Source organism: Homarus americanus, unplaced genomic scaffold (genome assembly GCF_018991925.1).
Source record: "Homarus americanus isolate GMGI-L3 unplaced genomic scaffold, GMGI_Hamer_2.0 scaffold40442, whole genome shotgun sequence".
In the NCBI taxonomy this organism is placed as follows: Eukaryota; Metazoa; Arthropoda; class Malacostraca; order Decapoda; family Nephropidae; genus Homarus; species Homarus americanus.
In genome coordinates this window covers 251-72,339 of record NW_024736512.1, presented here as the reverse complement: position 1 = coordinate 72,339, position 72,089 = coordinate 251, and the positions used below count along the sequence as shown (strand labels likewise).

Here is a 72,089-nt window from a genome sequence, read left to right as displayed (position 1 = left end):
GGGGCCATGTAACCAGTGGGGTTCCCCAGGGGTCAGTACTAGGTCCACTCTTGTTCATAATCTACATAAACCATCTAGATACTGGGATCAGCAGTGACATAAGCAAGTTTGCGGATGACACCAAAATAGGGCGGCAAATTAATTCAGGGCAGGATGCAAATGCATTACAGGAGGATCTAAATAAACTGCAGGGGTGGTCTGAAAAATGGCAAATGAAATTCAACACCAGCAAGTGCAGCGTACTTAATATTGGAAGAACAAATACTTATAATGTATACAGCCTTAATAATATCAACCTAGGGAAGTCGACTTGTGAAAGAGACTAGGGGTACTTGTAAGCCCGGACCTACGGCCTAGAAAACAGGGCGTAATGTTCGAAATAAGGCAAACAGAGTATTGGGTTTTATATCTAGAAGTGTAAGTAACAAGAGTGCAGAGGTCTTATTGCAACTATATCTTGCGCTAGTCAGGCCGCACCTCGATTATGCGGTTCAGTTCTTGTGCCCCTATTATAGAATGGATATAAATTCACTAGAGTCGGTGCAGCGAAGAATGACAAAAATGATTCCGGGACTTAGAAACCTTCCATATCAGGATAGGTTAAAGAAACTTAAATTGCCTTCCCTAGAAATACGAAGTGCGGGGAGATATGATAGACGTATTTAAGTGGGTGAAAGGAATCAATAAAGGGGATATAGATAAAGTTCTTATAATATCCGAGCAGGATAGGACTCGGAGCAACGGATTCAAGTTGGATAAGTTTCGTTTTAGGAGGGAGATAGGAAGAAACTGGTTCACAAATAGGGTGGTGGACGAGTGGAATAAGCTTAGCAACTTTGTAGTAAGTGCGGGAACTCTGGAAAGTTTCAAAAGGAGGGTAGATAGATTCATGGATGATAGAGAGTGGTAGTAACTCTTGACAGGAGCCGCCATGTATAGGCCAACCGGCCTATTGCAGACTCCTTATTTTCTTATGTTATGTTCTTATTAAACATGAGGTCAGGTCATAATCATGATATCCACTAATCCTCACACCAACACCAACACACACGTAGAGGAGCTTAAGAGAAAGGGCGACGTGACTAGACAAGTTAAGTCACGTCAAAAATATGGGACCCACTAAATATCTATCCTACATCTAGCTCCAAGGTTTTCAAAGCATTGGGCCACTGACCAATAAATTTATGTACCATATTATCAGTTTTGTACTGACCATCACTAAGGTGTATGGAATTTAATTCCGTAATTAAACCAGCTTCAGTCTTTCTGTGACACATGATGATTTAAGAACATAAGAACATAAGAATGGAGGACACTGCAGCGGGCCTATTGGCCCATACTGGGCAGTCCCGTTTACACCCAACCCCTATTGCTCATATAAGCATCCAACCTATGTTTGAAGCTATTCAGCGTATTCGAGTTAATGATGTTATTTGGTAACTTGTTCCATTCATCCACTACTCTGTTTCTAAACCAGTGTTTACCTATTTCGCGCCAAAATCTAAATTTGTCTAATTTAAAACCATTGTTACGAGTTCGCTCCTGGTTGGATAGTTTGAGTTCCTTTGTAATGTCCCCTTTGTTTAGCCCTGACTTCCATTTATACACCTTTATCAGGTCGCCCCTTGCTCTACGTCTCTCGAGGGAGTGCAAATTAAGATTCTTTGACCTGTCTCTATACTCAAGGTTCCTAATGCCCGGGATTAGTCTTGTCATTCTCATCTGAATTCTTTCCAAGGATTCTATATCCATTCTGTAATACGGTGACCAGAACTGAACTGCGTAATCCAGGTGTGGTCTCACAAGAGCAAGATACAGTTTTAGGATGACCTCGCTAGTCTTGTAACTAACACTCCTTTGTATGAACCCAAGTACTTTATTAGCCTTGTTACGAGCGAAAACACATTGTTTACTTGGCTTAATGTTCCTACTTATCATTACTCCTAAATCTCTCTCGCAGTCGGATTTCTCTATGGCATCGTTTTCATCTGGTATCTGGTTTCCCTGTTTACATCTCCTATACTGAGTATTTGTACACTTCGAAACTTTTTTTCCCCAATCAATGGGATGATTATTATTCCTAACATGAGCGAACAGTGCATTGTTTTCTGATTCTGTTCTGATATTGTACTTATGCTGTTTGATTCTGAGTTGCAATGCTTTCCCAGTCTGTCCTACATAATTTCCATTACATTTGCTCCATGGAATACAATAAACACTTCCATTTACATTCAAAGTTGGGCTATTCTTGATTAATATATTGGTAATGGTTGAGTCATACTTAAAAACAACATTAATATTTAATAATTTAAGGGACCGAACTAACGGGACAAATTCATTGCGATAAGGCAGAGCCAAAATATTCTTAAGTGTAGGGATTTGCCTGGCTTGAGTAGAATGAAAGGAGGCAAACACGAGGAAAGAACATAACTCCCTAACAGCCTCGATCTTACCAGAGTCTGTCTCGATTCCCTTCTGTGACACTAGATATCCAAGATAGGCAACTTTCCTCTGAAATAGATTGCATTTGGGTGGTATCAGTTTCAAGTTATGTCTCTTTAGCCTCGAGAGCACCAGTTCCAGCCTTTCTATGTGCTAATCAAGTTTCTTTGAGAATATCACGAGGTCATCCAGGTACACTAACAGGGTTGAAAATATCTTACTGCCAAAGATGCTCTCCACGACTCGTTGAAATGTTCAGGGAGCATTACATAATCCCATCGGTATGCGTTTATACTCAAACAGCACTAATGGTGTACAGAAAGCAGTCTTTTGGATGTCCCTGTCATCCATCTCTATCTGATAATATCCTGAGGCTAGATCGAATGTTGAAAACCACTTTGCTCCTGCCAATACATCAAGGGACTCATCAATCCTTGGGAGTGGAAAGGCATCCTTATGCGTGGCTTTGTTCAGTTTCCTAAAGTCGACACACAAACGCAGTGACATATCTCATTTCTTCACCAGAACAATCGGGGCTGCGTATGAACTAGTGCTTTTCTACATGCCCCCTTGCTCCAACAGCTAGTTCATATGGTCCCTAACCATTTGGATTTGAGTGGGAGAAACCCGTCTAAAGGGCTGCCTAATGCGAGTTTCATCTACGAGAGGGATGGTATGCTTGATTATTCCAGTGCATCCTAATTTTCCCTTGCTGTCCAAAAAACATCGCGGTACTTCCGCAACACACTCCAAAATCTCTCTTGTGTGCTACTGGGTATTTATTCTAGGTCAATCTTTAGTCCTATTTTTTTTTACGGGGATTAGTCCACAAAAGCACAGGTCAATGACCCACATCAGGGCCTAAGGGGCGAAAATATAATAATAATAATAATAAAAATAATAACAATCATAATAATAATAATAATAATAATAATAATAATAATAATAATAATAACAATAATAATAATAATAACAATAATAATAATAATAATAATAATAATAATAATAATAATAATAATAATAATAATAATAATAATAATAATAATAATAATAATAATAATAATAATAATAATAATAATAAAGAACCATAAAGAAATACAAAATGAAAAAAATCTAAAGTGAGAAACAATACTGTATATGTATGTTGTGTTGTTAATATTAAGAGAAACAATTGAGACCCTGCAATTGTGTAAATGAGGCAGAAAGTCAGATCTGCAACCTGGGACTTGGTCCAAATTTTTGTGGTGCCATATGGCAGCAGGGTCTACCATTAGACAATACATTATGCTTCCAATATCTTCCCAGGTGGTAGTACCTCCCTGTTTGGTAGCTGCCTAATACCTACTACCTATTTGCCTTAGATCTTTTGACATCTGCCCATCAGCTGGGCATTCTGTCCCCTATTCAATGCTATTTGAGCTCACATCCGCTGTTTCTTGTTAAGGATACAGATCGGCCCCACGAGCCACTCCAACATGCAAGCTTCGCTTTAGCCACGTGCAGGAATTACCCACATTGGCCACAATGGCAACCCCCTTACCGTACCTAATGGTAGTGTATGAAGGGAGAAGAAGGAGGTTGTGAGAGCAGCCATCCTTTCCCAGCCTGCATTGGTTCAATCAATACCTTAAGTTTGGGATATCTCCATAAACTTCGGATGTAAATACTGACTGCCTGACGACAGTCAGGCAGTAAGGCAAAGTCCATTTGGTCTTTCTGCTGCCATCGGTGGATGCTCTCAATCTCTTGGAAACACTTACATAGAAGAAGCTGTCTCCCTTTATAATTTTAAGTTAACATATTTGGGGCCAAGAACCTTCACTAGAACCTCTCGACATTGGCTAAGTACATTCATCCCAATCAACCCTGGGGCCTTACTAGTAGAGCTTTGCTCTCCTTTCCTCACTAGAACCCCAACCTGTTCTCTTTTATGTCCAAAAATCTCAACATCCACCAACATGTAGCCCAGGTTTGGTATTGATCCACCATTAGCTGCTTTCAACACAGGAACCTCTGGGGAATGTAATCCAATTTCCCTAGATTCAAAATCTCTACGAAAAACTGTCTCTGAGACAAAAGACACATTACTACCAGAATCCAGAATAAATGTAACCAAGACTCCCCCTATCCTAACTGTGTGACCAGGCCACTTGTTCTACACCTACTGGTGTGCTTCCTGCAGCAGGGGTTGGCCATTTCCCTCCTCTCCAGAAATTTCTTACACTCTTGTGGTCTTTACTCCACTTCTTGACTGCTGAGGGGCCTGTATTAGCTCCATAGTTCTTATATAAATGTCAGGGCAGTACATTGTGTTTATATAATCATGTATTGGTCTCGAACCCTGGACCTAATGCATAGGACCAGGGAACGTTACCGACCATACCACAAGAGCACTAAAAGCAGTTTTAGACTATGTGATAATTCACACAAAGCCTGTTCATCGAGCTGATGGTGCCGTGATCCTTTCATTGGGAACTGCCCGTGCTGCTTATGTGGATGTTAGTAGCATTTTACCAAATCCAGCTGGTATGAAACACGAGGTACCATGTATACTTCATTTTTAGTCCATATAACACACGGACTTTGAACATATAATCAACGACCTCACATAGTCTAGAACTGATTTAGTGCTCTTGTGGTATGGTCGGTAACGTTCCCTGGTCCCATGCATTAGGTCGAGGGTTCGAGGCCTGGCTGGTGAGGTCGTTGATTATATGTTCAAAGTCCGTGTGTTATATGGACGTGACTACTCAGGTCAGGTCAAAAATAAGCGACCCACTAAATAACTATCCTTCGTCAAGATCCAAGGTTTTCAAAGCATTTTTAACCTTGGGCCACTGACATATAAATTTATGCAACATATTATCAGTTTTGAACTGACCATCACTAAGGTTTATTGATGTTAATTCCTTAATCAAACTAGCTTCAACCAGAAGTATTTCTGTGAAACTTAACCTTCTCTGCTAAGGGAAGTGTCTTAGTGCACTTATAGGAGAACACTTAAGTGAGGTGTTCACTGGGTAACAAGTGATATGAGTCTCCTCACACTGACCCAAGGAGAGAGAGCCAAGCAGGCCTCGGGAAGGAAACGCGTCAGATATCTTGTTGCTGATATGAGCTGACCTCAGCCTGCCCTCGCTCGCTTCCAGGAGGAACTGCAACCTCAGCAATGCATAACAGATGAGGCACAGTTGAATAACTTGTTGATTAATTTGGTATTATACATTTGGGTTAATATTTATATTATACAAATAGTGCTGTTGCACCGCTCGGCTTCCTCCAACCGAGACCTCACGGTTTAAAACCTAAGTGTACCTAACCTTGTTACAAAAAGGTGTGCTTTAGCTAAACTTTTTCGTCGTGCATATGCTTTTGCAATTCCTTCCGAAAAGTCTTCTTAGAAATTATTGAGTACCTAGAAGAAATCTTCCTGTAACAAATTATCATAACAATCAAGGAACTGATAAATATGATGGTAGGTATAATAAGACCAGGTACGATTATACCGGAAGATAAATATAAAGGAAGAGAATCCTGTAAGTCATGAAACTGTGTCTCATTAATATAAGATAGGAGGTTAAGCTTATCAGAAACAATATGAAGATTACTGAAACTTATACTTACGGGAAATAGTATGGGAATCAGCTCAGAAGTAATATTTGTGACAAAGGTTGTAATTGCATTACTACTAATTTCACAATACAGTTGCTATATATGATGTAAATTGTCTATGGAGGAAGATCTGGCTAAAACCAATATTTACCATCACTTTTTTGAAATTTTAATTATGTAAACAACGTAATTTCAAAATTTCAATATTTTGCAACCTTTTGCTGAGTGAAATTTTGTGCATTAAAATTTATGAAAATCTAACGATACAGCTGCATTGGTGCATTACAATTAAATAATGAACATTCTTTTTCATTCTTTAACAACACTAACTAACAATATTTTTTTCTTTTCTTTGAATTCTAATTCATTTAACAAGTTGATAATATTTGCGATGGCTCATAGGACAATTAAAAAAAATCAACATCTCAGTCACTATCTTGGGTCTGGGAAGAAGACCTCCTGAAGTCAGGTTGCCTACATTGAGATGCTTTGCTGAGATACGGTGTTTTAATCAGGCCGTCAATGAACCAAGAACTTACAAACAGTGATATATCTCTTTTGGTACACTCTGGCCAATTTGGAATCAGCCTCTAGTCAAAACAAGTCAGAAGAAGATTAGTGAGGAGACTGCTGGCGGTTAGGAAAAAACCCAAAGATATCTCTCTTGGGAGGCTTTGCAGTTAAGGACAGCTTGTAAACAACGGACCGGTTATTTTGTTGTAATTGCCTGTTGTGTTCTATAGGTTTTTGGATAATCGTGACTAAATCAAAACATCTCCTGTGTTTGCAAGCGTGAACTGAAAGTTCCTGATCGAACTGTCATTTGTCCCAGCACAGAAGAGACTGGCAGTATGGGGGCTCATGAAAGTTTCTAGTCAAGATATTCAGGTCCAGAGACAGGAGGCTGCCACAGAAAGGCAGAAAGGAAGGTTGTAGGAAAAAGGCAGAAGGCAGGGTGAGGTGGGCCGATGATTGGAGTCAAGCTGATTCAGAAGTTTAATAACTTCTATGGCTGATCCGGTGGCAGCCAGGAGAATGTGTGCTTCCCTGAAAAAATAATAGTCCGACAACTTCAGGCATAAGATTTAAATAGGAAAATGTCGAGCGCAAACTCAAACAACATACCAGTCATCAGGAATAACCGGCTGCCTGGATTGACAGTGGTTTAGATAACCTGATGGTGTGCACTGGTGATGAATCTGTAAAACTCGCGGAAAACTTATCCAAATAAACCTGTAGAAAGAGTTTGATAAGGATGAAAAATAGGATCAATTGTTTGTTCTTTGATGGGAAAAGGATATTTACTAAAGTCTTCTACATGAAAGAGTTGGAATTCTGTTGGAACATTTCCCCATACTTAGTGAAAGGAAAAGACACGCTCTGCCGGTAGACAGAAGAAGATGACGTCGAAATAATTGAGATAGTGTGAATAACTGACTGTAGAACTGGCTGAAGAGAACCTTGTCGACCAAACTGCAAAGGCCATTGGAGGATAACTTCTAACACGAACTGGCGAGAGTCCATACGAGTGGATAAACGGAAGATTGGGAGAAATGGTTGTTTGTGACCTCCTGTGAGATTGCCTCCAGACGCTCCTGATCCAGGGAGCTGGATGGCAAGACTCTTTCAACAACAGATGGTCTGGTCATCTTGTGAATGCTGGACTCTTACTGGTTGGCTCGTCGAGCTTTGAAAAAAAAATCACAGTTGGCCCTCCACTCGTTGAGCTTGCATACTGTCGTGATACAGAGTACTGACTATGGATTTACACATAGTTGCAATTGCCATCAAAACTGGGGTCTATGCCTGATAGACTTGTACTAGATAGATCAGTCTCACACTCTAGGTATCCCCAACGGCTCTCTGATTTCACCACCCAGAGAGTTTAGGTCGCTCTATAAACTGAGAACCAACTACAGCCACCAGACTTATTGTCCCAATTCATCGTAGTGTCTACTTGCCGTGTGAATTCCAACACAAGTCAGAAATCATCGTTCTCAAAAGGTCAGGCTGTTCTCTTCAGCAAACTCCTGAAAGTCCCAACCGGAAAAGGTTGTTCGAATTGTGCGACGAACTGTGAAGATCTTCTGGTATGCTCTATCCAGGCCGTTCTGCAGGTGTTGTCTACAATAAGATAAAGGAAGGAAGAAATTAGCAGTCAAAATCTTGGATAACAGAACTTTGGGGATGGGCAAATCTGAGGTCAGTGAATATCACTGATCTGGATAACATCCAGCTGGCGTGAAACCCCACTGCCTCCTAATATTTCAGTCACTGACTTTCCTGCTGGACAACCATGCATATTCCTGCTGGCCTGCTTTTTAAATGTGCAACTAAAATGTGATATTCCTTACAATCATTAACCGCATACAGAAGGAAGGAAGAAGGCTACATCAGGCTCGGTGTCAGCAAAATTACATTGAGAACAAAGAAACAAAGCAGAAAAAGACATGTTCTTCCTTTTGATCGTGATGATAAAAATAGGTTTTTTAGCTATTTGACGTTTTGTTTTTCTAAAGAATATTAAATTTAATAAATGTGAGATCATTTCATTTCACTATCGTTTCATACTTCAATAGTTAAACCTGATACATTACTTTACTTTAATAGCTTATTTAATGAGTGTTGGTAAGGGTGGGAATACTGATTTTCATAATTAAATTAAATTCCTGTAGCTAAACTTAAAATCTGTGAATGTCACATGATTTTGCACATAGAACTACATCATTAATACCTGCAGGCTGAAGTTTGCTAAACTAAAAAATTCTCCTCCTTATTTTCTATTGGAGTATAAGTGTTTCTCTCATGGACAGTTATAAACTCTCAGTTATAGAACTGGCAAAAATCTGTACATACTTACTTGCCTAATGGCAAAACCAGCATCTCCAGTATCACCCTATTATTGAGACAATGTGGAGCCTTCCGGAAAGGAGGCATCCATGGTCTAAAGGAAAACGTTTCTGCTGAAACATACCATAACATATATATACCATATATATATATATATATATATATATATATAGACACGTTAAACTTACCCTGTGCTCAAAAAGATTGTTTGCAGAGATAAAGACGCCCGGTGTTTGTAACTGGGACATGTATTTTCCATTTAGTGTATAATGCTTAGCCTTTCAGGGGTAGGCAGTGAAGCAGTGTTGTACTGTTCATCGCTACAACTTAAAAAACCTCATTTAAGTAGTATCCTGAGCCATGGGTTAGTTGGGCAAATAGATGCTCATCTCTCCCTCCTGAAGAAGGCAGGACTACCACCACAGAGTCCTCCACCGCCACTCCGTCACCCAGCATGAGGCCGTGGTCGACTTACGAAGACTAAGCGTGTTAACCTGGACATTGACCATTATTGGAAATATCGTGTGGATGCCTGGTTGCTGACAAGGCTAATCCCAAATAAGCCTATCAAAACTACTACAGTAAATAATTTAATTAATTCGCTTGGGGTTCTCTTGCGACACCCGTCTTCTGCGACCGTGATGACACAGAGACTAAAGTGTGTTAACCTAGGTTGTTATCACATGGAAATATCACGATAACAGAAACCTGGTTTGCGACATGGCAATCCCGGGCTGGTCTTGCACCTAATGGTTAATTCTGAGTCACGCTTACCGGTTCTACTTGCCGGGGACAACCGTCCTGATGACTGTCAGTGACGAGACTATGTGGCAGCAGAATTTCCTTTTTTGTTTAATTGCCGTGGGAAGAAGTTCTTGTGATGAAGCCTGGTTGCAACAAAAGCAATCCAGGCTGGCGATGATGTATCACTTGAAGAATTAAAGGCAAAGTTAAGTCACACCCATAGTGAGAGTAACCATATTTACTAGTTGAAAATTCTGTTTTAGAAGAATTAATTTTATTACAGCGGCTGAACGTGCATAAATCATATGTCATGCAAATTGTAAATCTGTTGTATGGGCTTGGCAAATAAATGTAGATGCAGTGTCTGCCGTATCTGTGATCCTATCTTATTATACTAAAGAGTAATGACTGATTAGTTATGACTGCCAAATACAACCAATGGCAGATGGATGTTGAAAATTAAATAGATATCATTAAATCTCATTTATCAGAGTATAAATCATGGAATGTCGAGCTAATTGCAGATGAACTACCATGATGCACCCATAAATCACTCCATAACAATCGTCGGGGTGAAGGTATCGGACTCTACTGATGAAATAAGAAAATACTGACATATTATTATCTTTATATAATATAAAATCCTCCCTTGTTAAAAATTGTGTGATTTTGCTTGTGTGTGTGTCATGAGAATGCCAGCTTCTTTTGGATCTATGTAGTGATGATGAGATGGTGTTATATGTGTGTGGTGGATGGTGTATATGTGGTTTGTTTAAAGGCCGCTGCTGTGTACCGTTGTGGTGGCAGACTGCCATAGATTGCCAGACTGTGTTGGGAAAGAAGAAGTTTTTGGGGACTGAACCGTGAAAGACAATGGGAGCCTCCCAGAGGTGGCGTCCTGGGTGCCTAACGGATGCAGAGCCACCCAGGAGGCTTGATTCTTCCTGTCTATATATATATATATATATACTCTCCCAGATGAGCATGAAACCGTTTCCTAGGAGAATCCTGGTATGTGGTACATTAATTCTGGCGCACTGCGACAGACACTGGTTTTGTGCGTTCATGGATTTACATATTCCGTCTGCAGCAGAATTAACGTGCACACATAGGCTGGGCATATGTGTAAATGTATTCATGACGACTTACACCGTGATCATACCCTAAGATCAACCACTTCTAACAAAGAGTAGTCTTCATCTATTAGAAAAAAAACGGTCGGTACATCCAGAGTAAACAGTGTGTCATCAAAGTATAATGGGAAAGGTTCTACATGCCATGCATTAATTTGCTTTGCACTAGCATAGTTACATGGATGAGGAAAGCATAGTGTTTGAGAGTTGACTCTAACAGAAGGATATACATCTTCGTCTGCAAAAATTGGAGTTAACAGATAATTCGTCTTGGCTATTTGTAAGGCTTCAAGAAGAATTTTCACATACACATGCTGTGCATCCACTCGTCCTAACCCTGCATCAACCATACTTGCAATTAGTTCGTTTTTGTTAATTGATATAGCTTGAGTTGAAGTTTTTGCAAAATGCTTGGCAAAATAAATTATTATTCCAGTGTAGGCACTGAATTCATGAAATTATAAAATTTTAAATTAATGATTAGACTCAGAAATATTTTCGTGTTTAAATCATTGTAGAAATGATAGGAACATTATTACATAAGTTTTGCAGAACGTAGTTTTAAAAAATAATCATCAGATACACTGGGTGTATTTCACGTGTTTCCTGTTTGAACAGTTGTGTATGGGACATCGGTGTCTGGGATATCATTATCATTCCTGGGGAATTAATCTGAATGGACCTTTTTAAGTCTGTCTGCATGAACAACGTCTGAAGTTTGTGAGCTTGGCTTCAAAATTATTAATTTGTTGCACGCTTCTTTAGCAATAATGCGGAATGGTTCCTCAAACTTGGGTGGAAGCTTGGACTTTCGTTCAGGTTCTCGCGCCTATTTCTAGCATGAGAGGCTTAGCTTGTTTATGCTGCTTGTATATCATTTCAGCGCGTGACGCTGCTGAATGTTTACGTACTTGGCCATGAATATCCGTGAATATGTTGATTTGCCATTATAGACTGGGCATGGCTTGTCTGTAAGTACGTCATATGGTAGAGGTTTGTCTATGCCATAAACAATATATTAAGGTGATTTGCCTGTAGAGGTGTTGATCGACCCATTAATAGATGCGGCGACTTGCGGTAACCAATCTTCCCATGCATAGTGCATTTGAGAAGCTATTGGACGAAGAATCTCTAGGATTTTGCGATTGGTTCTTTCAACAAGGCCATTAGCCTGTGGATGATAGGCTGCGATAAAACTTTGTTGGGTGTCGTATTGTTGACACATTTGCGCTACAAGTTGGTTCTTGAACTCTAATACTTTGTTGGAGAGAAGAATCTTGGGCGTAGTAAAAGGACATATAGGGTGAGTAACTAAAGCATAAGCCACAGATTCGGCTGTTTTATCCTTCAGTGGGACTAAAATTACAAATCTAGAACAATGATCCACATACACTAGGACGTACGAGGATCCTTGATGACTCCTCGGAAGTTGTAACAAGTCGATCGCGACTGTGTCAAACGGACGTTCTGGTGTAGGATATTGTAGAATTGGAGCCGATGCCCTTGTAGTACCCTTATGTTGAGCACATGACAAACACTTAGCAATATGCAATTCTATGTCTTTCTTCATAGTATTCCAAAAATACTTCTTTCTGACCTCCGCCAGACATTTGTCACGTTCGGGGTGACCTGCTTGGGGAGCATTGTGATACAACATTAGTATCGTTTGACGAAGTGTATCAGGTACGACACCTTGTGTAACAATACCCTCAGTTGTCTGCTTGGAGCGAAGGAGTATGTCTCGTTGTAGTTCAAATTGATTGAACGGAAGAAGTAACTTTGGAAGATTAGCCTCCTCCCCCGACTCTAGAGCGAAAATGACAGTAGACCACAATGGATCGAGTCGTTGTTCATCCCTTACTTGCGAGTGGGAGAACTACGATAGAGGCATCACTGGTGCTATGTTTCTGGACAAAGCGTCTGCGACCACATTCGCTCGTCCCGGTAAATAATTGAACTCGGGTTCAAACTCTTGAAAGGTTAGATACCAGCGTGCTAGTCTACCTGGAAGAGTTTTGCCATGAAACAGCTCTGTCACTGCCACGTGATCTGTATAGACGCTTATTTTATAACCAAAAATTATGTCTTTAAACTTCTTCAGTGCCCAAACAAAACCAAACGTTTCTAGATGCGTTACTGAATGACGTGTTTCGGCATCATTAAGTTTACGACTTGCAAAAGCAATCACTCTATATTTTCCTCGTGCGTCCAGCTGCACAAGTACAGCGCCGATTCCCTGTATTGAGGCGTCGGTACACAAAGTAAATTCTTGAGAGTAGTCAGGAAATGCTAAAACTGGGGCATTGGTAAGTGCTGTCTTCAATGCCATAACACTATCTTCTTGCTCAGCATTCCATACAAAAGTTGCATCCTTCATATGTAGCTTAGTCAAGGGTGAAGCTAATGTCGCATAACCTTTAATAAAAGAACGATAATATTCAGATAAACCAAGAAAACTACGTACTTTATCAACATTTGTAGGAACTGCGAACTGGGCAACAGCCTTAACTTTGTCATCAACTGTATGAATGCCGTCACCGTCACCTACATGACCAAGGAATTGGATTCTGGATTTTAATAATTCACATTTAGAAAGTTTGACTTTGAGTCCTGCAGTAGAAAATTTTTGGAAAACTTCACGGAGTTTAGCAAAATGCGCATCTACATCCTTACTGACTACGATGAGATCATCTAAGTAGGCACATACTGTGGTCCCTGTCAACCCTACAAACAAGGTGTTGATCATCCTTTGAAAAGTCAGTGGGCATTTCTGAGACCGAAAGGCATTCTCAGAAATTCAAAATGGCCCAAAGGAGTACTAAAAGCAGTAATCTCTCGAGATTTTTCATCCAGAGGTATTTGCCAATAATAGCTAGGCAAATCATGGTTGCTAAATACAGCATTATCCTTGGCTAAGGATTGTAAAATATCACTCAAAACAGGCATTAGATACCTATCTGGGATAGTATTTTCATTAACGCGCCTCAAATCAATTACTGGGAGCGAACCTCCATCTTTCTTAGGGGCTAAAAATAGTGGATTATTGAAAGGGGATTTTGAATGTGTGATAACCTTTTGATCCAATATATCCTCAACCATATCCTGGACTACAGCGCACTGGCTATGAGGTAGTCGGTAAGCTGGTATGTAAATTGGATTTGTGCCCTGTTTTACGGATATATGATGTGAGGTTAAATTTGTGTGACCAAGCTGTTCCCCTGGTAAAACTACAATGTTTCGGTAGTCGGCAAGCAACTCTAGGAGCCTAGTCTTGCCTGGAGGATGATCAATCACCTTAACATGTGGTGTTATTTAATCTATCCTCTCCTGTCTGTTTTTTTTAATTGAAGGTGAAACACTACCAATTGGGAATTGCATAGGCTGTTGGGTAACATGTTTATGATAAACTAGAAAATCACACAAATAACATCTTCTCTCAGTATTAGTAACGCGCCTGTTCTGTTGAGAACTAGAACGTCTGTTAAACCACCAGGACAAATCGTCATTGTTCAGATTCATATTTAAATAAGACAGACTATCCGTCTGAATTAATGCTCTGGTGATTTCCTCCTCATTCTGAAAAATGGAGACTACCGATTTAAAACTGCCGTGATCGTCCAACTGTTGCTGCTATAATCACGACCAAATCTTGAACTCTTTGACCATAATCTCACTCAGCAGGCAGTTGGACCAACTTTGTTCCTTCATGGCTGGGCTGCTTGGTACAGACGTACACTTAGCACTGAGATACCATTAACAGTATTGTGCAACATCCCTATCAAATTAGTTTAAGTTTGGAGAGGCCTGTAAGCATCGGCTAGTAGAACAGTCTTTGGTACAATCTGCAGAAAAAAGGATATACTACGTCTAAAACACAACAGGCAGGTAATGTTTGCCTTCCTGTTATGTTCAGCTGGCATAACTCTAAGAGATCGGTGTCAATGGAGATCTGGATCAAATTCTCGGTGAGGAATCCATTATGGCACTCTTGTTGGATACAAAAGAAAGTACATTTTGCAACTTTTGCTTAATACAATATCTAATGCTAACTTGACTGGCTGACTTCCTCGCTTCCAGGTGTCGCGCTTCCTTTAGTAGTGGTCTGTGGCGCTAATATCAGTCTGGAACTGTTAGACTTCGACTTCTTGAAAACGACGGACAAGCTTCCCGTGGTGGGAATACACATAGAATTGCGCCATCCTATTTAGCATCGATTGGACTGCTGAACAATCCTCCACTAATGCGTAATTGGGAGAATCTGTAATTATAAACCTACACATCAGCTGTCTGCAGGTCCTGAAGCATACCTGGTTTGAGCAAACTGTTTACATAAGTCTTGGAAGTGGACCCCTGGTCTGTGATGGTTAACAAACTTAGCACCACTTCGTTGGAGTTAAGTGGCTAAAATCAACAGTTGACCATTGCCTGCGCAATGTGCATACTAAATATTTAGCTAGCATTTGTTGAGTTGCCGAACTCGTTTGCTGAATCGACGCTGCGGGTGTTTCTGTCTTGCTGCGGAGTACGTGATGATTTAATAGCTGTAATCTTGACAAATCCAATGTATCACATCGGGCTTATAATCATGTCTTTAAGATATATGTCAGGTCACGGATTTTTAGATAGAAACCAAAGGCTCGTGGCTGTGCGCAAAACTGTCTGGTATATTATTGTGCTCGTCCACCCCGGGTAGACCACCACAATTGGATTTAAGATATCTTGACAGACCTCGCCAACCCAAAGAAGAAACACTTCTCATCGTGTGCATGTCGTCCATGCTGGGTGATCCTTTACACAAACATCAGTTCGGTGACCCTGCTGTGGCAATTCAAATGGTCAATTAAAGTCTCCTAAGCTTTACGCATAAGTGGGATGTATGTGCTCGCCTCAAATGTTTGCCTGCACTGCAGTCCCTTCTTTGATGTGATGTGTACAAATGGCTTTGCATTAATCGTCACCTGTTATTTGAATGTTTCAATACATCTCCATGATCTTAAAAATATTGGCTGCACGATAATATCCCGCCGTAAACTCTTCACAGATGCGTCACTGCAGGTAATACTTGGAACAATGTTGGTTTGGTTAGATGACGATGTGGAGAAAATGTAATATGATTTGATGGTTAGACAACTTCGATCTAACTGAAAGATGTATGAATCTTTAAGAGAAAGGAAAAGTAATCTATTTATAACAGAGATTCTGTAGACTGAAAGGTATCCTGCAATGGTGTGCTGTACGTATTACTGACATGCGGTTCCCGACATAAAGCGTCATGCAATTGATCATAAGCGTTCACATTACTCTCAACAGAAATGTCTCGCAAATAAACTTGCGTTTTCTTGTGAATCCTATTAATTCTATGTGTCAAGTATTGACACTAGTACCCATTGGCCTGTTACAGAAGTGTCAGACTTGGGTGAGTCGTCAAATTATCTGAAACGTTGTCATAAATCTCCTTCAAATCGGTAATATCTGAACTCTCAAATTAAAAAATCTACATCAGTGTTAAATAAGACGCTGAAAAAATCAGTCTACACAAAACCTTGCCTATTGTTTTGCAATATGGCGAAAATTGTCACATGATAATTGGCCAAAAAAGATATTAATATATATTACTAACGTTCGAAAACTTCGTATATATATATATATATATATATATATATATATATATATATATATATATATATATATATATATATATATATATATATATATATATATAGGAAAAAAAAACTTTCTGTAGTTCTCTTCCCAGAGGTGAGTACACAGACTAAGGAAAATACATAACAAGGCAAATATATATACAGTAGAGCAGTGGTTCTTGTATTTTACTACCACGCCCCCTCTAGAATTGGTCCTTCCCTCCACGCCCCCATATCTATGAATAAAAATTCCCCCTCTGATTTTAAAAAATGAAAATATTGTGTTTTTAGTCTTTTATTGAGCTAGGAAGGTGGTGAGATATGTTTTGCTTCCTTAACTACTAGATCTTGAATACTGTGATTGAATACCAGGAGTGCTGTGTAATAAAATCCCTTTTCAACATTCAGCCTGTTTCTTGTGCTTGGTCTTGAGCAGCAACGGCTTCGGTAACTTTCTGCAAAGATACGTAGATCTGAACAAGTTAAATCCGAAAGAGCCTGAAGTGTGAGATCGGAGATGTAAACAGAGTACTTGACTAGAACGTCTCAAGACTGATTCTTAGAGAGTCTGCCTTAGCTGTGGAGTTGAACTTCACGCTCCAGAAACTCCTCTTGCACTTCGTCCCGGAAACATCGCTACTACTGCATTGAAATGGGTTTCTGATGAATTTCAGGCTTCACGCTTCTCATCTAACTTCGGTATCTGATGAATTCTGTTTCAAGTCAGTTAGATGATGATTGTTTATTTGCTCGAAATCAAAATTTACCGTGAATAGGCAGAATCTGAGTTATAAAACCATTTTGTATTCCTGCTTTCAATTCGACACTTCCAGAAGGTCGAATTTATTATCGAAATTCAGATGATTGTAAGTGATTGCTGTGATGATGTTGATGTTTTCCTTAATAGTTTTAGGTTGAAACATTCAACGCTTCGAAAGATGTCCCACCAGGTAAGCTAGAGATAGCTTCGAAGATGTCCACCAGGTAAGCTAGAGATAGCTGAAAGCCTTCTGCTTCGAATCAAGAAATATTGCTACTTTTCCTCGTAGTTCATAAAGCCGTCCGCATGTTCTTGATAGCCATCGATGTTCGTGTGAAAAGCAAGGTTTCATGTTCAGATTCCATATCCTTACACGGCAGTTTGAAGAGACGACTGTTTAAGGCTCCATCCAGCTTTGATAAAGTTGAGTACCTTGATAGCCATGTTCAGGACATCCCTCATTTCAGCAGGTAAAGTTCTGGATACTAAGGATTCACGATGAAGTATGCAGTGTGTACCTAAAACAGACGGATTTTTTCTTTCACCATTGTAATGAATCCAGACTGCAGACCAAGCATGGCTGGAGCTCCATCAGTGCACACCCCGACCAGCGAGTCCCACGAAAGTTGGTTTTCTTGAAAGAAGTTTGATACATCATGAAAATAGCTGCTGCTGTTTTACAACTTTCCATGGGGTGACAGAACAGCATTTCTCTTTTACACTGTTGCCTGACACTAAACGAGCATACATCAGTAGCTGAGAACACTGAGCGATGTCAGTCGTTTCGTCACACTGGATGGCAAAAACAGGAGAATTTTTACTTGATCGAGAATTTGATCTTTGATGTCTTGGAGGCAATTCATCGATCCTTCCTTGACTGTATCGTTTGATAGTGAAATGGAAAGCTTGTTTGCACTATCTTTCAGAACGAGTTCTGCTGCACTGAGTATGCTTGGTCTTAGAGAAACTTTCCGATGTTATGGCTCTTCTTGCTTTTTGCAATCAACATGGCGATCTCATAGAAGCCTCAACAACCTGAAGTTTGTTGCCGAAATGCCCCACTGCCGTCCAACTTAACTTGCTTTAAGGAGTGTCTTTTGTTTCAAGGAATGCCTTGGACTTGTCAGCTAGAGCAGGATGTGTTGTCCTCAAGTGGCATTCCAAGCGTGAGGGCCGCATTTCATCATTGCTCAGAGTCTTGTAACATATCACACACTGGGGGACCTCTGTGTCACCTTTGGAGACACGAATCCAAATCGAATATATTCGTCAAGATACTTCCGCTTCTTTGCACTCATTGCGAATTATTTGATGTGCAGTGGACAACACAAATCTGTGAACAAAACATAAGGCAGGTGTAAGGTAAGATAAACATCACCACGTGCTCAATGAACACCACAACATCATGATAATCACAACCACATGATCAATAACAAACATCAATGATCGTAAAGTTCGTAAACACTACAAGTGACTACAACATCATGATAATCACAACCACATGATCAATAACAAACATCAATGATCACAACATGATCATAAGCACCACTACATGATCATAAACTCCACCACATAATTATTAAGTAAATATTAACAAACACCACAACATTATAGTAAACACATCATGATCATAAACACATGATTATTAAGAAACAAATCAATATCATCATAAATACAACTTTACCATAACCACCTGTCACCACCACATGATTTTAAGCACCACCAACTTCTGATAAAATACAAACGGAATTCAAAACTCGCGAATAACCAACAGAGCAACACATGCGTGTTCACAATTCACCAATAAACTTATGGCTGCTTACTATTTTTAGGTAAATATAACACTGGGATAAAACATACCTCAACAGCCTTAACTGAATAAATGTGAGAGAAGAGGAATTATTGCCACGGACGTGTGCAGAAGACTGGGAGAGAACGGGGCTCACCGGTCACCAACGAGCAGTATGCAGGTCCAGGACGAGTTAACCCCCCCCCCCCCCTTGGGTTTCGAGGGATAGGGAGGGGGGTCAATAAGTACAGAAAATGGTAAGCCCTAAGTCAAAAAAGTAGCCAATAGAAAACTAAAGTTATAAGGCGATACTTTTGCATTTTTTCATAAGCATCTCATGTACTGCGCACATCATTGTCATTCCTAAAAACCCCATTCAATTCATATTACACTATATGACATTCAACTCCACCGCGCTTATAGAACCTCAGAAAACGGGAAACATTGATAAAGGATAACTCACCTACTCAATGTTACTAGACCATGTGTTGTATTGTACCCAGGTACAGTTATATCATATTAATTGTATGTGTTCATAGCATTAAGGAGAACTCAGGGTGTCCATAAGATGAATGTTAAAGTCCAGTTGAGCCGGACTAGTGTACTGTAGGACTAAGTGTGGATCAGGGTTTGAAGGTCATACTATTTACGTCTGTGAACGTGTAGCGAACATAACTTCCACAAATATCATATGAAAATACATGAGAACAATGATCTGGAAAAGGGATAAATGTATCAGAACTATGTGAGGTGTTGGAAGTGACCCAGAAACTATACTGGAAAGGAAATATCGTGTATGCGTCGGTATTAACTTAATACACCTCGTAGCCTCACGTGACATATACCTACAACATGTACAGTGATCAGAGAATCTTATGTCTGTGTTCAAATAGTGCAATGTGTGAGAGGAGGATCCCTCATTACAGTTTTAAGTGAAGTTGATACACCCCCGCCATGAACCTTCAGCCTTTGTTTCAAGGCGCGTCATGTACCCGCTTCGGGTGTGCTCGTTGATATTATAACCCAGTGAATTTACCCACGAAACTAGCAAACCAAGACCTTACCTTAGAGGGTAATTTAGGATTAAAATATGTGTTTATAAGGCACGAGTTACAATATACCGAAAAGTGTTCAGGTGAGAACCGTAAGAAATAAAAGTAAAAATTAAAGATTGAAAACTGTAGGCCTACTCGGTGAGGAGCGGCGGGGCACTGCCCTCAGTATCCTCCGTTCTACCATCGCCTCAGGTCAGTGTCCTATCGGGCTATATCCCGCCCTATTATTAAGGCTTATATAGAAGTTATTACAGTTTAAAGCTTTGCCTGATATATAAGTGTAATAGTAATGTGTTAGGGGCTGTGATAACCGCCCGTCAGGCATTATTTCTCAGTACCCTCCATTCTACCGTCGCCTCAGGTTCCATGCCGTCGGAGTGCCTTGCTGGGCGGCGGCCATTATCCCTGAGCGTCCCAACAGGTGGTGACTACTCCCAGCTATGCCAATCCACTGTGAACCTGTGGATTTCCAGCACACCACTCCAAATGATTAGTAACAAATAAGGAGACCGTGAGAATCTCCGCGGTCGTCACTTGGAGCGACTTATAATACCAGGCGTAGAAATAGTACTGGTATGTCTCTGGGTGAAGCCCTCGACTTTACCCACCGAGGGCGGTGTGCGAACGAGGTGCCTGTTGTGTATATCTAAAAGTTACAAGGAGTCCCATACCTGCAGGGGTAGAGTGTAACATGTGTGCTACTATGCTACTATGTATGATAACCGACGGTGCTATATTCCATACAGGTGGAGCAGTCTGATGTGTTAAGGGGTAGTGTAAGAAGGAATGACCGAGGTAAGGCTGGTCACAGATTGTTATGCAATAAGTAGGTGGATGACACGCCATTAATGTAAGACGTCTGGTGCCCATCTGGGTAACCAACATTTTCGTTGTTCTTCTGAGGAAGACCCATTCATGTGTATGTTTTTTACCAGTATGCTTTATAAGGAATAAATTAATTAAGACATGTTATGGTTTCACCCTTCTTTCCCCTTATCGATCTGGTCAATGAAAAACCTAACCCAATGCCTAGTCCACTCTGCACGCTACCTAACGAGCTACATGCTGTCTAGAGGGGGTCTGGTGGCAGCGACCCTTAGAAATTAAGATTAGAGTTAAGTATTTACCCTTAGTATTAATGACCCCAGAATCTGGCAGTATATTAGGTTGTCTATTTGCTTATTAACATCGTTACTAGTCACTACTATCTCGCTTAATTTGTTTTCTTCACTATCTCTGAATAGAGTCGGTGCCTCGGGTATCATGTTTAAATTTTCAGTGGTGAAAACTGCTGGAAAAATATTTATTCAAATTATTGCCCATTTCTCCGTCGTTATCAGTGAGCTCGCCGGAGTCTGACCGTATTGGTCCAATCTTTTCTCGTGTTTTAGTTTGATACATTTGGTAGAATCCTTTGGGGTTTGTCTTTGCCTCCCTTGCTATCCTTACCTCATTATTACTCCTGGCTTTCCTTATCTCGGTTTTAACCATACTTGCCAATATCTTATAATAATCGTGGAGGTAAATTTTGCCACGCTTTATCCTTTTAGCTATAGCCTTCCTTTGGCCAATGATGTTCTTTAAATAATTATCTATCCATTTAGGGTCATTGTTGTCTGATCTGAGTTTTTTGTATGGTATGTTCTGCCTTTGTGCATTAAGTAACTCATTATTTAAATTGTCATGGAACTCGGCAATCTCAGATCTCGTTATCAGGTCACAGTCATCTGTCAGGTTCACGGCCAAGCGTGACACCCCTTCTCTCAGCTGCCTCTTTAAACTGTCAAAGTTTGCCCTTCTGAAATCTGGTACTTCAGTGGAATTTTCCTTACGTCTGCCCTGAAAATCTAACGGGAATCTAATTTCTTTGTGATCGCTGTTTGCAAGTTCGTTCCCTACCTTGACATGACTAATGAGGTTTTCTCTGTTCGACAGAACTAAATCGAGTATATTATTACCCCGGGTGGATTCGGTTATATGTTGACTTAGGAAACAGTCCTGGATCGTCTCGAGAAAATCCTCTGATTCTGAGTTACCCGTAAGGTCAGTCCAATCTATTTGGCCAAGGTTAAAATCGCCTACTATACAGACTTTGTTGTGTATGGAAGCCCTGCGCATTTCGTCCCAGATAAGTCTCTCGTTAACTCTATCAAGATTAGGAGGTCTATATATTACTCCTGTGATTAATTTTTCCCGACCGTCGATTAATTCTATCCAAATTGTTTCTGTATTCTGCTCAGTTTTTATTTCCTTATTTATTTCGCACGTCAGATTATCCCTGACATAGGTGGCGACTCCGCCTCCTTTCCTGGACGACCTATCGGTATGGAACAATTTGTAATCCGCAATTTGGTATTCGACAGGTAACTCATGTGAGTCTAGGTTGATCCATGTTTCAGTGAATGCTATTATATCGATTTTTTCGGTACATACCAAGGCCCTAATATCATTCATTTTGTTTCTCATACTTCTACTGTTCGCGTAGTAGACATTTAAGTTAGTCGTGTTCTGAGTCCTCCCTTTACCGCATTTAGGTTTAAACTCCCTGTCTAATTTAGTTTTGTCATCATTCCTAACACTATTTCCCTGTAATCTTTCACTTTGTTTACCCACTCCCACTGCAGTCTCCTCCACCCCCGTGCCCATATGTTCCCCTCGCAGTTTAAAAGACTTCGATATCTTTTGAACTGCCCCCTCTAGAGACCCAGCCAGGGTTGCCACCCCATCCCTAGACAGGTGCACCCCATCCCTAGCATAAAGGTCCCTTCTGCCGTATAAGTTGTCCCAGTTATCAATGAATGGGACTGATATTGACTTGCAATATCCGTCAAGACGGCCGTTGACAGCAACTGTCCTTGACAACCATTCATTGCTAACTCTCCTTCTAGGCAGGACACCACATATGATAGGGATCCCTCCCTTAGTCCTAATATGATCTATAGCTGTCTTGAACTTATCAAGAAGCTCCTCACTCCTACACCGGCCTCCTGCACTGAGGCAGATAATGGGTTTGTTCCCATTACCAGACAAGATATTGTCCATCCTGTCAACTATATCCCCCACCCCAGCCCCTGGCAAACACACCCTCATCCTATTTTTATTTTTACCACAAAAGGCTCTGTCCAAGTACCTTACCTGTGAGTCACCAACAATTAAAGTTTTTATACCTTCCTTGTCAGTCCTGTCCCTGACTGTACTAACGTCCAATTCGTCTATCAAGGGACTGAGCGAGTTGGTACACTTAGCTGTTGTTGTCGTTGTTGTCGTATCCTTGGTGTGTTTCTTCACCACCAGTTTGGTCGTCCCTCTCCTCACAACCTTCCATTCCCCAGAGTTATCGTCATTCACCGGCTTTCCTTGTCTCGTTTCTTCCTCATCCTTGCTATCTCTTCCTTTAATTTCAAGTTTTCTTCCTCTAATTTCAGGTTTTTTCCTTGGTACTCTCTAACTCGGCCCACAGAAGGGCGTAACCCCGTTCACCAGTAGCACTAGCCATATCTGATAATTATCCCCGGGAGCACCAATGCGACGCCCTCAGTCAGTCACTCACACCAAGTAATATCGAACGGACGTTGATTCACGTTTATATACATAAACACCGTCCCTTTCTCATCACACTCATAAATAGTGGAACTTACGGTTGATCTACACTCAGGAATTATATACATAATACTTTTTTAATACAATAAGAAACTTCAATTGGCTTTCGTTACTAGAAGCCTAATATATATTATATGTGTACCGACCTGGTTAACTGGGAATTAACCAGCGGAACAGCTCCAAGTAAGGACACTCGACTGAGTAGTGCCCCTTGAGATGCTTATACACCTCAATTAGGTCACCCCTTGCCCATCTGTAGTATAAGCTAGGCAAGTTCAGGTGCTCCAATCTCTCAGGGTAGTTGAGGTGCCGCAGTGCAGGCACCAGTCTGGTTGCCCTCCTTTCGACATTTTCAACCAACTGACAGTCCCTAGCATATCTCGGGGACCAGACGGGGTGACAGTACTCCAGATGGGGAAGCGCTTTATATCTGAACGATCTTCTTATAGGACCTAATAATTTATTTGCCTGATTTACCTTCTTCTCGCAATGGCCCGAGAACTTCAGTTCATTGTCAACGTACACACCTAGGTCCTTTTCACATTCCGCCTCATATAATGCAGTCTCCTCGTCCCGTTGGGACATATAATATGCCTCCTTACTGTTGGTACGTCCCAGGTACAGCCTCTTACACTTCGTGAATTGAATCTTAGCCGCCATTTCTTCTACCATTCTTGTAGCTCGCATAGGTCCTTCTGCAGCTCTCCACAGTCTGCTTGGTTCTTAATTTCCCGAAATAACATGGCGTCATCAATTCAATTCAATTTCAATTGTTTATTCCTTGATAGAGGAAGCGGGATCCTAGTGCTGTCACTAGGTACCCCTGTACAATGACACCAGAAGCATCTGGCAAGTGTGACAAGTATATACATTAAAATATTATCAAGGGGCTTACTAAAACCTAAGGAAGGATATTCCTTTAACACATAATCAATGTTATTTACAAAATATCTGGCCAGTATGGGGAGGATCATCGTGTCTCCGTCAGGGGGTCGTGGAGTGGTGGTCCAGCAGGCGTCACGGAAGCGTTGTGTGTGGGGACATCTTAGGAGGTAGTGGATAAGGGTGCGGCTGTCGGGTCTTCTGCATAACGCACAAGAGAGTTGCTCAGGGGATGCGGGGATACCAATCTCCCAAGCAAAGTCACACCCAATGATGATACGGGCAACAATCACGTCCCCCTTCCGCGACCCTTTCCTGTAGACGTACGAGAGGTCAGGAAGTTTACGGAGGACATCGTACCAGGTGGGCAGGGAGTCCAGGGGGATGGCTGCTTCCCGAGCTTCTCTCTGTTTGCGACGAATTTGGGTCCTAAGCTGTAAAAGTGTTCGAGGAACAACGTAGTCAGGTGTGGCCTTGTTGCAGCCAGTCTTGGCAAGGCCATCTGCTGCCTCATTCCCCAAGATACCGACATGACTGGGTATCCATATGAATGTTACAGGACGGCCTGCATCCTGAAGTGTGGATGTTAACCCTCGTATTCGGAGGATGAGGTCCTTATTTTCCCCTGATCCAAATGCGGTCCCGTCGAGAGCAGACCTGGAATCGCAGCAGACAAGCAAGGGGCAGAAACCATCTGCTTCTTCCTCAGCGAGAAGGGCAGCAAGGAGGGCTATTAGTTCAGCCTGAGTGGAGGATGCCCCGTCAGAATGGCGTCATCCGCAAACCTTTGTATGGAGGAGTGTACAACGTCAGGCATGTCATTTATGAAACAAACAAACAATAGCGGGCTAAATACACTGCCCTGTGGTACCCCGCTTGTTACGGCTAAAAAACAAAAAGAAGATAAATAAAAAATGGTGAATTAATCTCGCTCTAGTATGTAATGTAAGGCTGTCCTAACTCCTGAGCCTACACTGTACTCTCCAGGGTCGACATCTACCCCTACATACATCATCCTAGATTTAGCACTTCACAAGTTATGCTCAGGTCAAGATATTCATCCTTTGGAGTGTAAAGTATCCCTTAGCCTTAGCTATATTATTCTGGCTAATACCAGACGAGTTTATTGAGCTACTAAAGGGTTAAAGAGCAATATATTCAATGCCATCACATCTGAAACTACACCTAAAATAACAGATGCTATTTGTATTTATATTTTGTGGAGACAGTTATTTGTATAGCGGTAGCTATTTCACGGGATTATAAAACATATGTACTCTGGTACATATTGAACATAGGTAGAAATGTCACATCAGAAGTCCGCCTCCTGAAAAGGAAAACATTAGCCTTTAAAATATGTGTTAGGTTAGCACCCTGGTGTGGAACGTGTGTTGATAATGTAACTGTTGTGTTTGACTGTTGTGAATGACTGTTGTGTTTGACTGTTGTGTATGACTGTTGTGAATGACTGTTGTGTTTGACTGTTGTATGGAGTGAATGAGAGAGTTATGAGAGGCGGTACTGGAGCACAACCGACCTGGTAGCGTAAACAACCCCAGCAGCTGTTGAGACGTGACCACAGTGATATTGATTCATCTTATTTTACCTTTTTTCATTATAATAATGGGGAATGCCGATACTAAACTACATTTTAGGAAAGCCGTTGTTCAGCTGACGACCAAGACACAGGTGAGAGGAAGGCCACTGACCGTCACTGGCTGGCCACTGTCTGTCACTAACCTTCACCGTCTGTCACTGTCCCTTAATTGTCCGGCCACTGTCTTATTACTCTTCACGGTCCAGCCATTGTCTGTCACTTATATTCACTATCTGGCCATTGTGTCACTAACTTTCACTCCGTCACTGTCACATCACTGTCTGATCACTGTCACTAACTTTCACTCCGTCACTGTCCCATCACTGTCCCATCACTGTCATTAACCTTCACTCTCCGTCACTGTCCCATCACTGTCTGGTCACTGTCATTAACCTTCACTCTCCGTCACTGTCCCATCACTGTCTGGTCACTGTCATAAACCTTCACTCTCCGTCACTGTCCCATCACTGTCTGTCACCTGACCTTCATTGTCCGGCCACTGTTTGTCACTAACCTTCACTGTCTGGCTACTGTCTGTCACTAACCTTCACTATCTGGCCATTTTGTGTCACTAACCTTCACTGTCTGGCTACTGTCTGTCACTACACTTCACTGTCTGTCACTACACCTCACTGTCTGGCCACTGTCTGTCACTACACTACACTTGAGGAAGCTTCCCTGTGGCCGAGGTGTGGCGTGACAGGCAAATAGTCACACTGGAACCTGATAACCCACGCTGGCCATTTAAACTGTGGCCGGAAGAGGCGTACAACACCCACCACACACTGCAACTGAAGATATCTATTTCAAATACTTATGCATACACAGCTCTATCATGTGACAAGATTTACTCCAGGGAACTAAAACCTGTGAAAGTTATGCAATATTTTGATACTTTATATTAGAAGTAACTCCAAAACTCTTATTTCTTTATGTTTTATCGTCCTTTATATAAATTAATACAGACGTCCTTGTATGTACACCGGGGATCATACTTTCACTCCCTCCCAAACTGAAGCCGTACAATATTGACCCCAAATGAGATGAGCGACACACCCACGCCAAACAACACTCAGGGTGAGCATAATTAGTTAGGAGACTTATTCCCGTGACTCCGGGCCATATTCTCGGTCGTTACACCGCCAGATCAATCGGGAACAGCGTCGGCCGAGGTCGTTCGGAGACTCCACTATCTCGGTGGATCGGTTTTCCTCTCCGGATCGTTGGAACATTTCATCCGGGAGGGGGCACGCACCCTATGGCAATCCCAATGAATATATAACCCATTTTCACCCTCTAAGTACTGTATACATGTTGATCTTTGTGAAACATCAACAGTCTCCTGTCTCTTACATTGTCATTTACATCTGGTATTGTGCTGTCCCTACTTTTGTCTGTGGAGCCTCGACCAAAGAACCTCTCCCTTTCCTCAGAGGCAGAACACAGGTGTCCTCCCACTCCAGTGTCTCTGTTAGATACCTTTAATGCCACGTAAAGCAGATACTGCGGCTGTTTGGATGACGTCTTACCTTATGGCAAAAATCAGATTAGCCGACTCGGACGACGTATAATTGTGTCTCGTTTTCAGCCCATTGATGCATCGGACGAGTCGTTCTGGGAACAGTTCTGGAGTGAGCTGGTAACGAGCGTACAAGATGTGTTTGCCCTCATACCTGCCGCTGAGATTCGTTCCCTCAGAGAAGAGGCGCCGTCCAACCTTGCAACACTCTGCTACAAAGCTGTTGAGAAGCTGGTGCGGGCGGCAGACACAGGATGCTCTACACAACAGGAGCAGCAAATTGGTTAGTGTTATGTTATGTTCTCTGCTGTACACCATTACATCATCACATTAGTTAGTGCAGTACAACGTGCCATTATATGTACAGTACCGTATTTTATGCCATATAAGATGCACCGCCATTTCAGCGGGGAATATTTAGGAAAAAACTTTTGTGTGTATTTTCCTCCTGTGGCCATAGTTTTCTTGAAATAATATATACAGTACCAAAAAATGTGAGGAATAAATAATACCAATAAATATTTAAAAAAATACTGTACAGCTGAGATCCTCCCTCCTCCTAACACACGAAGAAAGTTTATTACTTTTAAGTTTTGACCTTATCATAATTATTCATATTATTTCTTTTGTTCCTTCTCTATGTAAGACTGAGTGTTCATGTAACATAGTAAAAGAATAATAATTATATGTATCCACCCAAAATCACCAGTTGAAAAATAATTATAACATAGCTCACAGCTTGGCCAGGGGGTGTGGCTATAGTGATGAGTCTTGTGTTATTATCACAAGACTACAGCTCCTCCCCGACTTACGACGGGGTTAGGGACCCAAATCCGGGTCGTAAGTCGAAATGGTCGTAAGTCGAAAATGCTTAATAATACATAGAAAATCTAAATTGGGTGTCTCTTTTTCTTCTCAGCACCACAAAACTCTCACTTTTAAGCTTGCCAGCCATTTTAAAGTGAATTACAAACGAAAATTTTGTCTGTGTACTGAAGTTGGGACTCGAAAATACATAATTTGACAAAATTTTGGTACGACTGAGGCAGGTCGTAGGTCCGGGTGGTCGTAAGTCGAGTAGGTCGTAAGTCGGGGAGGAGCTGCATTATAAAATACTGTACTGAAAAATAAGTTAAATAAAAGAAGTCAGGAATATTATCACAGCTGTAAAGTAACTCCCTACATGATAAGTCAGAAGGCTGAAGCAAACTGTCAACTCTCTCTACAGTATTTCAAAAAAGTATAGTACAGTATCTGGAAGGATGAGTCCGACGACTTCCAAAGTGTTACCCGCAACTCGTCATGTCCCGGGAGGGTTGGTTACGTGTGGCTCTGTGGCATACTGATCCTACTACATTTGGTAACTAAACATCATATTATTTGTGCTGAAATAAATACACTTTGCATTACTTGTGTTAAATTATATACCAAAGTAAATACATGTCCCATTATCTATCAGCTGTGGTCTCATAATATTTCACACTGATACTTTTGTGAGATATACTGTACCTCCTTTCCCAACACTCATAAACCACACCACCTACCTTGCTTATGGTATTTAACACCTGTGCTACTTCAAAAAACATTTGTATACAATCTAAATGAAAATTAATGCCACTAAAACCATTGAAGAAAAGCCAAATGAAAGTTTTTAACACAGCCACCATTTGTATAGACACTCCTTTCTTGACCATATCAATGCAGACCAGCGGAGACGCTACCTCTGCTGACTCTCTAGCAACATCCCCCCCCCCCCTCACAGTTCCGAAATGGTTATTGCTTAGCTACCTCTTAAGAGTTGGGTGTCTGCCGTACGGACGTTAATCATCTCGGGTTATCATCATCAGTACAGTAGTTATAAATTGAGCTTTTATATTTACAATAATTATTTTTTTAATTAAAGGTAATAATAATAATAATAATAATGTGTTTAAGTCAGCAATAATATTTTTTAAATTAGGGAGTTGGGTTAGGTAGAATTTAGCCTACAGGAGACAGCCTTTGGGAGACCTCAACTTCACATATAGGACACAGGCTGATGTTTTAGCAATTTAAAAAAAAAGTACGTATTATATATGTCATAAAATACGGTACAATACTTATATACGTACGATAAGCTTCATGTTATAATTTTTTTTTATTCTTGCTATAATATAGGACAATAATACTGTATGTATGAGTCTGAGATAACCTTTTATGCCTGAGCTGTGAACTAGATGGCTGGAGACCTGACATCAGTGGTGTGGACCAGTCTCGGTCTAGCACCTGCACAGCATTGCTCTTGTTCCCCGGGAAGAGAGGAAACAAAGGTTATCCCTCCAGAGGTCGGACAAACAGGTCACATCGTGTGGTCAACCTTGATAACTTTCTGCCATTATTTACTCAGGGAATAATAATGGGTTATCTTTTGCCCACAGAGTTATTAATGGGTTATCTTTTGCCCACAGAATTAATAATGGGTTATCTTGTACCCACAGAGTTATTAATGGGTTATCTTTTGCCCACAGAATTAATAATGGGTTATCTTGTACCCACAGAGTTATTAATGGGTTATCTTTTGCCCACAGAATTAATAATGGGTTATCTTTTGCCCACAGAATTAATAATGGGTTATCTTGTGCCCACAGATTTAATAATGGGTTATCTTGTGCCCACAGAATTAATAATGGGTTATCTTGTGCCCACAGAATTAATAATGGGTTATCTTGTGCCCACAGACTTAATAATGGGTTATCTTGTGCCCACAGACTTAATAATGGGTTATCTTGTGCCCACAGTACTGAACTGCATAAGAATACTAATGCGAGTGATACCGTACATCTTCGAGGACCCAGACTGGAGGGGATTCTTCTGGTCCAGTTTACCGGCCGGGGGAGAGGAGGAAGGTTCAGGAGAGTCTGTACCACTAGCACACAGCCTCATACATGCATTGTGTGTAAGTTGTGGCTTCTATATGTTGAGTGAGGACCTTGATGATGAGGGAGAGAGAGTCGGTCGGCTTGTGGTCACTAAGATGTTACATACATACATACATACATACATACATACATACATGCACATACATACATACATACATATATATATATACAGTCAACCCTCACTTTACGCGGTTAATTCAACCCACGGCGGCCCGCGTAAAGTGAGAAACGCGTAAAGTGAACAACATGACATATGGGATTAATTGAAATAGAGACCGGGCCGACCCCCAAACTCCACTTTTTGACGACACACAATTATGTTGTAGTAAAAATATTATCTTAACTTTATGATGGTATGTACACACAATTAATATAGAAGAGGTTAGGTTAGGAAAATAAAGGTTAAGTTAGGAAAAATAAAGGTTGGGGTTAACACTTACATTAGTAGAAGAGATGGGTCGGCGTACAGGAATGGAGGCTGGTTCCGAGGCAGAGGGCAGGCTACTGGCCCTCAGGTGAGTCACCATCACTGTCATCCACACTTGTCAGGGCCTCCCTGACAAATCCCTCAAAGTCATCATCACTGTCTCTGCCTCTGTCACTATCACTGGCTTGGGCTGGCTGTGGTGGGTTGCGGGTGAAGAACTCTGTTATGCTTTGCTGACGGCTGGTGTTTATGTTGTCGTGATAAACCTTGATGTAGGGCTCCATAGTCTGCAACAGCTGGGTAGTGAAGATTTCATACCTGTTTGCGTCAGGGTCGTCGGAAAGGAGGAGCTTGACTTTCTCGATACACTCGATGGCACCCCTAACATTACTATGGGATAAGCGGTGTTCTTCTTGGGATGACGCACCACCTGCCTCTTCACTGACGTCATCATCATCTACCATCTCGTCGGTAGTCACATCAGGATCCCTTATCACCTCCAGGATGTCGTCGTTGGTGGTCTCGGAGAAGCCTGCAGCTGTAACACTCTGCGCAGCTTCTCTGGCAAGGTCCACTGCTACTGCAACAGTCTGAACCTCACCAGTCACAGATTGACTCTGCCTAACGCCCGGAATGCCTTGCAACACATGTCTCCATGCGTGACGAACAGTTGCTACAGACAGCTGATCCCATGCCTCCACCAAAAGTCCACAGCTTTCTTGATGTTGAATATTCTCCAGAATTGTTTTAAAAGTACTTGTTGCTCTGCCAACTGTTGATTCTCGTCGTCTTCGCTCTTGCTATCGGTGGTGGTGTCACTCAGGTTACGCAACTCTTCCCTGGTGTTGGTGTAGTCGTTCAGGAGCTTGAATTTTTTAGTAGAGAATGCAGCTTTTACATTACAGATTAACTCTTGGTCCATGGGCTGTAATATAGACGTAGTGTTGGGAGGAAGGAAGACCACTTTTACGTTGGGGTGACGATCTAACAGTAGGGGCGAGTGTCCTGGTGCGTTGTCCAGCAGCAACAAAATCTTGAATGGCACATTCTGTTGCTCACAGAATTTCTTCACATCGGGAACGAAACAGTCATCAAACCAGGAGAGGGACAGTGTAGAGAACATCCACGCCTTACGTGCGGTCAGCCAGTGGACATTTAGCTTGGTCATGTCCATGCTCTTGTAGGCGTGCGGCTTGCGTGCTGTGTGGATCACCGATAACTTGAGCTTACAGGTACCGGAGGCATTGGTGGTAAACAGGACGGTGATGCGTTCCTTCTGCAACTTCCGGCCCCGAATCTTGCTGGCATTCTTCACAACGAAGGTCTTGGAAGGTAGCTTTTTCCAAAAAAGACCAGATTCGTCCATGTTAAACACCTGGTCATCGGTGTACTGTCCTTCCTCCATAATCTCACGTAAAAACGGAGGAAATTCCCTAGCCGCAACACGGTCAGCACTAGCTTCTTCACCACCAATGTTGATATTGGTGATCTTGTTCCTCTTCTTAAACCTCTGTAACCACCCAGAGGAAGCATTAAAGGGTTTGGGTTTCTGCGGCCCTTTATCTTCGTGACACTGCAGGTTGCCAGTTCACGGCGGTACTTTGCGGTAACAGAAGAGCCGCTGCGGTCCACCGCCATAACCACACGCGCCTACGACCAAGTAGCTCCATGCTAATTTTTCCGCCTTTTGAGAAGCACCTGGTTGTGGCAATATTTCTGATGATAGAAGCGCCTGTAGACTTTGTGGAGTTCATGCCTTTATCTTGGCTGCATCCTTCTTAATTGTCCTGATCAGAGATCATAACACTCATTGTAGGATCAACCTGTCTTGTGCCTTTTCTCCAACTCTTGTATGATCTTATACTTAATTTCAGCTTACGAACGTCAGGTCTTCTTTTGGCTTCCAGGGCTGCTGTCCAGGTATGGTGCTGCTTCTGGGGCGAGTCCGCGAAGCCATTTTACAGAACAATGGATGCACGTATTACACGGTGTGCTCTGGGGATGAAACTGTCATGCTAGGTCAAGCTGCTTTTCTCCTCCCTTCCCTCCCTCTCCCCGGTGGACACGTGCCATACATTAAAACCAATTACAGCTTAGCAGCGCGGAGGGAGGTAGGGATGCATAACACAATCACAGTCCGAACGTCAAGGCGACACGATAATGCAACAGAGACATGCGCTCAGAATCTTCATGCTGCTTTGCCCAGGCGGAGGCGGAGCAAGCGGGAGGCGAATCTAAAAAATAGCGTGAGCCAGACACTCTCCACAGAAGGGTACACGCATTCACGAATGTGAGCATTCGCCGGCAGGGCACCACAGAACGTGAAACGCGGAATGTGACCGCGAAAGTAGGCTTGATTGTATATATATATATATATATATATATATATATATATATATATATATATATATATATATATATATATATATATATATATATATATATATATATATATATATATATATATATATATATATATAAATCACAAGAAAAAAACACGTTCGTAATTCATTGGGTAGTACAAGTAGACTTACCATTCTTTTCCTGTTATCAGCATATACATAGTTCTGCCATAACGATAATTGTGTTCTGTAAAATATCGTTATAGAAAATCCAAGATAATAACAGGCTTATGGAGAAAATAGTTATGCAGATTACTCAAATCGAAAAATTAGATTTAGCACACGGATAGCACAGTTAATAATGTTAATTCATATCAACAATGAAATCACAGAAATTTAACACTTTACCTTGAAAAATAATAACAAGATATTTGAGGTTGATAACATGAGCTTCTTCAAGTGTTATATCCTCTTTTACGATAATCACCGAATTCTATCATCAAGCTTTTGAATATTCCTTACCATATTCAATTAAACAAAATTGAGAAATATAAAAATCGCTATAGCAAAAAAGCGCTATACAAATATTGTCAATTCATAAATCGAAGAGCAAATTGTATCAAACACGCTACAAACCCCGTACTAGATGCACCTACAGTGATTTACTTAATATATATATATATATATATATATATATATATATATATATATATATATATATATATATATATATATATATATATATATATATATATATATATATATATATATATATATATATATATATATATATTCAACACTATCATATTAGTTCACAATTTGATCAGCATGTTTATAGACAATATAGGAAGACAGTAAACCATTTCAGTGTACTGTACCTAGACCGAGCTCTGTGATAACTCCCGTACATGTAAGAAATGTTTGTTCCCTTTATGTGTTTGACCTTATAATAATGATTTATTTATTTTACTTTTGCACATTCTGTATAAAAGAGTTGTGTGTGCCTGTAACATAGTAAAAAAAATGAAGAGAATTACATCTGTCTACCTAGAAATTATGAGTTGAAAAATAACCAGTGTGAGTGGTGGCTCTGGCGTCAGTGAACACCTGCCAGACATTAGCAGTGAGCCTCCCAGCACCTGACACCTACCACATGGCACCACCACCAGCTCACATTCTCCCCATCCTTCTCCTGCAGTGATGATAAATGTTAATTTTTGTGCAAGTTTTCTGATTATGGTCCAGTAAGTTATTTTGGCCAAAAACTTGGGTCCTGTATTGGGCTGGGACGAAAAACTGGGAGGAATGTACCTTACTAAGAATGGTTAGGGCCCCATATATATATCTGAAGTTCTAAGGGTTTACTTATACAGTATATATTATATATTGCATTTACTGTATATAAACAAAAAATCTATAAGATATGGACCGTCAAATGGGGGTGTTTTGTGGAGCACAGGAGTTGAATAGAGGTGAGTGTGACAGCTGAGACAACACACACAGCTGCCAGGAAGACTGAACTTTCCCCCACAGTGTTAAGACCATAAATGGCTAAAAAAAAAAAATGTTCATATGGAGTATAAAAACCCTGAGGCTGTTAAGTCTAGGTTAAAAATTACAGCAGGTTCAGTGTTCTTAGGCAGCTTGAGTCAGAAATCCACCCCCCCCTCCCCCCCCTTTGGTCCCACCCTGTAATATAGGTAATACACACCCCAGCCAAACTTGTCAGGCCTCCCCCCTCGCATCCCATTAGTCTGGAGTAGAGGAAGTTTATTACACTAAAAATTGATGACTTGATGACCTGGTGGCACTGTGGTGACCTGTGTTGTGCTGTTTACCAGGTCACTAATATTCTCTCACTTAATATTCCTGTTTCTTTTAATGGTCCCTCCATTAACGAGCGGTTCAATCTACGAGATTTGGGTTAACGAATTAGCTCCCATAAGGATTTTCAGTTCTCTTAACGAATACAACTTCTATTAACGACAGCCTTGCGACAAACACGCCTTGGTGTGTGCATCAGCAGGTCGGCCAGTCCGCCAATACAGTAATTGGTTCTATGTTTACATTTGTTTCCAGTGGAGTAAATATCAAGAAAGTTTGTCTCTTGAATATTTTTGCATTTTATTTATTAAAATTATTGGTCATTCTGAAATTTAGTTCGCATATTGATAATATACAGTGCGGAAATTATTAAGAAATAAGAAGGCATTATAACCAATGCACTCTGTAAGGAATATGGCATGTCATCATCGACTGCCTCTACAATCAGCTGTTTGATATGTAAACAAAGCTGCCTGGAATACGACATACACACCTCAAAGCAAGTTAAAATACAGTATTCTATTGTTTTTTTATATATTATTATACAGTATACTGTACAGTACAGTACTGTATTTAGTTTATATTTAATGTTTTGTTAATTCTATTACCGGTATACAGTACTTTGTATGTACCTTTTCTGTGAGTTGGAACCAATTACCCAATATCCAATTGAAATAATAGATTCAGTTAACAAAATTTTCAGTTAACGACCGACTCTGTGGAACCAATTGTGTTCATTAATGGAGGGACCACTGTACAGTAGTGAGGGACCACTTTGAAGACCTGCAGTAGTGAGAACCACTAACCCACACTAATGAGACACTGTATACTAAGTAAAAGACCACTGTACACTAAATGAGGACCACTGTACACACACTAGTGAGACCACATACACTAGTGAGGACCACTGTACACTAGTGAGGATCACTAACCACTAGTGAGGGACCACTAGCCTAGTGAGGGACCACTGTACAGTAGTGAGGACCACTGTACACTAGTGAGGACCACACCAGCCTTACAGTAGTGAGGGACCACTGTACATAGTGAGGACCACTGTACACTAGTGAGGACCACTGACACACTAGTGAGGACCACCAACACACTAGTGAGATCCACTAGCCACATAGTGAGACCACCTGTACAGTAGTGAGGACCACTGTACAGTAGTGAGGACCACTGTACGCAGTGAGCCACTGTGCAGTAGTGAGAACCACTGGCAGTAGTGAGGACCACTGGCCACATAGTGAGACCACTGGCCTGGTGAGACCACTGTACATAGTGAGGACCACCTGTGCCACAGTAGTGAGGACCACTGTGCACTAGTGAGACCACACAGCACACTAGTGAGGACCACTGTACAGTGAGGACCACTGGCAGTGAGGGACCACTGTACAGTAGTGAGGGACCACTGTACAGTAGTGAGGGACCACTGTACAGTAGTGAGGGACCACTGTACAGTAGTGAGGGACCACTGACACTAGTGAGGGACCACTGTACACTAGTGAGGGACCACTGTACAGTAGTGAGGGACCACTGTACAGTAGTGAGGGACCACTGTACAGTAGTGAGGGACCACTGTACAGTAGTGAGAGTTGGTAGTTCTTCACTATATTGCCCGGTCACCGTCACCACTAATGAATATCTTTGGTTAATTGTTCTTCTTTTCACTCTTATTGGCGGCCTAAGACAACTGTGACTTAACCATTAGCCATCTCTCTCAAACTAATAAGGTTGATATTTTCCCTCAATATCCACTGTAATGCAGCACTGATAAGAAGAGCCTCTTCAAGGTAACTTTGGTGATACAGTAGAACGTCCATTTAAAGCGAACCAAGTTATAATTATTGATTTATAGCGACACCCACAATTAAGGACTATGTATTAATTTAAAGCGAATCTTTTCTATTTTACGCGAGTCAATCTGGCGCATCATATGGAAATACGCACTATTTTAAGTTTTGCGCCTAATGTTTACTGCCAGACGCATCTCTGGGCAGGCTACACGGCTGCCCCCCACCCTCCCACATCCTCAGTTCTCACACTGACGCTCTAGTGAACGAACACATTGTGTGACACTATCTCCTTCTACCACGTGTATCAACCATCATGTCCAAGAGGCCAGCTACTACATCATTAACTACCCCAAAGGCCAATAAATCAAGGCAAACAATTACACTGGAGCAGAAAATCAAGGTGCTGGAAGCACTGCAGCAAGGAAATGATGCTTCAAGTGTTGGGCGCCAGTTTGGACAGTGATGTGGATAATGAACTGGTCGAGTTGGGCTCTACATCTTCAGGGTATGAATTGCCTGACTAAAGTTGAGTGAAAATCTATTGATAGCATAAAGTAATTAAAAAATAAGTTGAGAGGAAAGTGAGTGCTGGGTGAGTCAGTGGCACCAGTGTGACCAGCCTCTCACATCAGCTGATCGCTGGTAAACACAATATTGCATCCCGTAATTTTAGCTGTTGTTTTATGAGTGTTTGATTAACATAATACTACAAAAAACAATGTTTTGTTTATTCTAGGAGATGGGCTGAGGTGCATCTGGGTAGACTCTCAGTCTTTTTAGTATTTTGTGTTTCTCTCAAGTACCAGACTAAATTATTCCATATAAACCACACTTAGATTTAGTGCGAATTCTGTTTAAAGCGGCGACCTCTCCTGGAACCTGTCTCGCGTTGTATGGACGTTCTACTGTATGAGTCCACAGCCTGAGTCTTAAAGTTCATCATGTAAAATGTTTCAAATGGTGAGTTTTATTGTAGAGTCTTGTCACGGCACGTCTATATGCTTCATGCTCCATAACATGGCACGTCTATAGCTCCATGCTCCGTAACATGGCACGTCTATATGCTCTGTAACATGGCAAGTCTACACGCTCCATAACATGGCATGTCTACACGCTCCATAACATGGCACGTCTACACGCTCCATAACATGGCACTTCTATATGCTCCGTAACATGGCAAGTCTACACGCTCCATAACATGGCACGTCTATATGCTCCATAACATGGCACGTCTATATGCTCCATAACATGGCATGTCTATATGCTCCGTAACATGGTATGTCTATATGCTCCATGCTCCATAACATGGCACATCTATATACTCCATGCTCCATAACATGGCACATCTATATGCTCCATACTTCATAACATGGCACATCTACACGCTTCATAACATGGCACTTCTATATGCTCCATAACATGGCACATCTACTGCAGCTTCATAACATGGCACTTCTATATGCCCATAACATGGCACATCTACCTTATAACATGGCACTAATGTCCAAACATGGCCGCGTCTACGCCAACATGGCACTTCTATGCCCGTGGCATGGCAGGTCTCCGCTCCATAACATGGCACATCTATATATCCATAACATGCACGTCTATATGCTCCATAACATGGCATGTCTATAATCCGTAACATGGTATGTCTATATATCCATAGCATGTCTATATGCCCAGCTCCATAACATAGCACATCTATACTCCATGCTCCATAACATGGCATCTATATCTCCCATAACCCAATCTACGCTTCATAACATGGCTCTATATGTCCATAACATGGCATGTCTACCGTCTATGCTCCATAACATATGCGTCCCACGCCCATAACATGGCGTCTATATGCTCCATAACATGCATGCGTCTACACGTCTATATGTATAACATGGCACGTCTACACCGCCATAACATGGCACGTCTATATACGTCACATCTACACACACACCCATAACGCACATCTACACACTCCATAACGCGCGTCTACATCATAACATGGCACGTCTATATGTCCATAACATGGCACATCTACACACTCCATAACATGGCACATCTACACACTCCATAACATGGCACGTCTACACGCTCCATAACATACGCGTCTACGCTCCATAACGCACTACCGCTCCCAACATGCACTATATGCTCCCATGGCACGTCTCATCCATAACATGGCATCACACTCCATAACATGGCACATCCACACTCCATAACATGGCACATCTACACTCCATAACATGGCACATCTACGGCTCATAACATGGCACATCTACACACTCCATAACATGGCACATCACACACCCATAACATGGCACATCTCACACTCCCATAACATGGCACGTCTACACCTCCATAACGCCCGCGCGTCTACACGCTCCATCGCCGGCACGTCTCACCGCTCATAACATGGCACGTCTATATGCTCCATAACATGGCCGCGTCTATATGCTCCCGCACATGGCACATCTACACACTCCCCAACATGGCACATCTACACTCCGCCATGGCACATCTACACTCCATAACATGGCACATCTACAGCTCCATAACATGGCACATCTGCAACTCCAACATACATCTCGCCCATAACATGGCACGTCTCGCCACGCATAACGCTCTTCACGCGCCCATAACATGCGCGTCTACAACCATAACGCAGCGTCTACACACTCCATAACGCGCGTCTACACGCCCATAACATGGCACATCTACACACTCCATAACGCACATCACACTCCATAACATGGCATATCTACACACTCCATAACATGGCACATCTACACCTCCATAACATGGCACATCTCACACCCATAACATGGCACATCTACACACTCCATAACATGGCACATCTACACACCCATAACATGGCACATCTACACACTCCATAACATGGCACATCCTCCCATAACATGGCACATCTACACTCCATAACATGGCACATCTACACACTCCATAACATGGCACATCTACACACTCATAACATGGCACATCTACACACTCCATAACATGGCACATCTCACACACTCCATAACATGGCACATCTACACACTCCATAACATGGCATCACTCATAACAGCATCTACACACTCCATAACATGGCACATCTACCTCCATAACATGGCACATCTACACACTCCATAACATGGCACATCTACACCTCCATAACATGGCACATCTACACACTCCATAACATGGCACATCTACACTCCATAACATGGCACATCTACACACTCCATAACATGGCACATCTACACACTCCATAACATGGCACATCTACACACTCCATAACATAGCACATCTACACTCCATAACATGGCACATCTACACATATAACATGGCACATCTACACACTCATAACATGGCACATCCTACACTCCCATAACATGGCACATCTACACACTCCATAACATGGCACATCTACACACCCATAACATGGCACATCTACACACCCATAACATGGCACACTCCACACATGCACATCACTCCATAACATGGCACATCTACACATAACATGGCACATCTACCAGCCCATAACATGGCACATCTACCGCCCATAACATGGCACATCTCGCTCCACAACATGGCACATCTACAGCTCCATAACATGGCACATCTACCGCCCATAACATGGCACATCTGCGCTCCATAACATGGCACATCTACGCCCATAACATGGCACATCGCTCCATAACGCACATCTCACGCTCCATAACATGGCACATCTACCGCCCATAACATGGCACATCTACGCTCATAACATGGCACATCTACACGCTCATAACATGGCACATCTACGGCTCCATAACATGGCACATCTACACGCTCCATAACATGCATCCTACACGCTCCATAACATGGCACATCTACACGCTCCATAACATGGCATCTACGGCTCATAACATGGCACATCACCGCTCCATAACATGGCACATCTACACGCTCCATAACATGGCACATCTACACACTCCATAACATGGCATCTACACCTCCATAACATGGCACATCTACGCCTCCATAACATGGCACATCTACCTCATAACGCACTCTACCCCTCCATAACATGGCATACCGCCATACTGCCGCTACCGCTCCATAACATACGCGTCTACCGCTCCATAACATGGCGCGTCTCACCTCCATAACATGGCACATCACCTCCATAACATGCGTCTACACTCCATAACATGGCACATCTACACGCTCCATAACATAGCATCTACACACTCACCATAACATGCGTCTACCACTCCATAACATGGCACGTCATGCTCCATAACATGGCACGTCTATAGCTCCATGCTCCGTAACATGGCACGTCTATATGCTCTGTAACATGGCAAGTCTACACGCTCCATAACATGGCATGTCTACACGCTCCATAACATGGCACGTCTACACGCTCCATAACATGGCACTTCTATATGCTCCGTAACATGGCAAGTCTACACGCTCCATAACATGGCACGTCTATATGCTCCATAACATGGCACGTCTATATGCTCCATAACATGGCATGTCTATACACTCCGTAACATGGGTCCACACGCTCCATAACATGGCACGTCTATATGCTCCATAACATGGCACGTCTATATGCTCCATAACTTGGCACGTCTGCATGCTCCATGCTCCTTAACATGCACTAATAACAATGACTCACAAGATTGTAAGGTATTTTATATAAAAAATTTAATACTGTTTTTTTTTTTCTCCAAGATTCGTGTCATTACTCAGGCTGTTCAGCACTTGGGGCGTTTACTGAAAAATGAAAGTTGTACATAATTGACAATCGCCATAAAATAGTGGAAAATGAGTTAAACAAATGATGAGTGGAGCTATTTACAGTACACCAGGGATTGTTGGACAGTAAGTCCTCACTTAACGTCGGGTTACGGTCCTGAAAACACGACGTTATACTAAACAACGTTACGTAGATCAATTTTTCCCATAAGAAATAAAATATGGGAGTTACGTTCCTGAGCCTCCGTTTGACCCATAAAGTACATTGTATATACAGAAAATCATTGCCATTTCTATAGAAAATATACAACTACAGTGGTCCCTCGGTTCACGAATACAATTCGTTCCACAGAGTCATTCGTTAACCGAAAATTTTGTTAACCGAATCCATTATTTCAGTGCGATATTGGGTAATTGGTTCCAGCTCACAGTAAAGTACATACAAAGTATAAACAAAATGCAGTATAGTACAGTTACTTTGAGGTGTGTATGTAGAAGGTTCCTGGTTGATGTTGATGATGGGAATTAGAAGTGGGGGTGGAGGAGAAGGGAGAAGAGAAGGAAGTGGGGATGGAGGAGAAATCACCTTTCAGGGGACCCATGCTTTATGCAGTAATTTCACCAATAAAATTTTAAGTTCACTAGGTGTAATTACAAATTATTTTATTTAAATCAACACTGCACTATATATTATCAATAGTTAACTAAATTTCCGAATGACCAATAATTTGAATGTAAAAACGTAAAAATACTTTGTATTCAAGAGAGCGACATACATGGCGGGTGAGTCAAGCGGCTGATGGGCGCACAAAAAACTAGTTCCCTGTACTGCATATATTATCAATATATTAACTAAATTTTAAATTAATAATAATTTTAATATAAAAAATGCAAAAATATTAAAGAGCACAACCTTCTTGATATTTATTCCACTGGAAACGAATGTAAACATAGAACCGATTACTGTATTGGCGGACTGGTTGATCAGCTGATGCTCACAACAAAACGTGTTTGTCGTAAGGATTTCGTTAATCAAAGTTTTGTTCGTTAACCGAATTGAAGATCCTTATGGGAGCTAATTCGTTAACCAAAATTTCGTTAATCGAACCGTTCATTAACCGAGGGACCACTGCACTAAGTTTGTATTGGTACTCACTGATGGACGGAGGTGATAGAGCGAGTGTGTGGTGGATAGTGAAGTGGAGGAGGCAGATGGCGGGAGGGGAGGAGTATGGTGGGAGGGGAGGAGGGTGGGGAGTCACTGAGACTGCCGAGCCGAGAGAAGGTGATACGCATTAAAAAGTTGTCCGTGACGACTCAAAGCGATGTTGTACCGACATTATACTTATTGGGAAGTTTGCTTCTTATTTATAATTAACTCTCCTGTCTTCCAGTTAACTATTATAATTAACTCTCCTATCTTCCAATTTTAGGATCTGCTCTTCTGTCCGGACTTCACAGTGACGACCAATAAGAAATCAGGACCGGTACGTGACTTCAACGCGATGTATTGTAGGCATAATATAGTAGTATACAGTCAGGCATCCTTGTGTACCTGACTAGTTTATATAGATGTACAGTATATGATAGTACTGTACTCATACTGTCCCAGGGGGGTGAAGGATGTATCACTGCAGTCGTCGTTGTTTATCTACTAAATAATACTGTGATTTGTTTCTGTACTGCGACAACAGGACAAGCACGAGGACCTGCAGAGTATCGACAGTTGTGAATTCATCTGGGAGGCGGGAGTAGGGTTTGCTCACTCCCCACCTCACGTGCCAGCGCAGGATATAAACCATACAGAGATCCTCAAACTTATCCTTACCTGCTTCAGCCAGAGTATATACCAAGCTTCCTCGGGTAGGTTGCCTTCATAAGTCTTTGCTTCCATGTTGTTTCCAAGTCTGTGTATGGAAGGGGGTGGAAGTTGGTGTGGAAGGGGAGATGGAACTGTGGGTGGAAGGGGAGATGTAAGAGGAGGTGAAAGAGAGATGGAAGGGGGTGGAAGTTGGGGTGGTAGGAGAGTAAAAGTATTTCTTATGTGATGTCAGCATTGTACAGTATAGCTCACACAGACCACAGTATCAGGGCTTTAAATCAATTTATTGATGTTCTGTAATGAAGGTAGAAGCAGCCAGTCCATGTTGTGTATGTGGGAGCTTGTGTGGCAGTACTGTGCTGTAGTGGTGTTGGTGAACAAAGTGTACACAGTGTATCTTCATGGCTTCACCTTCTTAAATCTAGTCACTCACAAAACTATCTCTACTGAGGAGGGGGGGGGGGTGAAGTTGAGAATGAACACCTTAACTCCTGTTCTCTCGGTTGGGTTGCCAAAATTCTTCGTCTGTTGTGTCATATTTTTTCAACACAATTTTGTATAGATAGAGTTTTGAGTGGCTGTACAGTGTATGGCAGAGGTATAAATGCTTTACTTCATACTGCACTAAACAAGATGTGGTCTCCAGCAGATGCAACAGACGCTCCAAATCGGTGGATAACGGTGTTCACCTCGGCCGACAACCGTCACGCTCTGCCACTGTTCACCTCGCTGCTCAACGTCGTGTGTGGTTATAACCCGGTCGGGTTCGGCGTGCCGTACAACCATCTTCTCTTCTCGGACTCCAGAGAGCCTCTGGTGGAAGTGGCTCTTCAGATATTAATAACAACATTAGATCACGACATCACGGCCGCACTGTCAGAACTTGAAGAGGTTGGTGTTTGTTCTGTGGGTCAGATACTTACTACAGTTTTAGACGAAAATGTGTTGTGTTATGTTTGTATGGAAGATGTTGAGGAATGTTAGTAGTCTTGAAGAATGATGTGTGTGTTGTCATGTTACTGCTTGGAGAGGACTGTACTTGTCCCCCTTATGTATAGTATAGCAGTAACTGTCACATCAGTTATTGCTGTTACACATATTGAACACTTGTGTAATTGTGTAATATTGTATAATTATCATAAATTAATGTTTAGCTCTTGTCCTTACACTTGACTTCAGTCTGCAGTGCCTGACAACCTCTTCATCAACTACCTGAGTCGCATTCATCGCGAGGAAGATTTTTCTTTTGTGCTTCGAGGGTTTACCAGGCTGTTGAATAACCCTCTCCAGCAGACTTACCTTCCTCACTCCGCCAAGAAAGTGAATTTCCATCAAGAACTGATGGTCTTCTTCTGGAAGTTTTGTGACTATAATAAGGTCAGTTTATTGGTGGTGTAGTGAGAGGTAGATGGTGTGTCTTGTTAACTGTGTAGAGAACCATAGGGGTGTTAACACTGTCGTCAGTAAGTGGTGATAGTTGTACCCTTAAGTTTGTTCAGTCTACACAGGTGCATCAGCTTTATGAGTGTCATTACCTGTCATGTTATTTGGATGGTAACACAGCCCCTTTAGGTAATGGTTTCATGCTCATAATTACAGCTCCTCCCTGACTTATGACGGGGTTAGGGACCCAAATCCAGGTCGTAAGTCGAAAATGCTTAAATAATACATAGAAAAATCTAAAATGGGTGTCTCTTTTTCTTCTCAGCACCACAAAACTCTCCCTTTTAATCTTGCCAGCCATTTTAAAGTGAATTACAAACGAAAATTTTGTCTGTGTACTGAAGTTGGGACTCGAAAATACGTAATTTGAAAAAATTTTGGTACGAATGATGCAGGTCGTAAGTGCGGGTGGTCGTAAGTCGAGTAGGCCGTAAGTCGGGGAGGAGCTGTATTTCCAGTGAGTTTTATGGACTTTGGCCAATAGTTGTGTTAGGGTAGGGAGACTTAAACCTTCACATATTGTCTGAGTGTTAGTCACCTCAGGACAACAGGGTCATAGGGAGGAGCTTAAGGTATGCTCTTACATGTCTTACTCTACAACATAATAGACATTGGTATGATAAGATTGTTTCCACGGGGTGTAAGGCTGGCCATTGTAACATACTGTAGGAATACAGTGGTCCCTCGGTTAACGAACACAATTCGTTCCAGAAGGTTGTTCGTTAACCAAAAATTTCGTTAACCGAAACCATTGTTTCAATGGGATTTTGGGTAATTGGTTCCAGCTCACCGAAAATTACATAAAGTAAAAAAAAATGCAAGTACACTTACTTTGAGGTGTGTATGTAGAAGGCTCCTGGATGATAATGCTGATGTGAATTTGAAGTGGGGGGTGGAGGAGAGGGGAGAAGAGAAGGAAGTGGAGGTGTAGGAGAAGCATTTTACTGCTTTTTGGAAGGTGAGTCACCTTCCATGAAAATGTCAGGAACCTCTGGACTGACAGATTCTCCACCATGAACATCCTCTCTCCTTCTTGAAGTGGAAGGCTGAGGGGTAGCATCTTTTTCCCGCTGCCTTTTAGTGAAGAAACTGTCAATTTTTGTTTGTGGGGCATTTCTCCTCCTCATCATTAACTGATTTTTGAAGAAGGAGACCACTCTGTCCTCAGCATTACACAAAATAGGTTCTGTTGTTTCCACATCAGGATGCCTTGAAGCCAGTTTCCTGAACTTCTCCCAGTGGTGAACAACATCTTTCAAATCTGAAGTAGACATATGGTCATCACTTTCCCTTTCCTCCTCACCACTGTCAGCCTCTTACATCTCATCCAGTTGCTGCAAGTCATCAGGAGTAAGTTCCTGCTCATGAGACATCACAAGCTCTTCCACATCAACCTCCTCCACTTCGAGGCCCAATGACTGACCAATGGACACAATCTCCTTGTCCAACTCTGCTTCTTCTGCAAATCCCTCAAAATCATGAACTGCTGATGGTCACAGTGCTTTCCATGCAGAATTGAGGGATCTAATGGAGACTTCTTGCCATGATGACGCAATCAATTTTGTATCTTCCAGAACTGTGCCAGTGTTAGTTCAGGATCAGTGGAAGTTGCCTGATAACACCTCCTGAACATTTTCTTCATGTACAGCTTCTTGAAGTTGCTGATCACATTCTGGTCCATTGGCTGCATGATTGATGTAGTGTTGGGAGGCAAAAACATCACTTTGACAAAGTCAAATTGAGCCTCCAAAGTGCTGGCAAGTTCAGGGTCATGACCAGGGGCATTATCCATGAGGAGAAGAGCCTTTAAAGGGAGTTTATTGGTGGTTAGGCACCTCTTGACAGAAGGGCAAAACACCTCAACAACCCATTCATTAAAGAGCTGTCTTGTCACCCATGCCTTACGGTTGGACTTCCAATAAACTCCAAGCTTTCCTCTTACCACTTTTTGTTGTTTGAACACCCTGGGGTTCTCAGAGTGGTAGACAAGCATAGGCTTCAGTCGGAAACCCCCTGAAACATTGGCACCAAGCAATAGAGTGAGACAGTCCTTCATGGGTTTATGCCCAGGTAAAGAAGCTTCATCTCTGGTGATGAATGTTCTTTTGGGCATTTTCTTCCAAAAACAGCCCAGTTTCGTCCACATTGAACACTTGTTGTGGAAGATAATTTTCTTCATCCACCAGTTTGTTAAAGTCCACTACAAACTTTGCTGCTCCTTCTTTATCTGCACTTGCAGCCTCACCATGCCTAATAACACTGAAAATGTCACTTCTTTTCTTAAATTTTTCAAACCAGCCCTTGCTGGCCCGAAAATCTTTGAACTCTGTGCCAGAAGAACCAGGGTGACCTTCCTTTAAATGTTCGTAAATCTCCCTGGCTCTTTCACAAATAAATTCTGTGGAAACTGAATCACCTTTCATTTGCTTTTCCCTGATCCAAATGAGAAGTAACCTCTCTGTTTCTGCTATTAGGGATCTACCTTTAACCAGCCTGGTAGATTTGTCTCTCACTTTCACTTCCTTGAACTTGTCTTTCTGTGCAAGAATTGTCGACACGGTTGATGCCAACATCCCATAGTCTTTACTAAGCACATTTGTTCTAATGCCTTGTTCATGTTTCTTTATAATTTCCTGCTTTACCTGGAGTGAAATAACTTTTCTCGATTTCTTGAGAGCCATGCTGGATTCAATTTCAACACTGAAATTTTAAATTTTATTGCTGTAAATAAAGAAAATTTTCTTTAAATAAACACTGCACTGCGCTATATATTATCAATATGTAAAATATATTTCAAAATCACCAATAATTTGACTGGAAACACAGAAAAAAAGCGTTTATGTTGAAGAGTCTCAAACAAGATGTTACCTCCACTGAACCGATAAACAAACTGACGCCAAGCTTGGTGTGTTGAGTGGCTGTTTGGCGCGCAAAAAACTAGTTTCCTGTACTGTACTTCAATTATGTTCAATAATTGTTAAAATGACTAAAAAATTTAATATAAAACTTTTAAAATTATTGAATAGTACAACCTTCTTGATATTTACTAAAATGGTAAGGAATTTAAGCCTTAGAACCGATTAATGCATTGGCAGACTAATACTACAGCTGGTGAACAGCCAAATGCAAGCGAAAACGTTGGGAAAAATTCGTAAGGAATTCGTTAACCGAAATTTTTTCGCTAACCGAAGTGAAGAATCTTATGGAAGGTAATTCGTTAACCGAAATTTTGTTAATCGAGGGATCACCGTATATTGGTTCCTCTCACAGTACCTCCCTTTCTAGCTGGCTTTCGTACTGTATGCAGACTTGAATAATAATAATAATAATAATAATAATAATAATTAACGTTTTATTGAAAGAGCTTGGCAGCCAGAAGGCTGAAAATATACAGTTACATATTTGGGGAATGGGTTTCGAATTACAAATAATATACAAGTAACATAAGTGATACAAATAAGATATATAATAACTAGATGGGGAAAAGCTCAAAGGGCATTTCAACATAGTGACAGTGCAAGAATTAGTATTTACTGGGAGTGAATACACTGGTTTATTACGAGTTATTGATAATTTTTACAATGGTTGGGACTGGGCTGTTCTTATAGCGATCAGTTCGTGCACGTATGGGCTGGATGCGGTTGTGGTGTCAAACAGCAATTCTCGGGCTAGGGATCTCAGGTGGTAGTAGGAGCCGGTGTCGAGGATAGTGTAGAAGCTTCTTACCAAATTTGCAGATGAGGTCGTGGTGATGGTCAGTGAGAGTCGAAAGGGTCAGTGTGTTTAGCGCTTCTTGATATGTGGAGTAGGAAGGGGAGAGAATAATCTTGCATGCCCTCTTTTGCACTTTTTCTAGGTGTTTACGTTGTGTGGCATTTAGGGAAGAAGACCAGGTAGGGGAGGCATAGGTGAGCTTGGGAAGTTTGAATGTTGTGTAAACACTGAGGAGCTCGGGTGCAGGAACTCCGAGGGACTTGAGTCGGCGGAGGAGGTGGAGACGGAAACTGGAGGATTTGACAACTTCCCTGACGTGTGGTTTCCAATTTAGTTTGTTGTTATCTATATGTGAAGGCACAAATTGAGCATTAGTCCTGAAATCCCATCTTATAATCACATCTGGGTCAAACAACTCAGATTTCTTTCCTCTTCTGTTTGAGCTTGTGAGGTGAGCTGGACCTGAGATGTCAACAAACTAGTGAATGGATCTGAGTATGTCGTGTACCCTCTCAACTCTTCCCCCTTTACTAGGTACAGAAAGCTGCCTTGCCTGGTGACCACTGTAATTGAGGCATTAGGTAAAAACTAACCCAGGAACTGTGTTATGGAGAAGGGATCTAGATTTACTGTACTTTAACCTATACTAAATTCCAGCAGCAGTACTTCCTTGGCTGTGTGACTACTGTACTGTACTGTATATCCTTTTGTTTACTATGTACAGTTACCCACAGAAGTCCTGTCTCCTCTTGAACCATGAACCCTGAAATTCAGACTCGTGAACCAGAAGCAGTAGACACTGATGCATTATTTTGTCCACAAATACTTTGGGTTCAGCCAACTGTACTGTACATGATTACATATAAACTGACAAGACTTCACACCCAGATGAGATCTTCTCTCCCTGCCTCTCCCCTTTTCTTTAAAAGGTTCTCCACTGTCCAAATTCCTGGGGAAAAAATTATGGGATTTTGAACCACAAATTTTGTAGACATTTTCTTGTTTGTTTCTTTGGGAGAGAAACTTACACAATGTTTTCCTTTCCAGAAATTCTTGTTCTATGTTCTGAAGAGCAGTGACGTGCTGGACATACTTGTTCCCATATTGTATCATCTCAACGATGCTCGAGCAGACCAGTGTGAGTCTCCTATTATTACTCTCCAGTTTTAGGTGAATTATTTAGGCCCACAGGAAAGGAACCTCTCAGTCCTAATACTACTTGGGACTTGGGATTTTAAGTGTCTTGAGTCTGACTTAACCCAACAGGAATAAAAGTTAACAGAGATAGACTTAGGGCTGACTTGTGCACCAGAAGCAGTCACCATTAAGCCTGAAAGAGACATTACTATACAGTCCAGTAATTATTTCTTCATCTCTTGCCCTACAGCAAGAGTTGGCTTGATGCACATCGGGGTGTTCATCCTCCTGCTGTTGAGTGGGGAGCGCAACTTTGGGGTCCGTCTCAACAAACCGTACACTGCCTCTGTGCCCATGGACATTCCAGTGTTTACAGGTGTGTGGTGGGTGTGTTTTATGAGAGCTACAGTGTTTACAGGTGTGTGTTATGAGAGCTACAGTGTTTACAGGTGTGTGTTATGAGAGCTAAAGTGCTTACAGGTGTGTTTTATGAGAGCTACAGTGTTTACAGGTGTGTGTTATGAGAGCTAAAGTGCTTACAGGTGTGTTTTATGAGAGCTACAGTGCTTACAGGTGTGTTTTATGAGAGCTACAGTGCTTACAGGTGTGTGTTATGAGGGCTACAGTGCTTACAGGTGTGTTTTATGAGAGCTACAGTGCTTACAGGTGTGTGTTATGAGGGCTACAGTGCTTACAGGTGTGTTTTATGAGAGCTACAGTGCTTACAGGTGTGTGTTATGAGGGCTACAATGCTTACAGGTGTGTTTTATGAGAGCTACAGTGCTTACAGGTGTGTGTTATGAGGGCTACAGTGCTTACAGGTGTGTGTTATGAGGGCTACAATGCTTACAGGTGTGTTTTATGAGAGCTACAGTGCTTGCAGATGTGTTATGACAGCTACAGTGTTTACAGGTGTGTGTTATGAGGCTACAGTGCTTACAGGTGTGTGCTACAGTGCTTACAGGTGTGTTTTTATGAGAGCTACAGTGCTTACAGGTGTGTGTTATAGAGATACAGTGCTTACAGGTGTGTGTTATGACAGCTACAGTGCTTACAGGGTGTGTTATGAGAGCTACAGTGCTTACTTAGCTACAGGTGTGTGTGTTATGAGAGCTACAGTGCTTACAGGTGTGTTATGAGAGCTACAGTGTTTACAGGTGTGTTTATAGAGAGCTACAGTCTTACATGTGTTATGAGCTACAGTGCTTACAGGTGTGTTTTATGAGAGCTACAGTGCTTACAGGTGTGTTTTTTGAGAGCTACAGTGCTTACAGATGTGTTATGAGAGCTACAGTGCTTACAGGTGTGTGTTATGAGAGCTGCAGCTGCAGTGCTTACAGTGTGTAGAGAGCTACAGTAGGTGTGTGTTATAGAGCTACAGTGCTTACAGGTGTGTGTTATGAGAGCTACAGTGCTTACAGTGTGTTATCACAGCTACAGTGCTTACATGTGTGTTATTACAGTGTTTACAGGTGTGTGTTATGAGAGCTACAGTGCTTACAGGTGTGTTTTAGGAGCTACAGTGTTTACAGGTGTGTGTGAGAGCTACAGTGCTTACAGGTGTGTTATACAGTGCTTACAGGTGTGTGTTATGAGAGCTACAGTGCAGTGTGTGTTATCACAGCTACAGTGTTTACAGGTGTGTGTTATGAGAGCTACAGTGCTTACAGGTGTGTTTTAGAGCTACAGTGTTTACAGGTGTGTGTTATAGAGAGCTACAGTGCTTACAGGTGTGTTATGAGAGCTACAGTGCTTACAGGTGTGTTATGAGAGCTACAGTGTTTACAGGTGTGTGTTATGAGAGCTATAGTGCTTACAGGTGTGTTATAGAGCTACAGTGCTTACAGGTGTGTGTTATGACAGCTACAGTGCTTACAGGTGTGTGTGGAGCTACAGTGTTTACAGGTGTGTGACAGGTGTGTTTTATTACAGTGTTAGGTGTGAGACTACAGTGTTTACAGGTGTGTGGCAGGTGTGTTTTATGAGCTACAGTGTTTACAGGTGTGAGACTACAGTGTTTACAGGTGTGTGGCAGTGTGTTTTATATAGTGTTTACAGGTGTGACTACACAGGTGTGTACAGTGTTTACAAGTTTACTTGTGGTTCATGATAAAAGATTAGTTAAAGGAGTAGTTTACACTAGTTACTAGGTGAAGTACACCACTAGTTACTGGGTGAAGTACACCACTAGTTACATACACCACTAGTGAAGTACAGGTGTACACCACTAGTTACTACAGTACACCACTAGTTACTTTTTACTTACACCACTAGTTACTAGGTGAGCTAGTTACTAGGTGAGTTTACACCACTAGTTACTTGAAGTAGGTGAGTACACCACAACAGTACACCACTAGTTACTACACCACTACACAGGTTTAATTGATTACTAGTTACTGAGTGAAGTACACCACTAGTTACTAGGTGTACACCACTAGTTACTACACCACTAGTTACTAGGTGCACTAGTTACTAGTATACACCACTAGTTACTAGGTGAAGTACACCACTAGTTACTGTGGCTGTGTTACTAGGTTACACCACTAGTTACTAGGTGAAGTACACCACTAGCTAGGTGAAGTGCACCACTAGTTACTAGTTACTAGGTGTACACCACTAGTTACTGGAAGTACACCACTAGTTACTTGGCTGGGTGAAGTACACCACTAGTTACTACTAGGTGAAGTACACCACTAGTTACTAGGTGAAGTACACCACACTAGGTTACTAGGTGAAGTACACCACTAGTTACTTAGTTAGTACCACTAGTTACTGGGTGAAATACACCACTAGTTACTGGGTACACCACTAGTTACTAGGTGCACCACTATTAGGTGAAGTACACCACTAGTTACTAGGTGAAGTACACCACTAGTTACTAGGTGAAGTACACCACTAGTTACTGGGTGAAGTACACCACTAGTACACCACTAGTGAAGTACACACCACTAGTTAAGTACACCACTAGTGAAGTACACCACTAGTTACTGGGTGCACCCACTAATTACTTACTAGAGTGAAGTACACCACTAGTTACTAAGTACACACTTCTAGTTACTGGGTGAAGTACACCACTGGGTGAAGTACACCACTAGTTACTAGGTGAAGTGACTAGTTACTAGGTGTACTAGTTACCACACTAGTTACACCACTAGTTACTAGGTGAAGTACACCACTAGTTACTAGGTGAAGTACACCACTAGTTACTGGGTGAAGTACACCACTAGTTACTAGGTGAAGTACACACTAATTACTGGGTGAAGTACACCACTAGTTACACCACTTACTGCTGGTGACTAGTTACTGGTGAAACCACCTAGTTACTAGGTGAAGTACACCACTAGTTACTGGTGAAGTACACTAGGTGAAGTACTAGTTACTAGGTGAAGTACACCACTAGTTACTAGGTGGCACACCACTAGTTACTGAAGTACACCACTAGTTACTGGGTGAAGTACACCACTATAGGTAGTACACCACTAGTTACACACCACTAGTTACTAGGTGAAGTACACCACTAGTTACTAGTTACTAGGTGGTACACCACTAGTTACTGGGTGAAGTACACCACTAGTTACTAGGGTGAAGCACTAGTTACTAGGTGAAGTACACCACTAGTTACACACCACTAGTTACTGGGTGCGTACACCACCACTAGAGGTGTTCACTAGTTACCACACCACTAGTTACTAGGTGAAGTACACCACTAGTTACTAGTACACCACTAGTTGGGTGGCACACTACTAGTTACTAGGTGAAGTACACCACTAGTTACTGGGTGAAGTACACACTAGTTACTGTGAAGTACACCACTAGTTACACTAGGTTACACTAGGTGAAGTACACCACTAGCACTTGAAGTACACCACTAGTTACTAGGTGAAGTACACCACTAATTACTGGTGGACTAGTTACTAGGTACACCACTAGTTACTAGGTGAAGTACACCACTAGTTACTAGGTGAAGTACACCACTAGTTACTAGGTGAAGTACACCACTAGTTACTAGGTGAAGTACACCACTAGTTACTAGGTGAAGTACACCACTAGTTACTAGGTGAAGTACACCACTAGTTACTAGGTGAAGTACACCACTAGTTACTAGGTGAAGTACACCACTAGTTACTAGGTGAAGTACACCACTAGTTACTAGGTGAAGTACACCACTAGTTACTAGGTGAAGTACACCACTAGTTACTGGGTGAAGTACATCACTAGTTACTAGGTGAAGTACACCACTAGTTACTAGGTGAAGTACACCACTAGTTACTAGGTGAAGTACAGCACTAGGTGAAGTACAGCACTAGGTGAAGTACAGCACTAGGTGAAGTACAGCAGCACAGGTTGTCTCCCACAGGTACACACGCGGACCTGATGATCATAGTGTTCCACAAGATCATCACCACGGGCCACCAGCGTCTACAGCCCCTCTTTGACTGTCTCCTCACTATTCTCGTTAATGGTAAATACTCGACTATACTTGTTCTGTTAACAGTTCTAAAAGTATTATGTGGTGCAAGAGGTTCACTTTGTGTACTGTTTATGTGGAGGGAGAGAGGAGTACAGTACAGTATGTATGTTTGGTAAGGTTAACTACCACAGCATGACCAGGAGCTTTAAGAGTATGTGTTATAAAGTCATCAGTCGTGTAGGGTTGTACAGTACAGTAATAGAAAGTGACTTAACCTGGCGGCCAGTTTACTTAATGTTTGTCTTCTACTCTGTGTGTGTGTGTGTAATACATCTAGTGTGGCAGCATTATGTTAGTGGTGCAGACACAGTACTGTACTGCATCATAATGTTCGACTAGTAACTATGAGTGTGTGAAGTGTTTGTGTAGTTTACTGTCCATCACACATAGAGTAGGTTCAGGCTGGCTTACCTCAGCACTGTAAGTATATGATAGAGTAATTATGGTGGTTGTGTCTTTACAGTGTCACCATACATCAAGACCCAGCACTGTAAGTATATGATAGAGTAATTATGGTGGTTGTGTCTTTGCAGTGTCACCATACATCAAGACCCTGTCTATGGTGGCAGCCAACAAGCTGCTGCACCTCCTGGAAGCATTCTCCACCCCCTGGTTCCTCTTCTCTGCACCACATCATCACCACCTGGTGTTCTTCCTCCTTGAAACATTCAATAACATCATCCAGTATCAGTTTGATGGTGAGTGCTTGCTGAACTTGTAGCGTACTGTCGTGGCAGGTTGTCAGGGTCTCTTATTTGGCCTCACAACGTACATGTAATATATCCAACACTCAGGATTGAGGTAGAAGTAGAAAATCACAGTGTTTCTCGTATATATATTGTTGCACAGCACAGTGTTAAAGAGATACTAAGTCGGGCGAAGCTTGCTCAGAGTTCCTGTAGGGCGAGGAGCTTTCTGAGGGAGCGTGTGTATGGAGCTGTTGAGGGATGTTGCTTGTTGGTGGCGGTAAGTAGAAAGTGGTCGATGACGGCCAGGTGAGGTCTTATATAGCGGGGGTAGGCGTGGCTTGATGGTAGGCCCCGCTTTGTTCGGCGTCGCTGGTTACCTGACCTTGACCACGAGGGATACGCCGGTAGATTCGCGGGGGGTCGGCCAGTCAGCGACACACGGCGTTTGTAGGGGAGGCCTCCACTACAATACTCCCTCTCCCCTCCGGGCGCGATGGGGATGTTACATACCGGACAGGTGTACGTACCACTCGGCTGCTGCGCGTGACAACTCCGTCTAATGACACAGAACCTGTGGGGGAATCAGGGGGAGAAAGAGGGTTTTGGATTAGAGGAGGTTGTACAGGCAATGGTTGTTGTGCTTCTATAGCGGCTGGGGCAGCTTCCTCAGGGCCACTGGCTGGGTTGACTGGGTCAGGAGCGTCAGAGGGTCCATAGAGGAGCAGGTTCTACCACGGCAGCAGGGTCCAGGACAGGAGCAGGGGGCACCTGAGGGCGAAAAGAGAGTGCCCAAAAATGTCGTGGGCGTGGTGTTGCTGCCGGTGGCAACTGCGGGTAGACTGGTGCAGGCGTCGTTTGTTGGTGGTGCTGCTGGGTCGGGGGCTCAACGGGTAAGGTGGCCGGCTTGACTCTGTCTATGCTGACGGTCTCGTCAGGAACTTTGCTGAACGGGTCACAACCTGGAAGGGTCCATCGTAGGGGCGTTGTAGTGGGTTGCGGTGAGCATCATACCTGACGAACACATACTCGGCTGTTAGTAGTGCAGGAGGGATGTGTTCAGGGCGCCGAGGAAGCTGGCGTGGAGCAGTAGCTCTGAATGCAGAAACTGCTTGTCGTAGCTTTTGGAGTAAGTCGTGACGAACGACAGGAGTGGGTTGGTGGAGGTCAGGAGGGAGTGAGAAATCCCAGGGTAGGCGAAGGGGCTCGCCTAGGGTGAGATCTGCTGGGCTACAGTCCATATCCTCCTTGTGTGACGCACGGATGCCGAGGAGCACTAAGGGAAGCGCATCAGTCCAGCTGTAAGGGTCGTGCTGTGCCTTGAGTGCGTCCTTCAGCTGCCGGTGAAAACGCTCTACCATGCCGTTGGATTGAGGGTTGGTATGCAGTAGTGCGTTGCCTAGACGTGCCGAGGAACTGTAGGAGGTCCTGCCAGAGTTGTGACTCAAACTGGGCTCCTCGGTCGGTGATGACGGTAGCGGGGGGGCCGAAGCGGGAAACCCAACCGGACATGAAGGCGCGGACGGCAGACTCTGCTGTAGCATGGGGATGGCTTCTGTCCACCTGGTGAAACAGTCGATGCAGGTGAAGATGTAGGTGCTACCACAGGATGATGGTAGAGGTCCCACTATGTCGAGGTGCACTACTTGGAAACGTCCTTTGGGAATAGGGAAGGTTTGTAAGGGGGCCCGTGTGTGACGATGTATTTTGGAGGACTGGCAGGCCAGGCACTGGGCAGCCCATTTCTTAGTATCGGTCTTGATGCTGGGCCAGACGACACGTTGCGTGAGGAGGCGCTGGGCGGCCCGCACACCCGGGTGGCTGAGACCATGGATGCGGTCGAAAACAGCGCGGCGGTGGACGTGAGGTACGAACGGTCTAGGCTGCCCACAGGATACGTCGCACCACAATTTGATATTCATGCTGGGGATTGGGAGTTCTTGGAGTGTGAGGCCTGATGGAGATGTCTTGTATGCTGCCAGGTCTTCGTCATTCTCTTGAGCCGCGGCAAGTTGCCCATAATCAATGGGTGGAGATGAGGGGAGAATGTTGGGTATACAACGAGAGAGGGCGTCGGCGATCTCGTTGTGGCTGCCTTTAATGTGTTGGACGTCGCTGGAGAACTCCAAGAAGTAAGCCAAGTGGCGCAGGACACAAGGTGTATGTGACTGGGAGGTTGAAGTAAAGGCGAGGACGAGGGGCTTGTGATCAGTGAAGATGGTGGACTGACGGGCCTCAAGGAAGTGCTGGAAATGTTTGACAGCCAGGTATACGGCCAGGAGTTCTCGATCAAAGGCGCTGTATTTGAGGTGAGGTGGTTGAAGCCGTTGTGAGAAGAATGCAACGGGCATGAGGACTTCATTGATCTCCTGCTGTAAGACGGCGCCCACTGCAATAGAAGAAGCGTCTGTTGTGAGAGTGGTCGGGCGTTAGGTGCAGGGTGGGCTAGGAGGGTGAGGCGTGTGATGTGCTGTCTGATAGCGGTGAATGCCGTAACAGCCTCTTGAGTCCACACGAGAGGCTTGTGAGACTTCTTTGGGAGTCCTTTGAGAAGGTCGTAGACACTCCCACCTTCACCCATGGTGTAGACACTCCCACCTTCACCCATGGTGTAGACACTCCCACCTTCACCCATGGTGGAGACACTCCCACCTTCACCCATGGTGTAGACACTCCCACCTTCACCCATGGTGTAGACACTCCCACCTTCACCCATGGTGTAGACACTCCCACCTTCACCCATGGTGTAGACACTCCCACCTTCCTTTAGGTTTTGGTTAAGTAGTTTAGGGAGGATTATTGAGGTGTCCTCTTCACCCACCCAATAATGACTGATGTGTGTGGCTACATGGAGGGCACCAACAGTACAGAGTGAGGGTTGGTGATCTGGGGTACAGTGATTCCTTCTCTCCTGGCCCCTACAGATCTTTGTATAACACCAAATATTTTGTTGTAATGATATGAAACCTTTTGGAGTTCATTAATTGTCATCGTACCAGCAGTCTGTGTCCCACTAAACCCTCAACAGTTATGTTTATGTCAGGCTTCTTGACACGGTTCATAAACTTAATCTTGTGCTCTGGGGTATGAAGTATTTTTTCTTGGCTGACATAAACATTGTGCCTTTATCTTTCCTTGTCTGGTGACTCTCTGCAGGAACTATTCATTCAACATTCACATTATGATCTAACTGTTGAAGGTAGTGTATTGGAATCCTTCATCTCCCTCTGAAGTTTATAGTAAGTTAGAGGCTGTCACTGATCAGTTTGTGTAGGGTTATTCTCTGCCATAGGTCATCACCTGTACAGTTAATCTCAGACTCACAGTAAGTCATCTCCACAGGCTGTATTGTATTGTTAGTCCTTCCCGTTGTTTACCCTTTTTGTCCCAATGCAATAACGTCAGTGTTCACTCAGTGTAAATCTGGTCGACTTACAAGTTGTCAGGAATACTGTACATCATGCATGTTAAGTGGTCACTGACTGTACTGTATAGTTCTTAACAGTCTCTGATCAGGTTCCAGGTACAGTACAGTACCTGACTGCAGGTAAGGGTGTAAAGTACATTACTGTTATCACTACAGGCAACAGCAACTTGGTGTACACGATCATCCGTAAGCGTCAGGTGTTCCACTCTCTGGCCAACCTGCCGACGGACTACGGCACCATCAATAAATCTCTCAACAGACGGGGCAAGAGAGGCCTGATGAGGCAGCCATCCACAGACTCCAACAGAAGTAGGATCATGGAGGGCGCCCTACCTGCCCAACCGGCCCAGCCTGGCACAAAGACTGCAACCTTAGCCGCTATGCCTGGTAAGAGTATGGTGACTGGTGTACACTAATAATAATAATAATAATAATTAACGGTTTATTGAAAGAGCTTGGCAGCCAGAAGGCTGAAAATATACAGTTACATAATTGAGGAATGGGTTTCGAATTACAAATAATATACAAATAACAATAAGTGATATAAATAAGATATATAATAACTAGATGGGGAAAAGCTCAAACTACAGGGCATTTCAACATAGTGACAGTGCAAGAAGTAGTATTTACTGGGAGTGAATACACTGGTTTATTACAAGTTATTGATAATTTTTACAATGGTTGGGACTGGGCTGTTCTTATAGCGATCAGTTCGTGCACGTATGGGCTGGATGCAGTTGTGGTGTCGAACAGCAATTCTCTGGCTAGGGATCTCAGGTGGTAGTAGGAGCCGGTGTCGAGGATGGTGCAGAAGCTTCTTACCAAATTTGCAGATGAGGTCGTGGTGATGGTCAGTGAGAGTCGAAAGGGTCAGTGTGTTGAGCGCTTCTTGATATGTGGGGTAGGAAGGGGAGAGAATAATCTTGCATGCCCTCTTTTGCACTTTTTCTAGGTGTTTACGTTGTGTGGCATTTAGGGAGGAAGACCAGGTAGGGGAGGCATAGGTGAGCTTGGGAAGTATGAATGTTGAGTAAACACTGAGGAGCTCGGGTGCAGGAACTCCGAGGGACTTGAGTCGGCGGAGGAGGTGGAGACGGAAACTGGAGGATTTGACAACTTCACTGACGTGTGGTTTCCAATTTAGTTTGTTGTCTATGGTGACGCCGAGGAGCTTCGTGGAATCTACAACCTGGAGTGTGTTCGGACCTAAATTAATGGAAGGGGGTGGGACAATGTCGGAGGAGAGGTTGATGTGCATAACCATGGTCTTGGTATGGTTGATGGTGACGTGGTTGTTGGTGGCCCAGTTTTGGAGACTGTTCAATAAATCCTGAAGGGCGGTATAGTCGGGAGCAGAATTGTTGACGCTGATCCCAATGGTGGAGTCGTCGACATATTTCCAGCGAGCGGGGGTTTCTCTTAGGGCATCATTGATAAGCATAAGGAAGCAGAGTGGTCCCATCTTGGTGCCTTGGGGGACGCCACAGGTGAGTGACTGAAAGGTGGAGACAGCCCCTCGGAAGCGTACAGCTTGGCGTCGGTCACTGAGGAAGTCTGTAAGCCATGGTATAAGACTTCTCTGAAGCCCTAGGTCAATAGCTTTGTTGATGATTATATTGTGGTCGACTAGGTCGAATGCTTTAGTGAAATCAATGAAGGCGACAGCTACAGACGTTTTTCGTTTTTCGAGATGGCGGTATATGTAATCGAGAAAGCTGACAAGACAGTGAGTGGTGGAGGAAGTTTTCATATTGCCAAATTGCTGAGGGTCTACAACTCCTGCAATATCAGCATAAGCCCAGTCGAACACAAAACTTTCACAGATTAGGCTGGGTATTGGGGTGATTGCAATAGGTCGTAGCTGATTTAAGGATTGTGGGCTGGTTGACTTGGGCACTGGTGATACATAAGAGGTCTTCCAGTTAGCTGGGCATCTGGCTTGACTGAGAGAAGCATTGATGATGGAGCATAGAGGTTTAGCAAGCTCCAGGGAGAACTCCTTGAAGAGTTTCATTGGTAAGTCAATGGGGGTGGTAGAGCATTTTAATTTTAGTTTGTCCAGACGTTTTGCTACTTCAAATTCTTCTACTAAGTCAGTGGGAAAGGGGGCAGGTAGGTAAGCAGGGAGAGTGGTTGTGTCAAGCCGGGGGAGCGTCTGGCATATAGTAGCGAAATGGTTATTTGATTGCTCAGCTGCGTCAACATTAGTGAAATGGCTAAGGAAGGGGAGGGGGTGTGTCTTATTGTTTAGTCCACAGAGTTCTTTTAGCTTACCATACCATTGACTGATGTTGGTCTGCTTCAGGTGTTGTAATTTGGTTGGGTAGTGGGACTTCTTTGCAGTGCGTATTTCGCGGATGACTCGGTTGCGAAGGGACCTGTAGCGGATGTGGTCATTGAGATGAAAGGCTCTGTCTCTCTGTTGCATATGTCTTTTGATCCGAGTTGTGATCCAGGGCAAGTCAGCTGGGTGAGATCTGACGGACTTCTCGGGGAAGATGTGGTGGTGAGCTTCCGTGGTGGTGTTGGTATAATTTTTCCATTTGGTTTCCACGTCATCCACGCTAAGTACTTCAGTCCAGGGATGGTTAACTATCCACTGCCCGAAGAGGCGCACTGCAGAGTCAGTAATCGGCCTGTAGGTCTTGATGTAGGGTCTTTGCACTTGAGTGGGAGTGACAGCTGGGGACCAGAGCACTGATAAGTGTGTGCTACACCCGATAGGAGGCATTGGTTGAGGTGGTTGGTACTGGTCCGCGAAGTCAGTTAAGATAAGGTCAAGGGAATTTTGACCGTGTGTTGGGAAGTTTACAACTTGTGATAGTGACAGCTGGTCCTGGATATCAGTGGTATCAATTTCATTATAATCCCCACATAATACTAACTTGGCACATGGGTACCTAACTCTGAGGTGGTCTGAGGTGGTAATGAGATGATTGATAAGAGTGTCTCTGGTGGGTGAGCGAGGCGGATGGTATGCCACACAGATTATGATGGAAGCAGTGTGGCGCGGGTGGGCCCGTGGCACAACACGTACCCATAATGCTTCCACATCTGCTGGGACTTGAACATCCAGGCGTGACGGGCGTAGGTCATCTTGACAGAAGAGGGCAACGCCCCCTCCGCGTCTATGTGAACGAAGGTGATGAAAGAGTTGATATCCCTCAATATGACACGTTTCAGGCACAATTTGCCAAGCCTCACATATGGCAACGACGCTCGCGGCGGCTGACCTGACTGTAGTTGCCAGCTCGTCGAACTTATTAGCTAGGGAAGTGACGTTGGATAGCTGTAGAGACGGGAGATCATACCATATCCGTGGAACTTCAGTGTAATGGTACGGTCTGTCAGGGGTGGGTTTCTCCGGTTTCCTAGTGGAGGTTACGGTCCTAATAGGCTAATGTGTATGACGGCCCTGTCTACGGCTACGCGCGTGGAATATGTTCAGTGACTTGAGTCGCGCGATAACACTGCCATCGGGATAACCGTTCCCACGCTTTAGATGGTACAGAGTGCGTCGGGAGTGAGTGATTGGTGGCCATCTGTTGTGGGCGGAGGGAAGTGTTTGTCTCCGGTGGCCATAAACTCACTGACGGCACTTTGAGGGCCACCGACACTGGTTGACATCTGTTAATATTTGTCAGTCGTGAAGACCGTGGGTCCTTGTCCCTGGCGCTTGGGGTCGCCGACACAGTTTTCACGATATATGTAAACACCGCGGTGGTCCTTGTCACTGGCACTTTGAAGGTGACCGATAAAGTGCCCACTGTCTGACTTTTCCTTGGGATGCACTATCGGAGCACTGTATGATAATCACTTATTGCACTGATCACTTCAATGTTTTGCTGAGAGAGTCCCGGTGTAGTGAGGCTGGTGGGGCGTTGGGATATACCAAGGTGCAGGGCCAACCGGCTCGGCCTGCACGCCAAAACCCGGAGCCCCTACAGGGCATGTCTTGTCTCACTGGTGGTTGCAGGTGTGTGCCACGTGGCCAGGACAGTAGCTTGGGGCGATGACTGTGTGTGCTGGTGTACACATGTCTGGCTGTGTGTACTGATGTACACATGTCTGACTGTGTGTGCTGATGTACACATGTCTGACTGTGTGTGCTGGTGTACACATGTCTGACTGTGTGTGCTGGTGTACACATGTCTGGCTGTGTGTGCTGGTGTACACATGTCTGGCTGTGTGTGCTGGTGTACACATGTCTGACTGTGTGTGCTGGTGTACACATGTCTGGCTGTGTGTGCTGGTGTACACATGTCTGACTGTGTGTGCTGGTGTACACATGTCTGGCTGTGTGTGCTGGTGTACATATGTCTGACTGTGTGTGCTGGTGGCTACATGTCTGACTGGGGGTATGGGTGTATATGGTTCAGGGTGTATTTTGGATGTATATATGCCTTGGTGCCAAAAGTAGTATACATGTCTGACTGTGTGTGTGTGTTGGTGTACACATGTCTGACTGTTTGCATTGATGCACACATGTCTGATCAGGTGTGTGCTGGTGCACACCTGTTCGACTGTGTGTGCTGTGTATACATGTCTGACTGTTTGAACAATTATGTATGGTGTTCGACTGTGTGTGCTGGTGTGGCCATACGTCTGACTGAGTGCGCTGGTGTACACATGTCTGACTGAGTGTGCCCGGTGCACACATGTCTGGCTGTGTGTGTTGTGCACACCTGTCTGACTGTGTGTGCTGGTGCATAACATGTCTGACTGAGTGTGCGGTGTACACATGTCTGGACTGAGTGTAAGCAGCATACATGTCTGACTGTGTGTGCTGGTGCACACATGTCTGACTGTGTGTGCTGGTGTACACATGTCTGACTGGGTGTGTGTGCTGGTGTACACATGTCTGACTGGGTGTGTGTGCTGATGTACACCTGTCTGCAGTGTTGTACATTGACGCCATTAATTTAACGCCGTCAATGGACGGCGTTAACTTTTTGTTGACGTTGACGCCATCAATTTTTTGGGCAGGTGACGCTATATTTGACACAGTTAACTTTTCACGCGAGCGGAGCGTCAAGCGTAAATTTGTTCGTCAACTTCTAAATTTTTTTATTTTTCCAAGTTCAATTTTCAATTATCTTGTTATAAAGATGACCAACAAGGCCTTGAGGGAGTTGTTCATCATATACAACAACCCCATCCCCTCTAGTGCTGCTGTGGAGCGCATGTTCTCCATGGGCAAGGACGTCTTGAGGCCCAAGCGCAGCAGAATGAGCAACAAGCATATTGAGATGCTAGTATTCTTGGGGGGAACAAATGAATAATTAAAATGATATGTTACTCCCATACACAGGAGAATACACGTTTTGGGGCTGCATTTGTACGTCACTGAAAACTCATTGATGCTAGGAGTAGACGCTGACGCTAACGACGTCAATTTATGACATTGTTTACGCCGATGCTGACGGCATCAAATTTCTCGGCCGTTTACACTGACGGCACCACTTTTTTTCGTTGATGCGTACAACACTTACTATACAGTGGTCCCTCGGTTAACGAACACAATTCATTCCAGAAGGTCATTCGTTAACTGAAAATTTCGTGAACCGAAAACCATTGTTTCAATGGGATTTTGGGTAATTGGTTCCAGCTCACCGAAAATTACATACAAAGTAAAAATAAATGCACTTACTTTGAGGTGTGTATGTAGAAGGCTCCTGGTTGATGATGATGATGATGGGAATTAGAAGTGGGGGTGGAGGAGAAGGGAGAAGAGAAGGAAGTGGGGTGGAAGAGAAATCACCCCATGCTTCATGCCGTCATTTCACCCATAAAATTTTAAGTTCACTTGGTGTAATTCAAGATTATTTTCATTAAATCAACACTGCACTGCACTATATATTGTCAATATGTAAAATAAATTTCAGAATGACCAATAATTGTACTGTAAAAATGTAAAAATAGTTTATGTTCAAGAGACCCACAAGCAAGATGCTACCTCCACTGACCAGAGACACAAACAGATGCCTTGGTGGGTGAGTGAAGTGGCTGATGGGCTCACCAAAAACTAGTTCCCTGTACTGCAATTATGTTAAATATGTGTTACAATGACTAAAAATTTTAATATAAAACTTGGAAAATTATTGAATAGTACAACCTTCTTGATATTTACTCAAATGGGAACGAATTTAAGCCCTAGAACCGTTTACTGTATTGGCGGACTAATATTCCAGCTGGTGAGCAAGTGAAAACATGTTGACATGATTTCGGAAAAATTTCGTTTACTGAATTTTTGTTTGTTAACCGAATTGAAGATTCTTATGGAAGGTAATATGTTAACCAAAATTTCGTTAACTGAGGGATCACTGTACTATAGTACTATACTATACTACGCTATACTATACTATACTATACTATACTATACTATACAATACAATACAATACAATACTATACTATACTATACTATACTATACTATACTATACTATACTATACTATACTATACAATACAATACAATACAATACTATACTATACTATACTATATTTATATTTATATTACATTGTGCTAGCATTTATACTTTATGCATTTATATTTATATTTATACTTATATTTATACTTATGCTATACTTATACTTATACTTATACTTATATTTATATTTATACTATACTTATATTTATACTTATAATATGCACATATACCATACTACGCCATACTATAATTATACTATACTATACCATACAATACTATACTATACTATACTATACCATACCATACTATAACATACTACACATACTATACTTATATTTATATTTATATTTATGGATTATGCTTATACTTATACTTATATTTACATTTATACTTATACTTATATAAATTATTTATACTTATACTATACTTAATTTATACTTATACTTATATTATACTTGCACTTATACTTATACTATACTATACTATATTTATACCACTATACCATAATACCATACTTCATACCATACCATACCATACTATACCATACTATACCATACCATACCATACTATACTATACCATACTATACTATACCATACCATACTATACCATACCATACCATACTATACTATACCATACCATACCATACCATACCATACCATACCATACTATACTATACTATACTATACAATACCATACCATACTATACCATACTATACTATACTATACCATACCATACTATACTATACCATACTATACCATACCATACCATACTATACCATACTATACTATACTATACCATACCATACTATACCATACTATACTATACTATACCATACCATACTATACCATACTATACTATACTATACCATACCATACTATACTATACCATACTATACCATACCATACCATACTATACAATACTATACTATACTATACTATACTATACTATACTATACTATACTATGGTGTATAGTCTGCATTTATGCTGTCAATTGAACCTAGTCCAAGATAAACGAGAAACGCGTAAAACGAAGCCAATAAATATTTTAATTTTATGATGGTATGCACACACAATTAATATTTAAGAGAAATATCAATAATATTAGGTTTTTTAACACTTACGTTAGTGGAAGAGATGGGTCGGCACACGTGGATGGCGGCTGGTTCCGAGGCAGAGGGCAGATTAGTTGCCCTCCGGTGAATCACTTTCACTACTCACAGAGGTTTGCAGGGCCTCCCTGACAAACCCTTCAAAGTCCATAGCCTCACTGTCACTATCACTGACTTGGGCTGGCTGTGGTTGTGGTGGGTTGCGGGCGAGGAAGTCCTCAATACTACGTTGACGACTAGAATTGATGTTGTCGAGATAGATCTGGATATACGGCTCCATAACTTTCTTCAGATGGTTATTAGACGCTTCATACCAATGCTTGTCTGGGTCATTGTCAAGGATGAGTTTAATTTTCTCCCCCAACTCGATGATTTCCTTCACATTATCATGGCTTGGTCCAGGTAATTCAATGTTTTTCTCGGGTGGTGGGGGTCCAGCGGAAGCCATTGTGAGGGGAATAGCGGGCACAAGAGAGAACTGTATACGCGGACTGAGAACAATGAGACTGGCCCGGCTAGGTCAGCGACTTCTGGTGGCAGGGCACGTCATGTTACATCAGACCAATCACAGCTAGCAGCGGAGGGTATGTGTGGGTGGTAAGGATGCGTGGCCCAATCACAGCCCGATACGTCATATGACATCAGCGATAACGTAAGAGCGACCTAATGCGCACCCCTCACTGCGCCGCTTCCCGCGTATGGTCAAGAATGGACCGCGTGAGTAAAAAATGGCGCGGCGCGTCTGGTCCTCTCCAGCCGCTCGCCGCGTAAATGACCAAATTTACTGTGTAATTAAAACATAATCATTCTGGCAAGGCACCTTGTAAATGACCAAACGCATAAACAAAAACCGCATAAATCCACACTATACTGTACTGTGCTATAGTACTATACTATACTGTACTATACTGTTATCGCCGCTGGCTTCAACTACAGTGCTGGCATTGCCTTACCCGAACAAACATTAAATCTCTCAGCTCATGGCACTGAGACCACCCCCTCAAGCGCACTCTGTGACCACGCACATGGCGGCTGGGGGGTGTTTACAGACAAGAGGACCTTGATTCTGCTGGAGAGTGTATGAGCCTAAAGGGTGGCGGCCACCAGGTCCCATGATGGTAGATCGCCTCGAGTGATGCTGAGGACCAGCCACCAGCCCTCTGTGGTAAACACCGACTCCCAATCCTGGCCGAGTTTTGTGCTGGAACAATTTACACAGTACTATTGTCCCTTGGAACACCATACTGGTTCGCATTGACCCGCACTTGTAAGTACTGTACAGCCAAAGTGATGACATACCCCTCAGTACTGAAATAATGTGGACTAATTATGCCTACTCGTTTCTGCCTTATCTGGAGCAATAAGACAATGTGGAATGAAGTGTAGCTAAGATTAATAGAGTTATGAACTTGTATCAAGTCGCTATGCTTCATAATCAATTATAATTAAGATGAAATCGTTTGAGACTAACTAATTATGTATCAGATAGATCACCATGTAATACTAATGAACGCCTTGTTCTCTGCAGGTTTTGACCACATCAATAAATATTGAATGCGTCAAAATGCGGGTTTCAATCATTCCCTTCGACTTGTCCGTCACCTAAACGTCCTTAACCATGGCATTTATAATACTATGCTATAGTACTATACTATACTATACTACAGTCAACCCTCGCTTTACGCGGTCCCACTTTACGCGTTTCCACGTTTACGCGGCACCCTGCCGAACACAGAATGCTTACTTTCCTCGGTGAGTGTACCCTTTTACGCGGAGAGCGGCGCGAGCAGGGTACGCACAAGGTCGCCCAGTCATCAAAACATTACCGAGTTCTTCACCCGCCACCCACCACAGCCGGCCCAAGTCAGTGATAGTGATAATGATAGTGAGGATATGGACTTATATGGACTTTGAGGGGTTTGACAATGAGGCCCTGCAAGCCTCTGTGGTGGATAGTGATACAATTGATACAAGTGATACAGGTGAAGGCCATTAATCTGCCCTCTGCCTTGGAACCAACCCCCCATCACCTGTGTGCCCAGCCATCTTTTCTACTAATGTAAATGTTAAAAAACCTAATATTATTGATATTTCTCTTAATTATTAATTGTGTGTGCATACCATCATAAAATTAAGAAGTTATTTTTACTACAACATAGGTATTGTGTCTGAAAAAGTGGAGTTTGGGGGTCGGCCCGGTTCCCATTTCAATTAATCCCATATGTTCTGTTGTTCACTTCACGCGTTTCTCACTTTACGCGGGCCGCCGTGGGTTCAATTGACCGCGTAAAGTGAGGGTTCACTGTATAGTGTACTATACTATACTATACTATACCTGGGCACCATTCTATATATCCACACTTGTTATTATCTCTAGGTTGCAAGGTACTGTACAGTATTCTGGTGTTAACTTAAAGAAAGTTTCACAGTTATATCTCGTCTCTATGAAGGAGAACACAAATATAGTGCAGTTTGGTTTTCAGTACTGGAGAAAATGACTGAGAAGGAATCAGCTCACCCCACCACTCAGCAGCTGCATGAACTGACAATAGCAGCAACGGCAAATGGTGACCTGGACCTGGTGGGCCCAGCGTCCTCCCCATCTTTAGTGCCACCACGAGGGGTCGGGGAAGAGGATCCCTTGGCTGCCGGCGGGAGTGACGTGGCTGTCCCGCTCCCACAAGGTACGGGCATACAGCCTCCCACAGAGAACCACACTTTGCCTGTGGTGGAAGATCTCAAGATTTCAGACAAGGTGAGTTAGTTAATAAACACTTCACTTTACAAATCTATTTAACATCAAATGAAAATTGAAACTGTGCACAGGTCATAATAGTGTGAGCAGTACAGCCAGTCATATACAGTGCCCTCTGTACACCCAGATTCATTTTACAGGTTTCGGTATAAATTGTCTGTCATGTGAAGTATCCATAATTACTTTACATAACTTGTTAAGAAGAAAAGTGGTATCTCTATTAGCCGGAACAATTGGTGCAGAGCACTTCCGGGAATGAGAGATTTCCGGGTAACGAGACGACTCTCTCAAAGCCGGAAAAAATCCATCAACCTCGGAATTTTCCTGGTCCCGGGACATTTTCTCAGAATTTTCCAGCAAATGTACCCCTCAGAAAATAATTCCCAAAGCCAGAGTTTTCCAGAAAATTCTGGCTTTGGGAACGATTTTCTGAGAAAATTTAAATTCCGGCTATCAGTGAGTTCCGGTTAAAAGGAATTCCGGCTAGATAAAGTAAATAAACGAGAGATGATCACTGTGTGTTGATGATGCAGTGCTTTATGTGGTGATTGAACTACAGGGGGTGAGGCATGATCTAAGGTGTGTTGATGATGCAGTGCTTTATGTGGTGATTGAACTACAGGGGGTGAGGCATGACCTAAGGTGTGTTGATGATGCAGTGCTTTATGTGGTGATTGAACTACAGGGGGTGAGGCATGATCTAAGGTGTGTTGATGATGCAGTGCTTTATGTGGTGATTGAACTACAGGGGGTGAGGCATGACCTAAGGTGTGTTGATGATGCAGTGCTTTATGTGGTGATTGAACTACAGGGGGTGAGGCATGATCTAAGGTGTGTTGATGATGCAGTGCTTTATGTGGTGATTGAACTACAGGGGGTGAGGCATGATCTAAGGTGTGTGATAGGTGAGTGTGTCTGGCAGGAGGGTGAGGTGACAGTACGTGTAGGAGAGGCAGAAGTTTGATGGTGTAAATTCTTTGTAAATTACCGCGGAATAGAAAAACTGAGGCAACAGAAATGGGACATTGTGACAAAGATTGAGATACTGAAGAGGTTAAAGACCTGAGGAAAGGTGGTGCAGATTACTCCTCAAGATATTCACCAAAATATGAAGTACATTTGACTACAGTATCCACCCCATCCAGAACCCATTGTAATGAATACATTGTAACAGCACTGACATAAACTGTTGGCCTCATACAGGTACTAGAACTTACCCAGCACAATTACAACCATTTTATGATGTGTCAATTAATGTAAGTTTGGTACAGTTATCGTACTGTGTGTTAGGGATTATAGTCTAACCTGTGTTAGGTACAAAAGAGAAGAGTTGGCTTTTTCTGGATTAGCCCACCCAGGCACAGGTCACTGACCCACATCGGGGCCTGGGGGGCGAAAATGTAATAACAACAACAACAATAATAATAATAATAATATTAATAATAATAAAGAACCATAAAGAAATACAAAATGAAAAAAATTAAAGTGAGAAACAATATATGTATGTTGTGTTGTCAATAGTAAGAGAAACAATTGAGACCCTGCAATTGTGTGTAAATGAGGCAGAAAGTCAGATCATCAACCTGGGACTTGGTCATATATAGCAGCAGGGTCTACCATTAGACAACACATTATGCTTCCAATATCTTCCCAGGCGGTAGTACCTCCCTGTTTGGTAGCTGCCTACTACCTAGAGAGAAATAAATTAGATGTTGTAAAAGTGATTATGAGATAAGATTCCACCATGAACAGTGTGTCTTGACAGCTGTGGTGAATATTATTATGTTTGGTTCTCTGTCTTGATCATTTAAGGTTCAGATTAAGTCACAGTAGTGTTGAAGGCTTCTTTTGGTCACAGTAAGTGGAAATGTTTCTTGGGTAATGTCATAACTAATGCAGCACAAAGTAAGACTTGTGGGTGTAAAGTATCTCACTTTTGGCTCCTTTACATGACCATTGATAAAGGCAGTTACTGTGTGCCTCACTTAAGATGTGATAAATATATAAATGTCTCAGGAAATTATTTGTGCTGTTGCTAAAATGTTTGTTATTTTTGGGCGTGTTGGACGTGGAGGAGGGTGAGGAGAGGGGGTGTCTGTGGCCAGGTGAGCAGGACACCAGTAGTGATGCCCTCCTCCTCACTGACCTCTGTGACCACCCCCTCAGGCGCTCAGCTACTATGGTGGGACTCAGGTGTTGGCATGTGCATGATTGACCAATATTTCTGGTTTGAGCATGAGCAGGATGAGCACAGTAGTAGTAAAAGATATTGTTCGGTGTATCATGTCAAAGTACAGTCACCCACATATATCCCGTTACCTCTCCTCCTGAACCACGATCCAAGAGGTTCAGACTCAGCAATCGAAAGCATTTGTGGACAGAATAATACATCAGTCTACCTTCTGGCTCATGAGTTGATGGTTCAGGAAAAGGCAGTAGGAAGTTGTGGGTGACTGTACATTATGAACTATAATTTAAAAAACACTGCATGACTCACCTCATTCTTCAATATAAACTTCCAGTAAAAACAAGAAGAAAATCTTTAAGATTCTTCACTCCTCACTTGGTCACTCTAGTTACCACAAGTAACTCAAGTCAGGTGACTGTAGCAGACTCATCATTTGTGTTTCATAGTAGGATTGAAGGTGTTTCATGTGATCTAGTGTTATACAGTGTTGATGTACTAGTTCTCTCTCTCTCTCTCTCTCTCTCTCTCTCTCTCTCTCTCTCTCTCTCTCCTCTCTCTCTCTCTCTCCTCTCTCTCTCTCTCTCTCTCTCTCCTCTCTCTCTCTCTCTCTCTCTCTCTCTCTCTCTCTCTCTCTCTCTCTCTCTCTCTCTCTCTCTCTCTCTCTCTCTCCCTCTCTCTCTCTCTCTCCTCTCTCTCTCCCTCTCTCTCTCTCTCTCCTCTCTCTCTCTCTCTCTCTCTCTCTCTCTCTCTCTCTCTCTCTCTCTCTCTCTCTCTCTCTCTCTCTCTCTCTCTCTCTCTCTCTCTCTCTCTCTCTCTCTCTCTCTCTCTCTCTCTCTCTCTCTCCTCTCTCTCTCTCTCTCCCCCACCCTCTCTCTCTCTCTCTCTCTCTCTCTCTCTCTCTCTCTCTCTCACTCTCTCTCTCTCTCTCTCTCTCTCTCTCTCTCTCTCTCTCTCTCTCTCTCCCTCTCTCTCCTCTCTCTCTCTCTCCTCTCTCTCTCTCTCTCTCTCCTCTCTCTCTCTCTCTCTCTCTCTCTCTCTCTCTCTCTCTCTCTCCCTCTCTCTCTCTCTCTCTCTCTCTCTCTCTCTCTCTCTCTCTCTCTCTCTCTCTCTCTCTCTCTCTCTCTCTCTCTCTCTCTCTCTCTCTCTCTCTCTCTCTCTCTCTCTCTCTCTCTCTCTCTCTCTCTCTCTCTCTCTCTCTCTCTCTCTCTCTCTCTCTCTCTCTCTCTCTCTCT

At 42.7% G+C, this 72,089-nt stretch overlaps 1 protein-coding gene across 2 annotated transcripts; it reads left to right on the top strand.

Annotated features, from left to right (window-relative positions):
* Positions 1–26,047: 26,047 nt before the first annotated feature.
* LOC121872181 (protein HID1-like) lies at positions 26,048–68,669 on the top strand (the record flags this gene model as incomplete). Of its 2 annotated transcripts, none has more annotated exon segments than XM_042374857.1 (13): positions 26,048–26,198; positions 27,695–27,908; positions 30,403–30,560; positions 43,109–43,162; positions 43,370–43,538; positions 44,147–44,388; positions 44,677–44,874; positions 49,702–49,792; positions 50,042–50,167; positions 54,149–54,253; positions 54,796–54,960; positions 58,532–58,762; positions 68,398–68,669. In XM_042374857.1, coding segments are annotated over 13 exon segments (2,091 nt in total), but the record flags the coding sequence as incomplete, so codon positions are not given.
* Between the last annotated feature and the right edge of the window lie 3,420 nt (positions 68,670–72,089).